At 37.2% G+C, this 68,162-nt stretch overlaps 3 protein-coding genes across 3 annotated transcripts; all 3 read right to left on the bottom strand.

The window, feature by feature from the left end:
• Positions 1-8,819: 8,819 nt before the first annotated feature.
• LOC6051867 (histidine-rich protein PFHRP-II) lies at positions 8,820-23,916 on the bottom strand. Its single transcript, XM_038266559.1, has 4 exons — positions 23,753-23,916; positions 20,816-21,287; positions 10,518-10,543; positions 8,820-10,260 (listed from the first exon to the last, which is right to left on the bottom strand). Exons 1-4 carry the CDS (start codon positions 23,762-23,764, stop codon positions 9,247-9,249), a joined length of 1,524 nt encoding a protein of 507 aa, XP_038122487.1. The 5' UTR covers positions 23,765-23,916; the 3' UTR covers positions 8,820-9,246.
• Positions 23,917-51,748: 27,832 nt separating this feature from the next.
• LOC119765360 lies at positions 51,749-52,978 on the bottom strand. The gene is made up of 3 exons (XM_038249085.1): positions 52,841-52,978; positions 52,691-52,780; positions 51,749-52,481 (listed from the first exon to the last, which is right to left on the bottom strand). Exons 1-3 carry the CDS (start codon positions 52,849-52,851, stop codon positions 52,037-52,039), a joined length of 546 nt encoding a protein of 181 aa, XP_038105013.1. The 5' UTR covers positions 52,852-52,978; the 3' UTR covers positions 51,749-52,036.
• A 798-nt stretch (positions 52,979-53,776) lies between these two features.
• LOC6051868 lies at positions 53,777-54,754 on the bottom strand. Its single transcript, XM_001868188.2, has 3 exons — positions 54,573-54,754; positions 54,409-54,513; positions 53,777-54,333 (listed from the first exon to the last, which is right to left on the bottom strand). Exons 1-3 carry the CDS (start codon positions 54,704-54,706, stop codon positions 53,880-53,882), a joined length of 693 nt encoding a protein of 230 aa, XP_001868223.2. The 5' UTR covers positions 54,707-54,754; the 3' UTR covers positions 53,777-53,879.
• Positions 54,755-68,162: the final 13,408 nt, after the last annotated feature.

Below are 68,162 nucleotides of genomic sequence, written 5' to 3'. Positions count from 1 at the left end.
TTCTTTCAAAAAAAATTCGACTTCTAAAATATTTTGGAAGTTTTTTTTTTCTTTTTAAAAGCAATCAATTCATGAATGTCAAAATATTTTTGTGAGTTTTGAACATGAGCAGTTCTTTCAAATAAAGTTGACTTGTATAATATTTATTAAGTTTCTTTATCAAAAAACCAATTCTTGACTGTCGCAATATTTTTGTAAGTTTTGTTGCGCGTATTCCCGAGAAAGACACGCGGCATATCAGCCTCGAAACGACGCGCCGCACTTTCACCAGAAGCTCGCTGTCGAATCCCATACTGCGCATTTTGATTTTGTTGATCTTCTTCTTCGAATCGCCTGGCATTGTTGCCAGGAATGTTTTTGATTGCATCAAACGTGCAGAAAATCGCTGGCAACAATGTCTACGGCACAGCTCGGAAATGCCGCGCGGCGTGTACTTTTGAGAGAAACGTACAATACCATTCTTTCAAATATGAACAATTATTCCGAAAAAAAAAGTTCAACTTCTAGAATATTTTTCAAGTTTTTATTTTATGTTCAAAACAACTTTTTCTAACTAGTCATAATATTTTTGTGAGTTGTTCCATTCTTCTAAACATGAGCAGCGCTTTGGTAAAAAGCTCGACTTCTAAAATATTTTGGAAGTTTATTTTTTATTTTTAAAAAGCAATCAATTCTTGACTATCATAATATGTTTGTGAGTTTATCCATTCTTTCAAATATGAAAAGTTCTTCAAAAAAATTGTTTGAATATTTTAAAGACATTTACATTAATTCAAATTAAAATTGTATCTAAAAATGTAAAAGTCTTGCTTCTTAAATAATGTTGCAAGTTTTCTATAATGCATTTCAATCTATCTTTCATGGTCACAATAGATCCTAAGAAAAATCTAACTTCAAACTCATAGATGCGTGTATAAAAAAATTATCGTATTTATTTATATTTTTAAAGATAAACACCTTCTATTCCCCCCTATTTAAAAGTCTCCAACAATCCTTTACGTAGATGCTTTACCATATTTGTGCATTTAGGCTCACGTCAAAGGCTTTGTTTTGTAAAATTATATTTTTTTAATTTGACCTTTTGTTCATTCGAACTTTTGTCCATTCGACCTTTTGTCCATTCGACCTTTTGTCCATTCGACCTTATCACCTTTTGTCATACATTCAGTTAATTTAATTGGTTTTCAACCTTATTTTGATGGAAAATCCGAAAAAAAAACATTTTTTTTTTTTGCTAGGTGAGCTTAACCATAGTCTGTCTCTTTTGTTGCTTTGTTTCAGTGCTTCGTTAACGGTATCATTTATGACAGGTTAGCGATATTAATTACGCGATATTTTGCGGGCAATTTAACCCGATTTGTCGACTTTTTTTTTGGTTCGTTGAATAAGAGCGTTTATGCGTTTAATTTATGATATCACAAGATAATTCTGTTTTCGATAGAGACATAAATATTTTGTTTTTAAATTTATGACTGGCAATTATTTTATGTTATTTTTATGGGGGCTGATAAAAAGATATTAAAATTTTGGTACATAATTTTGTCATAATGTCGAAAAATAATACAAATTATAAGGTTTTCTAGGCCTACTGAAATAACTAAGATTTAACACAAAAAGGATCAAAACCTCGTCAGAGTGTCACCAAAGGGTAGTTTGGACCGTCTGCCAGCTGTCAAAAACAAGAAAGTCAAAGTACGTTAGTTTGACAACTATTATTTGACGTTCGGTCATTCCAATTACGTAAAATCGATTTATCGAATCCACCTTTTTTAATAAAATTTTGTGATTTAAGTTCGACTAAAATAACAAATCAAACATTCATTTCATGTTCGACAAACTCAAAGTTTGGTTTTAAATGTTTTTTTTTTCAAGTCGCAGCTGTTTTTCAACCACTAGATAAACAATGCACGCTGATAAGGAATGGTTTTTTTCTGGATTGAACGAAGTTAAAAAGAAGCTCAGAAGCAAAAACTGTCCTTGCAAAGCAATTACGCCGGTTCAAGTGTTGCCAACCACGTTCCAATCCAAGCAATCGCTCCTCGTAACAACGTGCACAACATCTGAACAAACATGGCCAACTGCCTGTAAGGTTTCCCGAAAGCGAATTCAATTGCCAAGTACCTTGCACTGACAAATGTTTGAATAGATGTGCTCAATCCACCTCATCAGTTTAATCGAACGCCACTGTTACGATTTTCAACCGAAACGGCTTCCGTCTCATTCCGTAGTACGCTCTAGTCCCGTCCAATGGCGGCAACAAGTGGTACCAGCAGCACAAAACGTCACTTGGCCGTGGCGGCCATGTTTGTGCCGGTGTGCCTGCTGGCACTGTGCCTCGTCCCGTTCCGTTTCAATCCCGTGAGTAGTGCTGCGACGGAAAACCATTAAATGCTGAATAACCGTACAGCGGCGGCTTCTCCGTATTTACACTCTGTCGGAACAATCGCAGAACAAATTCTTCCAGCACGGAACGCACCACCCTCAGTCGTCATCATCCGGGTTGCTGCAGTACGTCGGACGGGTTTGCCGGGTGCAGTTCCAGGGTTGGAGCGGGACGGCGACGACGAAGACGACGACGCCGGGACAGCAAACACGTATGAACTACTTTTTCTTGCTACAGTGACGGTCGAAGTAGGCTGGATCTTAACTTTCTTTCAAAATTACTCAGATTACACCGGAATCAAACTTAGGTTTAAATGAGTTTTTGAGCAAGTGTCAGATTTTGGGTAGCTTTTACTTGATTACTTATTTTTGAGCTTTTTGTATGCAAAACAATGTTCATGGACACGACAATTCAAAATGACTATTTTTTGTCAAATCCTAACCTACTCAGAAATGAGTAAATATGGCATCTGTCAGATTCCCTATTTACTCAATTCTGATTAGGAACGATCAGGACGAAAAGTTAATGTTAAATTGTTTTGCTAATATTAAAGCAATTTTGACAGTTGCCGCAACCGGTTGTCAGATATTTGCAACCGGCGATGCTCACCTTGGGCGCCCCACTTGAGCAACTGTTTCCGCTTTCCGGACAAGGTTGCATACACACACACATACCTACTCGCTCAAGCAGATTCTAATCTTTTGCCCGGGAAAAACTTTTACTTGGGCTGAGCTTGGCTAGGCTTGAGCAGGGCCTGCTTGGATCACTTTGCGAGTGGATGTTTTTTTTCTGGCAACACTGTAAAACTTTTTAGAAATTGTATGAACCTCTTTTGAAATCACTCAGTTTCCGTCAAAATAGAAGTTAGTCAGAAATAAGTTAAAAAACAAATCTGACGTTTTGCCCAAATCTCCTTTCTGAGTAAATATAAATTTGCGTGTACTTTGTTTTGACACGTTCAAGTTCACTCACTTTTCTTTAAAGCCGAACCTACTCAGAAATGAGGAAGGGGGGCATCTGTCAAATTTAAATGAATTACACTCAGCGAATTGAGCGAATATCACTCAGTTTTCGTGGAATTCTGAGTGAAATTCACTCAAATCTGACAGATGACTGCTTTACTCATTTCTGAGCAGGTTTGGTTTTGACGAAAACTGAGTGATTTTGAACGTGCGTGTAAGGTAGCATATATTTTGATTCTCAAACTGTCAAATAAAGCACGTCAAATTAGTTTTGAGGGTTTTTTCCTCAAATTTGTAAGAAAATAATTTTTCAAAAGCTAAAACTGAAGTTACAGGGTCGTTACGAGCCCATTTCCCACACAGAAAAAAAAAGTAAGGCTCATGTTAAACCATGTCCAACTCGCTCGTTGTTTGCACTCTGAACTTTTGATACACATTTTCGTCGACACACGCTCACAAAAAAAGGAACAAGTTGGCGAACAAGTTCGCAAAACTTTTGCCCAAGTTACAAGTGGAAGCGCAACAAAAAAACGCCGGCCCAACGTAACGGTATGAATTTTAAAACAAAACGATAAATAAAAGTGATGGTTTTTCTCTCCTTTCAAGCCAGCAACCACCAGCCGGAAGCGGTGAACACGGCCCGCTGGTGTAAAACTTTGGACGGGAATGTATCCTTTTCCGGAAGGGGGTGCTTCGGGCGCGGCTGGATCGAGCGAATCGCTCGCGAGATTGAGGTTAGTGTTTTTGCTATGAAGAGCGCAGTAGGCGTTGACAACGAATCTGACCTTTTGAACTCAGCCCGGCAGTTTGGTTATGCTAGTGGAGCACCCCTTGGTTCGGGTGGCACGATTCTACCGGGATGCCATCGGCGAAGTTCATCCGAAAAGTCCCTTCTGGACACTGGCCATGGACATCAAAGCTCATCACCGGGACCGCAACATCCACACACCGCCCAGTTTCGTCCAGTTTCTGTCGTTCGTCGTCGATTCGCGCAACGGTGACCATCCCCTCGGTTACCACTGGCAACCGTACGCGACGCTCTGTCAACCGTGCCTGCTGCGATACGACGCCATCGTCAAGCTGGACGCGCTCAACGATAAAAAGCCGGTCTACCGTGCCCATCGAGCGGAGCTGGACCAGCTGGTCACCCTGTACGGTGCCGGGATGGACGAAGCCCTGCTGGAACGGACGGTCGATTACTATCGGGACGATTTGATGCTTTTAAACTACCCCGTGGACCACTTCTATCGGGAGCTGTACCGGAGCTTCCACGCCACCATCGTGCAAGTGCGCCCGTTTTGATTGCTCAAACGTCAAAATTTGACGCCACCGCCTACCACGATAGCGGGTGAATAAATCGTTAAAACGGCGTAAACGCCTCCTAGATTTTGTAATCATGCCCGGTCGAGCTGCTGTCATAATACACGCCACAATTACGAGGGGTGGGGAGGGGGGGATGCCTGCGGGAGGTTGCGCGTTTGGCCCATGCGAGTGAGTGTGTAAATTTTCCGATTTTATGCTGCGCTGGATGAATGGACGCCGGGCTAATAAATGGCTGCGCGAAATGGTGCGGGGAAATGGTTGCTTTAAGTTGCTAATTGTTGCAAAAGCGAGCAAATGGTGATTTGCTGCTGCGTTTTAACCGCTGGCAGTGGGTTTGAAATAGCATGCTATTAAGTTGGTTAGTTAAGACCACCTGGCCTTTGTCAACGTTTCAAAAATCAAAATCAAATTATTCGCTCTACAGCATTGCCTTGGCGTTCTCGATTGCGAGATTCCTACTCGAAACTAGGTGTTCGAAGGCTTGATTGTTGAGGCAATTGCAAACCTCTTTTTACACCTTAGCTTCCATCCACCGCGGGATTCGAACTGACGACCTTTGGATTGTTAGTCCAACTGCCTACCAGCGACTCCACCGAGGCAGGACCCAGGGAGACGACTCCTACACCTGGACTGAGCTAACGACCTAACCTTTTTTAGGTTAGTCCGGGACCAACATTTACTTCCCTTCCGACGGAAGGCGTGATCAGACAAATCTCGTCTCGAAAAATGCCACCGGGACCGTCTGGGATCGAACCCAGGCCGACTGGGTGAGAGGCAATCACGCTTACCCCTACACCACGGTCCCGGTGACGTCAACGTTTATGGATGTAATAATTGTGTGCGATTGCAAAGAAAATTGACTGACTCTGTAATTTCATGCTTTAATTGGTAAATATGCGATGCGATGGAAACATCATCAAAACAAAATTATAGTGCTATAAAAATAACTAAAAAATGACGAACTTCTCGTCACAGTGTCATGATGCAAACAATGATCGAGCGCGAGCTGTCACAGTGCCTGCGAAATATGTTGGCTGACATATCGGGCGGTCAGTCAAAACAACCAGCTGGAATTCGCATGACAAACAAACTTTTACTCAAAAGAGCAAGCAAGCAGATTTCTGACTGGAAAGCCTTATTTCTTCAACGCGAAGCAAAAAATGTTCACAACTTGATTTACGCCTTTTTCTAAGTTCACGATTGAACTTGAAACTTCATTTGAACTGGCGTATCCTTATTTATAGACTTATTTACAAACAAATTTAAAAGTTTGAGAGCTTAAAAAATATACTAATGAAAAATATCATTTCAACTAACGAATTTGAGACACTTATCACTAGTTCAACTTATTTAATAGATGAAATTATCTCAAAACGTTAAATGTTCAATAATGAGTGCTAAGACATCTGGCATTTTTTTTAAAGGAAATTCGCCTAAAATATATTTGAATTTTAACAAATATTCAAAAATGTTGGAGTAAGGCTTACCAAAATCTGACATTTCATTTTTAACCCAACAAAAAAAAGGCTATCTACACGCTCATTTAAATTGGTTCAAAACATAGTCAAATATTAATAAAAGTCGATCGGATGGATTTTTTGTTACTCAGAAAAGAAGGAAATTGATTCTGGTGACAACAAACCTCCTCACAACTGTGGAGGTGTTTAGACTAGAAAACCTTGTTTGTGACTTTTCATTATTGAGTGCAAACAAATCTATTGTAAATTTTCAAAAGGGTGCAACCTTGAATGAAAACAAACAGAATGTCCCAACTGCTCTAGTGACAGTTCACTTTGAGCAGGGCTCCGGCGATGGCCTGATATCAAGGTATGTAGATTAGATAAGGTAAGGCGGGGTTTCCAGCTGTCAAAATAGTTAGTTAGCACGAAACCCGGATTTTATATGGAAATTTTCAGAAAAGTGAGAATTTGACCCTTTTTCGGGCAAATATATTTCAAAAAAAAATTCAACTAAATGCGTTATTCGGTTCAGTTTGGAATGCTTAACAACCATACAGAAAAAAATCCGATGAAATTTGCCCGGAAAATGGTCGAAATTTCACTTTTCTGAAAATCCCCATATAAAATCCGGGTTTAGTGCTAACTAACTACACAGAAAAAAAATGATGATAATATTCATCAGGAAATGGTGACAGATTTTGTGGCTAAAAAAATGATGAATTTTACCCAAGAAAATGATGAATTTTCATCAGTTTTTAATGAATATTCATCTGGTTCACATTTTTACACATTTTTTATGTAATATTACTCAAAAAAAAGAGGTCATATTCAACCTACCAAATTTTCAACATTCCAAAATTCAACTTTTTTTTCTGTGTACTTTGACAGCTGGAAAACCCGCCTTACCTTATCTAATTTACATACATTGGGCCTGATATGGCCTACCGAATAACAACGGCAATATGGCGTCGTTTGTTTATCAACGTGTAGACATGTAGTGTTTTGCAGACGAATTTAAAAATTTACTTTTCTATAAAGCAAATCTTTAATTATTACGTTCTATTTACAACGTCTGAAGAAATAACCTTATGTTTGCAAAGTTTTATAAAAAGAAAAAAAATCATTGAAATTTATTTATAATTTCCGTTTTGCCGCCTTTAAAGCAAGATTATACATTAAATCATCGTGAATCAAGTTTGTCTGTATTTTACAAACATTTTTGTTACAAAACTTATGCTTTAATGATGAAAATGAGCATAAAACAAAAATTAGTTGGATATTTGGCAACTTCAAATGTGTGCAACAATTTCCATTTTATCCGTGCGAGAAACCGATAATGGGGAAATTCATCCGTTTCGGACTGTCAAAACGACAAAACGTCACGCGAATCTTCGGTTCGCAGCTTTTGTTCCTGTATGACGTTTCGAGGCGAGGCCCTGACTTTGAGTAAGAGTGGGATAGGCTGTTTGTTTACATCCTTGATTTCGCTCTGTTGAAAATTGACGGAAGTTAAGGTGAATTCTAGATTAATTTTTCAAAAGGTGGAATGCGTAAAGGAATCCCATAGCACATAGGTTGTTTTGAAAAAATATTTGAGAATTGAGAGTAAATTACATTAAGTTTTCATAAAAATTCACTAAAATTTAACATTTCTATTTGAACTGATTATTTAGTAAGTTTGGTTTTGACGAATGTAGAATTCCCAAGTAACATTTTTTCCAGGAGTTCTACAAGAGCTCTTCAAGATAGATAGCTACAGCATAGCAGTTTGGACCGCGGTAGGATAAAATTCTCTTCAAAACTTCTTCAGGAGTTTGGAAGAGTACTTGAAGAGAGTTTTATCCTACCGCGGTCCAAACTGCTATGCTGTAGCTATCTTGAAGAGCTCTTGTAGAACTCCTGGAAAAAAATGTTACTTGAGTTACAAACGGAATCAGGGTTGCCAGGTTGCCAGATAAATCTGGGAATGCCAGATTTTTCAAGAGACAGCCAGAATTAAGATTCCTCCTTCCTGAGTTTTCAATTGAAAATCACATAGACAAAAAATGTGTCTTTCAAAAAGAAGTTGTAAGTTTAACATTTTTAAGGTCATAAATCAGTTAAATTATCTGATTTCTACAAACTTTTGCATTAATTTTTATCCTCCCTCCCCTTAACCATTCAGAATTGTTGAATTTTCGTTCGCCAGATTTTTCAATTTCATATTTCAAATTTTGACCTGGTAACCCTGCGCGGAATACACATTTCTAGCAAAACAATGCATTTGGGCCGATGAGAGTTTGTAAACATAAAAGCGTAACCTTCTCACGTCAGTGAATGTCCACATTAGCAGTGAGCAGGCTACACTCTTTGTTCACAAAGTCAAATTGGTCAATTAACATTGTTTTGTTGATACTTCACAAACTAACTAAGGTCTTTTCACATGGTTTGGTTCGATTAAAAACGTCTCAGTGACGCAATATTCTAGCAGAGCTGGTTCTGCCAGAATCCTGCTAGAACGTCGTGACTGGGAAAACGCGCAGCTGTCAAAACAGAACTACACGGTTCCCGAGAAAGCCTTAAATCGATTTAAAATTTAGATCACTTACCCATTCGATTTTAACCAAAAATAGGCAGAAGAGTTCGCAACATTTGAGGACTGTGGCCGTTCTTTCCGTTCCATAAAACTGTAATTAAAAAAACAATTCAAAATTATGATTTCCGTCGGTGCTTCGCACCGACATTTAATTCACTGCAGTTACACGTTAAATTGGAGTAATACACTAGTAGGGCTTTGAGACAGAGGGCTCGGTGACCGAACTTGACTTGATGGTTGTTCCTCCCGCAAAACACCCGCCGGACACTTCAATCTCTCTTTTCAGGTTAGGTTTTCGCAGTCGAAGCTAGTCCCGCCTCGGCGACCCTTAGCCGAGACACGAACCGGGAGAAGGGTGACGTTTGGTTCGTTTCGGAAGGGCCGGCTGGGCGGGAAAATTCTTCCTCGTTTCGTTTGACAGTTTTTGGCACTCAATAGGGGGGGGTGGTCCGGAGGGTTGGGGTGGGGAGGTTCGGTGCGCCGGGTTCTTTTTTCTAGTTTCTAGGAGGTGGTTTGGCATGTTGTGTGTGTGTTTGGGATGATCTAGTAGTCGGCGCGTTCGTACTTGGCGGGGTCGTACGAGCCGTCGTCTTCGGGGCCATGTCCCCAGGCGGGGGCGGCAGCGTGTCCGGAGTGGGCACCGGCACCGGCCAGAGCGTTCAGGTGGGCGGCCTTAGCGTGCTGCACCTCGGGGGTTTCGACTGGAACTCCGTTGTGGATCACCGGGATGTGCTGGGGTCCGTGCCAGGCACCGTACGACTTGGCCTCCTCGTGGTGTCCGTAGTGTTCCTGGGGAGCTGGGGCGTAGTGCTGGTGTCCCTGGACCTTGGCGTAGGCGGCGGCGTGTTCGGCCTTGGCGTGCTGCACTTCCTTGGGCTCAAGCGGAACTCCCTTGTGGATCACCGGGATGTGGATGGGTCCGTGCCAGGCCTTCTGGGCTGGGGCATGGTCCCAGTGCTGGTGGTGGGCGGCGATCGGGGCAGCAACTGGACCATGTCCGGTCTTGACGGCGGCGTGAGCGGCAAAGTGGGCGGCCTTGGCGGCGGAAACTTCCGGGGTATCGGCAGGAACGTATCCCCATGGGGCGGAACGCTTGTGCAGGCGGGACTTGGCTTCGGCATGGGCGGCGAAGTGGGCAGCCTTGGCAGCCTGGACTTCCGGGGTCTCGAGCGGGACGCCGTTGTGTCCCAGGGCAATCGGGTGCGCGTAGGCCCATGGAGCGGCATAAGCGGTGTAGGCCGGAACGTGGTGGGCGTGGACGTCATGAACCGGAACCGGAGCTGGTCCCTTGGGCAGATTGGTGGCCGCAACCTGGAAACCGTGGATCGGATCCGCGGTGTACTTCACGGTCTGCGTGTGACCATCTCCGTCGACGTACGAGTATCCACCGTGGGTCACTCCATGGGCGTCCTTGGTCTCGTGCTTCTGCGAGTTCTGATCAGCATAGCCGTACGAGTATCCACCGACACCGTCATGAGCCTGGTACTGCGAGGACACCGCATGGCCCAGATAGTGACCGGAAGTGGCCGAAGCCAGCAGCAGCACGGATCCCAACACCTGCGAGAAAATCTTAGGTTACACTTGGCATTTTCAAACACCGATATCTCATCAACGAAAACACGCAACAATCCCAAATTTCAAACACATTACTTTCTCGAGTGAGCACACAATAAAGTCCAATTTGCCTCCTCAGAAGTCAACGTTAAACAAAACAATAGGAGCACCGCCATCTTGTTTTTTTTTTGACAGCTCCATACACTGTTAATTCAAGTTGATGAGACCAGCACAGAATTCACCCCCACAAAACTACTTACAAATGCTCTCATTTTCAAAATTGTAACTAAAGCAAAACTTCACTATTGATTGTTCACTATTGAGTGCGCTGCTAAACCTCCTAGCTGAGCCTGTTGCTACCCGGACTAGGACTGTTTGCGAACTGTGCCTTTCTGGGCCGGAACCGTGCGGTTTTATACCGCAAAGTCCCTTCCACGCGGAGCTTTTCCGAAAAAGCCCTCCTCTCGCTCTCTCGTGGTCGTTTTGCGGCTTTTCACGATCGATCGCGTGCCGGGGTCCGTGCTCAATTTTCTCCGAAAGGTCCCGCTCTCTCGGTTTGAACAGCTGACCGCGCACAGATCAAAGCCAGCTTGGATGGTTCTAGAGAACGGTGTCCTAACGGTGGTGACGCGGTGTGGTATGTAAAAAATTCATTGACCGCTGAGTTTTGTGTGGGGGGTGTGGACTCTAGCTTATCGCAGCAGGCCGATCGCGAAGGTGGCAAGAATGTTTTTTTTTTTTTGCGGGTTAGGTTGGGTTGCTTGGATAGAAAGGGGCCACCCAAGGTTTTGGGTACTTGTTGCTGCTGTTGCATTGCGGATTTTAAGCGGAGAGTAAACGTTCTAATTTTATTGTTTGATTAGCCGGGCTTAAGCCGGGGTGTAGGTTGTTGCTGAGTTCGCACTTTAATCGAGGAAAAGCTTTGGGCATGGGCAGGGCCGATGCAGTGAATAGACGGAAGACTAATGACTGTTTTAGAGTTATTTGGATCAACGCGGTGTGTAGTTGGGGCAAGGTTTTGCAAATTGTTCAATTTTCTAAAGGTGATAAAGGGTTAACTTAAAGGGTAGCTCTGGTATCTGATAATTGACCGTTCAGGTTGTTATTTGCGATGAAAATGTTGCAACTCTGCAAAATGAGCTTTCAATTTGCTCATGTTCCTTCAGAAATTGACAGTTCAGCAGGTTCGTCTCTTACAAAGAATTGAAGTCCCTCAACTTTAAACAAACTGAATGTTTTACAAATTGTCAATTCCAATTAAAAATTGCACAAAAACGTAAACACTGAACGCAGGCTGTCAAATTTATATCCTGAAATCAGAGTATGTGTAAAAACTATTATTTCTTTCTCTACCTCGCAAAAGTTGTTTATCATTCGACTTATAGCTGATTTTTAAGGTTAACCGCTCGATGTCAAGCCATCATATTTCATAGGGATTGTTACAGCTTTTTGAGGACACTCGGACAAGGATTTATTAATTTTTGGTTTGAATCATTGTTTTGCCTAGGCCGAATATTTGACAATTTTTTGATGTATTAATATTAATTTGCATTTTCTTGAAGTAATAACTTTTAACTTTCAAATTTTTAAAATCACATCATTACATTCCAAAAAAGTCAAATAATTCGATTAAATTTTCAAATGTATTTTTTATGTTATGTTATGTTTATGTTACACTTTTTTTAATTTAAAAAATCGGATCAATTGTTTCCAATTCCAACAAATCATCCAAAAATCATCATCCCATCATCAAAAATACTTTTCTTGCAAGGTAATCTCAGGACATATGGTCGGATCAACAATGTATAAAAAATGAAAAATTGTTGAGAATTTTCACATTTTTTTTAATAAAACAGGTTTTGAATATACTATAAAAAATCTCAAAACTATGTATTTTCGAAAAATACTTAAGGGGTTACATACATGTAGAAAATCACAAAATTTGATATTACAGAAAATTTATTAAATTAACTTTAAAGATGATTTTCAGTCACTCCTGAAAGTTTCATAAAGATATTTTGTGATTAAAGTAAGCAACAGATGATTTAAGCTGAAATTTTTGCCATGCGCAATGCGAACTGTCTAACTTTGCGAGCGTTTTTCTCTGAACACTGAGATTATTTACGGGTGCCACGATATCTCGAGATGGGACGGACCAAATTGGCTGAAATTTGCGGTGAAGACTCACAAGACATATCTCGTGTGCATGACGAAGCCCGATTTTGAAATTTCACATTTTTTAAAAATGCAAAAATCAAAAACTTTCGATTTTTTATATGAAAAACATAAAAATATTTTTATCTTTTTTTAAAATAAACTTTTTGAAAATCGACCTTCGTCATGCACACGGGGCTGTTTTTATGAGTCTTCACCAAAATTTTGAGCCGATTTGGTCAAGGCAGTGTTGAGATATCGTGGCACCCGTTTTTTGAAAATGTTAACTTCATATAGCTGTATCTCGGCAATGATACAACCGAATGTCTTCAAATTTATTTTGTTATTAGTTGAAAATGTATATTTTTATATCCTGAAAACAGATTTAAAAAAAGTTTAAGCTTGTACTCAAACCAACCTCTGACATTTTTGCCGATTTACATGTATGTAACCCCTTAATTCTAAGTTTTTTTTTACAATATGGGTATCAAATAATCAGATTTTTCCATATATTTCAAAAGTAATAAATTTTTTCACAAAACTACGTATTTAAAAAAAATACTCCAAATTTCAGTTTTTTACCATATTACCGGATTTTTTTTCATACATTTCGAAATCATAAAACATTCTTTTAAAATACTCAAAATGTTCACAAAACTACGTATTTTCAAAAAATACTCAAAATTTCAGTTTTTACCAATATGAGTATCAAATGATCGGGATTTTTGATATATTTCGAAAGTAAGAGCAAATTTTTTTGAAAATACTCGAAATTTTCACAAAACTACATATTTTCGAAAAAATGCTCAAAATATCAGTTTTATTAAAATATTGGTATCAAATGATCGGGATTTTTTGGTACATTTCGAAAGCAATAGCACACATTTTTGATGTACTTAAAATATTTACAAAACTACGTTTTTTCGAAAAAATACTCAACATTTCAGTTTTGTTACAAAATGGGTATCAAATGATCTGGATTTTTTTATACATTTCGAAAGCAAAAGCACACATTTTTGATATACTTAAAATTTTCACAAAACTACGTATTTTCGAAAAATATACTGAAAATTTCAGTTTTGTTACAAAATAGGCATCAAATGATCGGGATTTTTTGTAACATTTCGAAAGCAATAGCACACACTTTTGATATACTTTAAATTTTCACAAAACAAAATATTTTCGAAAAAAAATACTGAAAATTTCAGTTTTGCTGCAATATGGGTATCAAATCATTGGGATTTTCTGATACATTTCGAAAGCAATAGCACAAATTTTTTAGATGCTTAAAATTTTCATAAAACTACGTATTTTCCAAAAAATACTAAACATTTCAGTTTTGTTACAATATGGGTAACAAATGACGTATTTTTCCCAAATATGTAGTTTTTTGTTATTTTTGAGTATTAAAAAAATGTGTAAAAACTTCGAAATGTATGATAAAATCCCGATTATTTGATTCTTATATTGCAATAATTTGGAGTATTTTTTTTTATAAGATACGTAGTTTTGTGATTTTTTCAGGATTTAAAAAAATTTGTGAAAACTTCTAAATCCATGAAAAAAATGTGATTACTTGTTACCCATATTGTAAAAAAACTGAAATTTGGAGTATTTTTTCAAAAATACGTAGCGTTGTGAAATTTTTTAATATCTTCAAAAAAAAATTGTTATTACTTTCGAAATGTTTGAAAATATCCCGATCATTTTGAGGTATTTTCGAGGAAAAATTGCATTTTAAAAATACAGGGAAAAATACGTTTTTTTTTTGAAAATTTTCATGTAATTATAATATCAATGGATAGTTAGCATCATCCCGATTCCACAATATTATAATTTTTTGAAGTTTGGATGATTTTTCTTAGGATTATAGCCGATGTCTCCCATATAGCCCAAATCCCATAAGCTCTTTGACTCAGTTATGCACGCCTCGGTTTTGCATCCCCCATATGCGGTGCTAAACCGAGGCACGACTGTATAGAAGTTTTGTTAAGTCCAAAATTGAATTAAACAAAAAAACCATTGACGCGAAATTCTATATGAGTATTTTTACTATATTATAGATACAAAAATACAAAAAAAATGGTTTTGAAATGTTATTTTTCATTAATTTTTACTACAGACTTTTCATAATGTGCAAAAAACATGAATTTTCTCAAAATATGGTTTCAGCTTAAATAAATAAAAAACAAAAATAATGTCCTAAACTGATACCGTAAATTGGGGCGAATCGGGACGCATGGGGTGATTTGTCGACGACGCAATATTTTATGGATTTGCACTGTAGTACAATTACAGGGAATGCTGGAAGATTTTGCGTTAGAAAACATGCTTAATATTATTTCTTAAAATGAGTTTTATAACATATTTTTTTAAGAATTAGCAATAAAACGCGTTGTTGTTGTTTGAAAGTTCGATTTATTTGACGTTTGCTTGAGACAAGGTTTTGGAGTTTCAGGTGAAGCAGTTCCGATACACCGTGAATTAGAGTTTGGCAAATTGCACTTTTATTCTACACTCAACAATTTTTATTTGTGCTTTCACTCATTCTACAAAAATTTAGATAAAATTATATCAAAAAATGAGTGATGGTCATCCATCACATTTTTATGCTTTCAAAATTAGTTACTGAATTTTGTGGTTATATTTGAGTGTATAAAAATAATTTTTAACTTTGATCAACTTTGATAGGTTGCAAAAAACATTTTAAATTAACATAATTCCTATAAAATTGAAATATTGTTGGAGATTCCTTTTTTTTTGTAGAAAAACTTAACATATTTTTATACCAAAGTACTACAATTGGGTCCTAAAATGAAGCTTAGATTGCTGATATTATTTTTTACAGCGATAAAGCTCATTTTTCTTCTAAGTACAATGACCCTTTGTACGACCTCAAAGGATCTAAAATGGATTTTCAAATCAATTTTGAAAAATTAACCTCGCGGTCCTTCTTGACAGAAATGCTCCTACTTGACAGCTCGTTCCAAGGGGACCATAGTTGATCCATCGAAAAAATGTTGTATTGTCAAAAAAAAATTGCATTAAAATGAAAAAAAAAATGATCAAAAATGGTTTTTAATCGTGTTTTAAACCGTTGTACATAAAAATTTACACAGGGCTTTAGTACGCAATTTATATTTAGCATTTTCAAAGATTCTGAAAAAAAGTGCTGAAATAAACTCCACTGTTAAATCAAATTAAAGTTATTTCATTCAAATCTACCCAAAAAACGAGCAGTTGCATTTCCTCACCCGGCCCAAACCGGCGCGCAACAAGAACAACAATAAATCACTTAATTTGCCCATAATCGCCATAAATTAGCAAACCTGCACGTTTAACGTCGTTGGCCCGAAAAATTAATTACCCTCTCTCTCTCTATCTCTATCTTTCTCAGACTCTGCAGCTCTCCGTTGAAGCACGACGATCGGCAACGGTCAGCTGGGCGATGAGATAAGAAGAAAAAAAATGCCGAAAAAATAAAGCTCGAGCTTGCCAGACCGAAACTCCTCAACTCGAAGAGTCGTCGAGAACGCAGATAGGTGCGAAAGAGAGCGACTAAACTGAGTGAGAGAGGGGCAATCACCATTAGCCACCTCATATTAATACAAGCTCATTAAACTTTTATTGCTTCTCATGGCATGCCGCGTGATCCGTGCACTAGCCATGTCCAATCTAGTGTGCAAGGCAAATGACCAAAACATGGAGTCTCCCCGCCAGTTTAACTAGAAGGGTTTTTTGAAGGGTAGCCTTTGTTGAGGATATTGCACAAAAATGCTTATTGACTGTCATTATTGTTTGGCTTTTTGAGTCGTAAAAGTGTAGTTCTACGTCAAAAGTTGTAAGAAAAAGTCTCTTCCCATGCAGCAGAACTAGTTTGAACCTAAACTTGACTTAATTTCTCAACCGTGTAGCGCAAAACAAAAGTACGCATAATTTTTACCCACTTGTTGACAGCTAAAAATGAGTTAATATGGAAGACTCAATTCCAACCGGAGTCCGTTTCTGAAAAGCAACATTCCACCTTAAATCACCCCCACTGCTGATCCGATTATTTATCATCACTCAATCAGCGTGTATGAACCCCGTCAAGAATGCCAAGCTTGCGTCCTAGCATTTCAGTTCAGTGGATTGCTCGACGCACCTCACGCCACATGCGGGAAAAGCAATTATCGGCCTACTGGGTGCGAAAATTGCGCGCAGACATTCATTACTTGAGCGTCTCAAAATTGTTGTTCGAACTGTCAAAAAATTATGCACGCTAAACCAAACAAGCTTTACTTTGAGTTTTTCCTCCCTATTTTTGCTGCAAGTGTCACACAAATTTCAACCCAATTCCTCTTAAGAGCTCTACCATAAACGCTCCACTTAAGGTAACTAATCGATTGAAAGAGAAGAATAACCCCACAAAACGCCGAACCATTGGGGTTTCACACGGTTCGTCGTGAAATCGATTCCGGACCGCGTGATTTCAGGACGACCTTGCCGTTTCCCTTCGGCTGCCGTTTTGGAGCAGTGCGCGCAGCTAATAAAAATCAAAACAAACCGACCTTTGCAAGGTTGATTGCGCCCTGGAATTCACAGACATGCTCCACATTGTTGCATCCGACGAAGGCGGATGTGTTGTTAATTGCTCTATTGCGTTGGGTTTTTTGAAGGGGTTGGTCAATGTTGTTGTGGTAGAACATGTCTAAAATGGGCTGCAAAAGAATTTGGTTTTAGTTCAGAAACTTAAATTTAGTCAAAACCTTACAGTCATCCCACACATTCGGAACACTTTTGTGATAATCTGTCATTAGCATGCCAAATGCAACTTTTCTGTCGACCCTACTATTTTTAGGACCTTCAATTTAACATTCTCTTGCTATTCCACTAGTAAAAGTAGTCCCTTTTGAACAAAAACCTACATTTCAAGACTATTTTATCCAGAGCAGAAAAACACAAACAAAGGGTAAATTAAACTCAACTCTGAGTATCCCAAATCTTACCTTTTTCATAAAAAGGATACCTTCCATTTTCTCGGTTTTAGTCAAACTGAACCTACACATAAATTATGAAATACTCAAATCTGCGATAGATACCCCTCTTACTCATTTCTGAGTTAGTTCCGTTTTGACGAAAACTACACTCCAAATAAAATTAACCCATTTTTAATTCTCTTTTTAACACATCAAATCTATTTACGAAAAAAAAACACAGTTTCTGACAATGTTGACAATTTTTAAGCTATGACCTACAAAGGCAAAAATTTGCAACGCTGCTAAATTAAAAAAAAATACTTTAAAAAGAGTTAAAAATACAAATTTCAACGATAAATCGGATTTATAATGGTAATGTATGTGTGAATTGATTATTTACTAGTAAAATGAATTGAATTGAAATGGAAACGAAATTTACTAAAATTAATGATAAGGTTTTTGTGATAAATCCTCCTATAGGAATGTTTTAAATTTTTGGCATTCACTGCTTGTGTCCAATACTAATGGTGATGAAATTAAAAATTATGCCTTTTTCATATTTTAGTTTGGAATTCGAAATCTTGATGATATTTTCAACAGAGTGTTTAGCATACAGTCCAGACTCGATTATCCGAAGGTTTGTATGGGACTTCGGATAATCGAATCACGAACAAAACTAATTTCTTGACATTTTTTTGATTAGGTCCTATAAACAAATGTAAACATTGAGTGCATCTCTTTCACACCATACGTCAATGCCCATCGGAGTAAGCGGGATACACTCAATGTTTACATTTGTTTATAGGACCTAATCAAAAAAAGTCAAGATTTGTTTTCGTATTTTTTTTTTTCATTTTCATGTTTTTAATACAAAAGTTGAGTTCTACGACCTCATTTTAGTCAAATTTGAGTTGTTGATTTTCCATTAAAAAATAAAATGCATTTATTCAATATTGCATTACCGCCATTTTGGCCACCATCTTGGATTTAAAAATTCTAAATCATTTTAGAATAGTTTAGGGGTCATACCTAAACTCGAAAATCAAAAATTAGACAACGAAAAAAAAAAATCGTGATTCGATTATCCAAAGTAAAATTTTTCCGAGTAATTTTGCATCATTTTTAACATTAATCAATTTTTTTTTGATGCTGAGATACCAGCATTTGAATGTTTTGTGCTATTTGGTGATAAACGCATGAAAAACCTAATTTTCCGGTTTCTTTTTTTCTTTATGTGGCTGCATTCGATTAACCAAAGGTTCAATTTTCAAAACTTATTATCAACGTCGTGATCTTTTTGAAACACCATGGGTTACAATGGGCACAATTCCAGATTTTTTTTAATAGGCCCTACAAGCTATTCTGTTTCATATGTTTATAGGACCTTTTTGAATAAAACTCTAGAATTATAACGAAACGAAACTATTGGCACTACGCCCCCCGGGGCATGGCCTTCCTCTAACGTGGGATTTCTGCTCCAGCGCCTCTGACGAGACAGGAGAAACCGGGACCGACGTTTTACTTCACCATCCGATAGAAGCTCAGTGGATAAGGCGGGAATCGAACCCGCGTCTCATAGCATCATCGGGATCGGCAGCCGAAGCCGCTACCCCTGCGCCACGAGACCCACTCTAGCCCACAAAAATATTAATTTGAGCAAGATTATTGAGAGATTACTCGATTTCCAATTTTTCCATCTTTGACGTCAAGGAGTACTGGTTTGTTTGACATTGTTTTGTTTAATTTATTATAAAAAGTTGAAAAATAATATTCTTATAAATAAACCTACTTGAAGCTTAATTCATCAAATTGATTTGAACTATACGGAAATAATACGGAAAATGGTACAACTTGATATCTTAGAAGGATACATGGAAAATCTTGCGATCTTTAAGAAAATATTACTCTTGAATGGATTTTATTTAACCGATCTTAAATAAAGAGTGCACGATTTTCAATAAATTCCATAATCCACATTTATAGTAGAACACCCGGAACCTAACTGAAACATTTTTTTATTGGATTTTTTTGAAGAAAAGCAGTTTTTAAGCAGAACAAGCTCATACTGAATTAGTATTTCACTTATTTGAAAATGACCATGATAGTTCTGATTTGCACGCTGATTCCAAAGACGTAATTTTAACTAGAGTTGAATTCGCTAATCTAAAAAAAGACAGCTGTCAAATGCAAATATTGTGAAGGCAGACAAAAATCAAAATACGAGCGCAACCTGTCAAAGCCTGTTGCGCCACAGGCTCATGTACACGCTTACAACAAACCACTCAATTTTTGTACGGCGCAACAGTTTTTTTCGCGCAACAGAAGAGATGCGCACTTCGGTTTGGTGGTGCGCGGATAATAACGACCTGTTTGGAAATCGTTTGTACACGCATATTCAACATCACTCAGTTTTCATCAAAACTGAACCAACTCAAAATTAGGTAAATGTGGCATCTTTCAGATCTGGGTGAATTTCACTCAATTTGAATTCTGAGTAAAATTCACTCAAATCTGACAGATGCCTCATTAGCTTATTTCTGAGTATGTTCGAGTTTGACGTAAAATGCTTGATTTTAATCAATGGGAGTTTTTTAAGAATCTGTCATCATGAGTTCGGAAATTTAAACACTTTTTTTTGGTTCGACTTTTAAAGTGATTGCAATATTTAATATATCTCTGTTGTTTTTTTTTTGTTTGTCTCCACTACGGACACAACTAATCAAGTAAACACGAAAAATTACAATTTCAAGCGGGGGAGAGTTCGATTAGCATTTCAATAATTGGATTTCAATTGGATTTGCTTGCGGAAGCTAGTCCCCCGAACCGCACGGCTCGCACACACACACACACAATTCAGCCATTGATGGTTAAATTTGACAGATGTTCGCTTGTCGCTTGTCGTTCCGCGTCCGTTCTTGGATGGAGCACACGGTTGATGTTTCTCGTTGTGCGAAGGAGCGGAACTCCAAGTAGGCTGGGTGCGTGCGTTGGGCGTTGTTGTTGTTTTGGTGCCGGGGGAAAATTCTTCCTTTTCTTTGACAGATACGCACTCAATAGTGGCGGTGATCGTTGTTGTTGTTGTCTACTACGGATTGTGACACATGATTGTTTACTTTCTCTCTCTCGTTTTTGTGAGCTGGTGTTGTTGCGGTTGCTTTTGATCGTGAATGTCCTGATTAGAATAATACTTGCTGCTGCTGCTGCGTGACTTTTTCCGAAGCTCTAGCGCGTTTTGAAATACTTTTTACAATAGAAAAAATAAACACAGAAAGAGGAGGAAGGGGGGGTCGGGGCTCTTACCAAGGGAGTTGGCAGTGACTCTGAGTATTTGCTTGTTTTTTGTTATGATTTTTTAAAACATATCCTAAGGCCTAGCTAATTTCGAGGGGTTGGTGGTTTGGCATTTTTGGAGAGTAAGGGGGAAAAAGGGAAAGGACAGGTTCTTTAGTAGTTGTGGGCATCCCACTGGGGCTTGTAGGAGCCATCGTCCTCGTGTCCGGCTGGGCCCCAATGGGCACCGGATCCGGCGGAGTGCAGAGCAGCCAGATGGGCGGCCTTGGCGTGCTGGACTTCCGGGGTCTCAACCGGCACTCCGTTGTGGATCACCGGGATGTGCTGGGGTCCGTGCCAGGCACCGGCTCCGTGCCAAGCGTGGGCAGCTGGGGCGGCGTGCCAGGCAGGGGCAGCGGCGGCTCCGGGATGGCCAGCGCGGGCGGCGGCATGGGCGGCAAAGTGCTGGGCCTTGGCGTGCTGAACTTCGGGGGTGTCAATCGGACCGGCACCGACATGTCCGCGGGCGGCCTGGTGCGCGGCAAAGTGTTCGGCCTTGGCGGCGGCCACCTCGGGGGTATCGGACGGGACGTAGTGCCAGTAGTGGGCCGAGGCGACGGTGGCCAGCAGCAGGACGGATCCGACGATCTGGACGGGGAAAAGCAAAAATTTAGTCAAAATTCTTCATTTTCTGAAAAACTGGCAACACTGCCCTAAAGCTGTCAACAAACGAATAAAAACTAAACTTATCATATTTTTCCGCAAACATTCTAGTCGGAAGCATTCAAAAATACTCAGATCATATTAAACCACACTTACTCAAAATTGAGTAAGGGAGGCAAATGTCAAATTAGAACGCGTCACACTCAAATCTGCGAGAGTTTGCAAAATGTGTACAAAGTTTAACAGAATCTTTCAAAAATTAACCCTCTACAACCCAACCCCGCCTTTAGACGGGTTTCGATCTAAAAATTCGCCAAAAATCCATTTTTTTACCAAAATTTTTGATTTTTGAAAAGCTTTGGAAAGAAGAACTCCTAAAATTTAAGAAAATTTTAGGGTTGGAAGTTTTACTTGTTTTATGTGACTTTGCCAATGTTTTTAAAAATGTAAAAAAAAAATTCAGGGGTCAAATTTGGCTGTGTTTTTTACTAACATTTCCTATATTTTCAGTCAAATGAAGCATGCAGTAATTTTTGTAGTGTCCCAGACTATGCCTCTACGCATTTTTCTACAATTTAAATGATGATGGTGCCATTCTATAGCAGAAAATGTGAAAAACAAGCAAAAAATTGAAAAAGTGGATGTAAAACGTGAAAAAATTAGTTAGGCAAAATGTAATTCAATTAGGTGGTAGAATAAGCCAAATACTAGCAAAAACAAACATAAACTTAACAAAATAAATGCAAATTCAAAAACTAAAAATGAAACAAGAAAAACCATAAACAAGAGAAGTAATGTTTTTCGTAGAACAAAAGTTGCTCAAATTGACATCCTAAACACGGGAAAAATAAAAAAAATCGGAAAAAAAATTTGGGCAGTAGAGGGTTAAACAAATTTCTGAGAATAATGCTTTCAAGACCCAGTGAGAAAAATATAATTTAACCCAAAAATGACGAACTCCTCGTCACAGTGTCCTGATACAAACAATGATCGAGCTGTCACAGTTCCTGCGAAATATGTTGGCTGACATGTCGGGCGGTCAGTCGAAAAAAAATATGTAGAAGTCGCATGACAAAAAACTTTTGCTAGAAAGAGATAGCAAATTCGATGCAAATAAATTCACAGCTGTCATGTGAGCAAAGTTTGATCAAAATGAATCAAAACACAGTAGACTCTCTCTCTGTGTCGATATTGAAGAGACCGTCGAGAGCGGGAGACATCAAATTATAGAACGAATAATCAAAGCATGCTGCTTGAAGGGACTGAAAATTTCATTGACAGCTGGAGCAATAATGGAATCGAGAAGATCGACAGCCCGAGAGTCGAGAGTCGCTAAAAGATGAGTTTTGAAGCAAATGACAAAAAAAATTGAACGAGATGTGATTTTTTGTTGCTGATTTTGGGTAAATTTAAAGTCAAATTTTGAAAACAATTTTTTTTTCATACACAGAAAAATAACGGTAATACTCATCAGGAAATAGTGACAGATTTTGTGTCAAAAAAAATGTGTAATATTAATCAGAAAATGACGAATTTTCATCAGTTTCTGATGAATATTCACCAGGTTGACATTTTTACACAGTTTTTACGTAGTATTACTCAAAAAATAGGTAATATTCAACCTACCAAATTTTCAACATTCAAAAATTTTATTGATTTGTTTTAAAAACGTAATTTATTCAACCTTAAGTTCGAGATCATTGAATTTGATTTAAATGTTTGCAGATTTATTAGTTGAACGAAGGAAAATATGCTTTTGTTTTTCAGTTGATTAAACTGTCAAGCCGAGTTTACACGCTAATTTTAAAATTAAAGTACTAAATGTTTGTCGCATTCTACGGATAATCTTATCCTTATTAGTTTAAATCACATTAACAAAATCTTGTGATTTTTGTTTGAGGGAACAGACATTTTTTTTATCTCCTAAAATAAAATTTCAGGCAAAGGTAACACATGTTATATAAATAGAATCACGTTTAATGTTGTTTTAATCGCAAAAAATATAATTTAGAAAAAAAGACTGATGAAGTAAATTTTGTGGAAATGGATGAAAAAAGTTGAAAAACCATTTAAAAACACAAGAAAATTATTAGACACGATTCTTAGATGATCGCGCATATAAAATAAAACTTAGTTCAAAATTTAAAAAAAGATTTTTTCTCTTTCTTGCACATTTAAATCATTCATTAATGATCACGTTCGTAGTCACATTAGAAAGACGAATTTTATTCTAAATCACAGTTGGCCAAGTTTCACGAAACCACCTGCTTTGATTTAACGTTTAATTCACGATCTTTAACATTTATTGTTCTGCTCAAACTTTTCTTGTCCACATTTTTTGTATCACTTTTGACAGTTCTTGAAATTTTCAACGATCACCAACTTGGCAGTGTTGCCATTTTTTGCACAAGTTTTCTTTTATTTCATCACATTTATAATAAACTACTTACGAAAACCTTCATTTTGAGGAGTAGTTTGTTGCGTTTTTCTTCACGAAACTAAAAAAATTCACGGAAATCACTATTGAGTGCCTTTGAAACCTCCTTGGGGTGGGTATCTGTGCCACACTTGCCAGGACTGTTTGCAAACTGTGCCGAAACAATGCCAAGGGACATGGTTTTATACCGCCCCAACACAAGCCGCTGCTGGGGTTTGTTTTCCGGAACACCCCGACGACGACGACGATCGGCACTTGCTCTTGTTCGTGCACACACAGGAAAAACTGTAACAAACTCTTTTTGCTCGCTCTCTCTCTCGCTCTCACCCGCAACCGCGCGGGTCCGAATCGGCGCGATCGGCTCTTAATCGGCCAAAGAAGTAAAGCAAAGCAAGTGAGACGCGAAAGATATGTTGGCAACCCTTCCCCCTTCCCCTTAAGACAGTTGTCAGACCAGAACTCGAGACTCATTCAACCAAATTATTGCCAGAGTTATCGGGGTTGAGAGCGGCGGCAGCGCAGTAGGCTTTGGCAACCTGACAGACCAGACCAACAACACAAGAACCCACCACAACATGAACCACAAGAACATGTGGCGGAATATCGACAAACTTGCCCAAACAAAGCAGGCCTAGTTTTGGTACTTGTTTCTGTAGTTCTGTATCGGACTAAACGCGCGATCACTTGCACCTTAAGAGAACATTACAGGGGAAAAAAAGAGGTTAAGAACGCCTAGGATTGCTTCATTTCCGCAGGTTCGCGAGAGCTGTCATCCAGTCAACGGTGACAACTGCTGGCAACACTGCCAGCGTCAATTGCGCGTGCATGGGTCGCCCCAATAAAGCGATTGAATAATAATAATGGCACGGCCTGCCCCGATTGATCATGTCATCGCGGCGTTGTTGTCGTTTCGCAAGAGGAAGAAAGGAACACGTGGTGGTGACCTTGCTTTCGCTTTCCGCGACGATGATAATTTTATGTGTGAGTGTGTGTGCGCAATAGGTAAATGCGATCACCGCGGGCTGCTGCGATGGGCGGATCGAGAACGCGCCCCCTTAAGGTACTGCAAGCCTACTGGGTTGGCAACACTGGGCAATTACTTTCAATTTCATCGAGTTGTTGAAAGTAAGATTGTGTTTAATATATTTAATAACTGGCAACACTGCTAACTTTGACAGTTGAACTGTTGTTATTTCCAATTTCTAAAATTAGAGATCAAAACCGACAATCCGCAAAATCAAATTAACGTGTAACCCAAATTGTCATCCAGAAAGAAAACTAGCAGCACTGCACGAAGCCAACTGTCAGTGCGGGAAGAATGAAGATAATTTGCTTGTTGCAAATTAATCAGATGTCGCCCGCGACGCATGTGCCTTCTCAGTGGATGGAGAGCACGATGAGAAACTAGTTTTCACGACCGGGCTGGACTGACACTATAACGTAACGCCCGACAGCAGCAGGTTGTTACAGATTTTTCCCCGCATTTCTATTAAATGATGAAATATTACGACATTGAATTAATTTGCATGAAGAGCGGAGACAAGTGCCGTTAGACAATTAGAATAGCTTTGAAAAATAATTTTAAAGTGAAAAGCAGCAAATTTACATTAATTGAACTTGTAAATTTTCCTCTTTTTGCTACTATGATCAAAAACATAACAAGGTTGCCAGAAAATCAATCTTATTAACTCAGAACTCCTTCTCTTAAACCAGAAGGCTTGGTCAAACCAGTTTTCTGTATCTGTATTAAAATATCATACAAATCTTAGAAATTTTGGAAACATAAAAATCTTGAAAATCTTGAAAATCTTGAAATTCTTGAAAACCTTGAAAATCTTGAAAATCTTGAAAATCTTGAAAATCTTGAAAATCTTGAAAATCTTGAAAATCTTGAAAATCTTGAAAATCTTGAAAATCTTGAAAATCTTGAAAATCTTGAAAATCTTGAAAATCTTGAAAATCTTGAAAATCTTGAAAATCTTGAAAATCTTGAAAATCTTAAAATCTTGAAAATCTTGAAAATCTTGAAAATCTTGAAAATCTTGAAAATCTTGAAAATCTTGAAAATCTTGAAAATCTTGAAAATCTTGAAAATCTTGAAAATCTTGAAAATCTTGAAAATCTTGAAAATCTTGAAAATCTTGAAAATCTTGAAAATCTTGAAAACCTTGAAAATCTTGAAAATCTTGAAATTCTTGAAATTCTTGAAATTCTTGAAATTCTTGAAATTCTTGAAATTCTTGAAATTCTTGAAATTCTTGAAATTCTTGAAATTCTTGAAATTCTTGAAATTCTTGAAATTCTTGAAATTCTTGAAATTCTTGAAATTCTTGAAATTCTTGAAATTCTTGAAATTCTTGAAATTCTTGAAATTCTTGAAAATCTTGAAATTCTTGAAATTCTTGAAATTCTTGAAAATCTTAAAAATCGTGAAAATCTTGAAAATCTTGAAAATCTTGAAAATCTTGAAAATCTTAAAAATCTTGAAAATTTTGAAAATCTTGAAAATCTGGAAAATCTTGAAAATCTTGAAAATCTTGAAAATCTTGAAATTCTTGAAATTCTTGAAATTCTTGAAATTCTTGAAATTCTTGAAATTCTTGAAATTCTTGAAATTCTTGAAATTCTTGAAATTCTTGAAATTCTTGAAATTCTTGAAATTCTTGAAATTCTTGAAATTCTTGAAATTTTGAAATTCTTGAAATTTTGAAATTCTTGAAATTCTTGAAATTCTTGAAATTCTTAAAATTCTTGAAATTCTTGAAATTCTTAAAATTCTTGAAATTCTTGAAATTCTTGAAATTTTGAAATTCTTGAAATTTTGAAATTCTTGAAATTCTTGAAATTCTTGAAATTCTTGAAATTCTTGAAATTCTTGAAATTCTTGAAATTCTTGAAATTCTTGAAATTCTTGAAATTTTTGAAATTCTTGAAATTCTTGAAAATCTTGTAAAAACTTGAAAATCTTGAAAATCTTGAAAATATTGAAAATATTGAAAAGCTTGAAAATCTTGAAAATCTTGGAAATCTTGAAAATATTCAAAGTCTTTAAAATCTTTTAAAAACAATAAAAAAATGAAGTCCAAAAAATCATAAAATTTTGTTTTAAAAAGTGTTTTAAAATGCCTTTCCTTCTCCAAAATTTCGAAGTATTGACGAGAATTGCTTTTTTTGTGATAAACATTTTTTGAAGAGCAGGGCGAGATGAACTTTGAAAAATATTTGCAACGACCTAGAAAAATAAAAATATCTTAAATCGATTTTCATTTAATATAAAATCTTAGAAATCACAAAAATGTTTTAAATCTGAAAAACTACAATAAATTTGAAATTATAATCTTAAATTTCGAACACATTCTTAAAATTACATATTTTTTCCGTTTCGTTTGCTATCGGCAAGTAGCAATGTTTATTGATCTCATTATTGGGTATAACTTGGTAAACGTGTTGAACAAAAATAAAACAAAATTCTTTTAGGAAAAATGTTTCATTACAGAAATTTTTACAAAATTTTAAGCAAAATTTACCTTGGACTCAACGATGCCAGATAATTTTATGGGAAATCTGTATTTTATCTGTGTCATGTCGAATTCGAAGCCATAGAAGACATTTTGAAATTTTTAACAGTAGATTTAAGCTTTTGAATCATAATTAAACATTATTCTGTTACTAAATTGTTGAAATTTTTAAATATAATTTTAAAAAAATTTTATTTACGGATTTTTGTGATTTTTGGAATCGAAAAATCTGTAAAATACAGATTTATCTGTATATCTGGTATGGCTGCTAAACTTAAAGTTTTAGTGATATTGGATAAGAGCACATATGTGGAACTTTAGGTTCAAAAACGAGGACAGGACAGGTGCTGCCTCTCGCGGTGGAGAGCTGCAACTTTTCTACCAGTTTTTATAGCAGTTTTGCACACCGATGGGTCGTCCATAGTGCGTGTAGTCAGAATATTTTGAATTTTATAAAATTATCTAAAGTAGCAAGTTATGTATTTTTAGCAGCGATGGAATAATCATCATCAAAAGAAAATCATTGGACGTTCATCTAGAGAAAAAATCCGAAGGGAGTATGGCTCTTCTCTCTCGCGCACGAAAGATCGGTAAAAGGAATCTAAAAAAATCATCATCTTGATTATTCGGCAGAATATCTTTTTCAGTACTACATTAGCAAATGTAACGTCACACGTCGAAATACGACCTGTCACATTTTGTAGATGGGCAATGTGTATAAACAAAGTGAAATAAATATTTTTAAGTGGTGTTCACAAAAAATCATCAGCAGATTGATTTTCTTGGAGAAGTTCGGGAGCGATTTTCTTTTCCGTGATTTGCCTTCTCTCTCTTTCGCGAGTGAAGAAAGTTCGCAAGCGAAATTATTTTTTTTTGCGATTATTCCATCCCTGATTTTTAGTTTTGGATAACAGCATGTATTTCCATCCAGTACATAATGTTGACTCAACGGCACTTCGGCGTGCAATTTAACTTCATCATTTTTGACTGAACTCTTGTAATAAAACTCGGAAACTTTTATAGGGCCAAAGTGACTGCCTTGGGCGTCATCCATAAAGTATGTCACGCTAAAATCGTCCAAAAATTACCCCCTCTCTCCTATGTCACACTTTGTCAAGCTGGCTACATTATGTAACCTAGGGGAACAGCATCTAATTCCAGCGTGCCTCCAATGTTGGCAGGTCAGAACTTTGACATTCAATTAAAGCTAATTAAAAGCGTTTTGAATTGAAATCGAGTGATAAAAAGCTCAATAAGTAGTGAGCAAGCAAGTTTCTATCAAAAGTTTTTCAAAGTTATTTGTTTAACATTCCAACGCCCAAGGCTCCAAAAAAGTTGGAACGGTAACTTCAACTCAATGGATCTCGGGCAGAACTTAGCCAATCAAGATGATTCTTCTTTCCAGTGACTTGTTAGGATGTCTAGATGATTCCAGAACTTTGCAGAACTTAATTTGATCAAATCTGTAATTTATGGGATCAAAAACATCGTTCTAACTTTTTTTTTCGCGTGTAAACAAAAATTCGCCAAAAATTCCGCGGAGGTAGTTGTTTTAAAAAAAGGTGGAACGATGTTTTCGGTCGCAGATATTACAGATTTATTCAAATCAAGTTCTGCAAAATTTTAGGATTATCTAAACATTCTCACAAATCACTGGAAACAAGAATCGTTCCGATTGGTTGAGTTATGCCCGAGAACCAGCGAGTTGAAGTTACTGTTCCACCTTTTTTGGGAGGCTTGGGCGTTCGTGTAAGTTGGACATGCGTTGGGCGTTCCAGTGTTAAATAGTAAAAATCAGCAAATTGGATGGAGTTAGGAGCGAGAGCTTAACCTGCCAAATATACGAGAATTTCCCCTATATGTTTTTCTTTTCCTACTTACTTAAAACCAAATTTTAATTTTCTAGTAAGTTTCCTTATATTCAACATTTTTAAAAGTTACTCAAACGACAACATCCCATTTTTCGTTCAATTTTTTAATTATTAATTTTTTACAAAATTTTGGTAATCGTAAACAGATACCGGCTACATGAAATATGCATTGACCCCTCATCCGATCAAAACTGGTATACTGAGAAGATGCCTCAAGTAAACAAAATCGCAGCATGCCATGATTTGAATTTTCATAATTCTTCTCGCGCGCCTCGCGTGTCAGCCGTTTGATTTGCAACTTATTTACTTTTCATGCTCCAAAATGCCGGAAAAATCTGTGCAGTTAAAAATTGCATGTTCAATAATCATGGCTCATCATTCTATTCGTTTGGGAACAGGTATTTAGCTAATGCTGGTAAAATGGCTTGAATTCTGTGACATCGAACAAAAATATGGGAGGTCGTCTTCCTCCCATCCCCCATTCGCAACTGCAAAATCTGCTCCTTTCATGTTTAAAACCACGATTTTATCAACCCACCCCCACTCAAGCGCCACTAAAGCTACACAATCTCCACAAATCGATCATGTTTGAAAACATTTCTTGAATTACGCAGAATTGGTAAATAAAGCGAAAACAAGGTCTGTCTGTCAATCTGCGAGTGGTATAAGAGATTCAAATTTGAGAGTTGTTTATGCTAAGTAGGCTGTGACTAGCTTGGACAAATTTACACTATACCAGCGACAGAACTCAACAATCGTCACACTTTTTGGGCTAACAGGATGTATGGAGTTCCAACCATGTGATAAGAGTCAATTTAAAGTGACAGGTGAAAGTTGTGAAAACAAAACAAAACACGCTTACGAAAAAACTGCCCTTTTTGGGTTAAAATAAGGTTTTTTGACGTTTCTGTTGAAAAGTGTATTTTTTCAGGGTTGCCCTCGAATTAGAATGTTGAGAAATGTATTAAAATTTGGCAGTGCCAAACGTAGATTTTATCTTTTTTTAATCCCACAGAACATGCTTCCTGCTCGAGCCTTTTCAAAGCTACAATTTGCCTCTCTATACAATAAAACTCACTTTTTGCACCGATCTTGTTTACCCCTCAATTAGGCAGGAATTTAACCCCTTTTATCTAATTCAATTAAGATCGCGCTCCACCTGGAGCCATTCACTCTGGGCGATCGAATCCTAAATCAGATTAAAATGTGCCGATCCGAACCACCTCAACCGTTGTGTGTATTCAAGAGACCCAGCCCCGGCACAAGATTACCATCGATCAATTATAATTGTCCGCATATACCTGTCCCTCCGAACTCCAAGCAAAGCGAGCTCTCTCAAGGTCACCGCGGTCCCCGGAGACTTGTCGATTTGCAGGTGTCCAACCTCCACCCTCTGGAATCTGCACGATGAGAGGAACCCCTCCCCGCGCCGCAGTAGTAGGCGTTGGAGCAATGCGCTGCTCCATATGTCAAGCTGTCACTTTTTTTTCCAATATGGCGACGAGCGCGTGGTGACGCAAAAAGTGCACACATTAATGCGATTATTATTATTATTTCCAACTTCTTTTTTTTGCTGTGGCGGTGACAAGTCTCGGATGAAGTTGTTGGATGGCCTGTGAGCGCAGATGAAAGTGAAACCCGGCGATTAACGATTTGCAATTCGCGATCGCCGATCGGCAGTGCTGCCAGTAAATTTTGCACCAATGTCAAGAGCAAAAGCTGCGTAAACCTAACCTCAACCTAGGTGACATTGACAAACGCATGTGGTGCTGGTCGCCAGATCGCAATCTAGTAGGCGCACAGGCAGGACTTGGTCGCAGTAGCCCAGGCTGTCATGTCACCGCACGCGGCCTACTATTAAAACACGATCATTCGAGTTTAATCATCCATGTAAGAGTGGGGAATGCATATCTGTGCGAATAAGCTTCCCGTTTTTTTTTGCTGCGCTGAAGTTGGACATTATGATCAGATTAAAAGTTGCGCGGTCATAAATTCTCGTGCGGTGCTAAAACTGTCCAATTCTTGTTTAATCAGATCCACTTGAACGCTCCAAACGGGTTGTACTAAAACATTGTACTAAATGTTACTCGCGTTTTTTTTTTGTTGCTAGAACTCGCGTACTACTAATTGATTCCGCGGAATTCCATCACCATAAAGAGCGACACCCTAGTTGGCCTCCTTGAATTAATTAATTCAACAAGTAGGAACGATTAGATCAATCTGTTTTTTTTTTTTTTTTGTTGCGATTTCAACAATTTTACGCACCGAATTCCCTAGAACCTCTCACAAAAAGGATGCCCACTTTGCGATCCTTGCAAATTAAATTCGTGTAGCCCCTTTGAAAAATGTGAAATATCTGACAGCTAAGCATTTTGACAGCTTGCAATCGTCGACATTCTAAAAGGGCCTAACCCAAACAAACCAAATTAAGCATCGCAAAGGGCCACTCAGCAAGAGCAATAAAACTACTTTGAGAAGAGACAAAAACCAACTCACGTCGCTCGTAATTCGATCCACTCCGACTAATTGATTCCCCGTTCCGGTTGTCGTCGTCGTTTGCGTGAATGAAAGACGAGATGGGCTTTGTTTTTGCTGTTGTTGTTCTATTTTTCTTTCTTGTCTCAAACATGGTTGATAAGCAAAAAATTAAAGGATATCTCTGCGAACCTGATTAATGATTAACCGGCGAAGAATGCTGGCCGGTTTAGTAGCTTTAAATGTAAGGATTTATGGCTTCTGGTTGAGCAACGGCGCAATAATTTGGAAGTATGACATGATTATTTGAGGGTTTGCTTGAAAAGTTGCTCGCTTCCTCAAATTTGATCGGTTTAATTTTTATCTAAGCTGGAAAAGAATGGGTGGGCAGGTTATGTTAAACGGCAGATTTTTTTTTTATCGAAGTAGGCACTGATGGAAATTTACACACTTATTTAAAATTACACAGTATTTGTGAATAAAAGCTGATTTTGCATTAATTTTCGAGATTTTCAAAATTTCGAGATCGGAAACAAATTTTTAAATTTGATTTAGGCTGGTACAAATATTTTTAAAAGTTTTTGTCACCCCCCCCCCCCCCTTCAAAATTGGCCCGAAAAATCAGGGGGCAAAAAAAATATTTTTACAATAAACATCAAAATTTCAATGAAAATTCAAGTGCAACCAGCTGAAATCAAATTAAAATACATTCTTCTGCGTTTAAAATCATTTTTAGCATGTTTGGGTTTATAAAAAAATCTTATGATTTTTTGAAAATTTTCGATGCAAAATCTTTTTTTTCGATACAATTTTTGTTTTTGTCAGATCTTAGATTTTTTGAAAACTAATGATTGCAAAACAACTGAACTAGTGTAAAATGCATTTTAAACACTTTTTTCATTTAAATGTGAAGACTATGGCTTGTTATTTAAATTTTTATATTTTTTTTATTTTTTTGCCCTCTTGACTCGGCCAGGGCCGAGGGACAAAAACTTTTTTAAATATTTGCATCGGCCTTATTCAGTTTAAAAGAAAATAACACTCGAAAAAAAATTCTTTGATATTTTTTAGATCTTTAATTTTTAAAGTTTTTTCATAATTTTTAAATAAATAAATTTTCGAGTTCGAACAAAAATTTTCAAGATTTCAGATTTTTTCAAACAAATTCTAAATTGATATATATTTTTGAAATTTTCAAGATTATCAAAATGCTAGGGATCTTATAATTTTAGATTTTGGAAATTTTCGCAGAGTTTTTTAATTTTAGAATTTTAAGGTTTTTTGAAATTTAAATTTTTTAAAATACCTTAAGATTTTTAAAATTTTGAAAGTTTTTACGATTTTCAAAATTTTTAAAATGTTAAATATAAAAAAACGATTTTTAAGATTTTTGATGTTTGAATTTTTGAGATCTCGAGTTAATGGTGGAGTCTGAGGATTTTTTAAATTTAATTAAATGTATGAGGTATATTAAATACATGATTTTCAAGATTTCAAAGATTTTCAAGATTTTCAAGATTTTCAAGATTTTCAAGATTTTCAATATTTTCAATATTTTCAAGATTTTCAAGATTTTCGAGATTTTCAAGATTTTCAAGATTTTCAATATTTTCAATATTTTCAATATTTTCAATATTTTCAATATTTTCAATATTTTCAATATTTTCAAGATTTTCAAGATTTTCAAGATTTTCAAGATTTTCAAGATTTTCAAGATTTTTAAGATTTTCAAGATTTTCAAGATTTTCAAGATTTTCAAGATTTTTAAAATTTTCAAGATTTTCAAGATTTTCAAGATTTTCAAGATTTTCAAGATTTTCAAGATTTTCAAGATTTTTAAGATTTTCAAGATTTTCAAGATTTTCAAGATTTTCAAGATTTTTAAGATTTTCAAGATTTTCAAGATTTTCAAGATTTTCAAGATTTTCAAGATTTTCAAGATTTTCAAGATTTTCAAGATTTTCAAGATATTCAAGATTTTCAAGATTTTCAAGATTTTCAAGATTTTCAAGATTTTCAAGATTTTCAAGATTTTCAAGATTTTCAAGATTTTCAAGATTTTCAAAATTTTCAAGATTTTCAAGATTTTCAAGATTTTCAAGATTTTCAAGATTTTCAAGATTTTCAAGATTTTCAAGATTTTCAAGATTTTCAAGATTTTCAAGATTTTCAAGATTTTCAAGATTTTCAAGATATTCAAGATTTTCAAGATTTTCAAGATTTTCAAGATTTTCAAGATTTTCAAGATTTTCAAGATTTTCAAGATTTTTAAGATTTTCAAGATTGTCAAGATTTTCAAGATTTTCAAGATTTTCAAGATTTTCAAGATTTTTAAGATTTTCAAGATTTTCAAGATTTTCAAAATTTTCAAGATTTTCAAGATTACCAGATCATCCGGATTTGCAAGATTTTTCATTATTTCCGAATTTTCAAAATTTTCAGGATTTTTTTTTATTTTTTTAAAATTTTGATTATTTTTATAATATTCAATAGATTCAAAAATTTTATGATTTTTAATATTTTCTAAATTTAAAGATTTTCAAGATTTTTTTATTATAGTTTACGCATATACAAATTAACTCAGTTTTCATAAATCAGATTTCCAGATTCAGAAATTCAGATTTGAGTGAATGTAACTCAGAATTCAATGAAAATTTCGTGTTTGAGTGAATCTATCTGAGTAGGTTTGATCTTGACGAAAAATAAGTGATTTAAAATGAGAGTGTGAACAACAAAGCTGTCACTTTTGACAGTGAAATCTCAATCCTTCTCCTTCCCCTAAAGCATCCTGCTATGATTCGCTCCAAAATGAGCGAATCAAAACTTTTCCAAAATGAAACCCATTCCACCTCACCAGCCCAGAGACAAGTGCAATTTGCTGAAATGCACAAACACAGTCGCTTCTCTTCGAATTTAAAACAAGCGAAATTAATTTCGCTTGTTTACCTCGCAATTTTCATAAAGAACTGACAGTTTGCGTGCGCTCGAGGATTTCCTCGTTTTTTTATTTTATTTTATTTCGCTGATCCTGCCACTTATTTCGCCCCCCGTGCCGTAATTACATTTTCCAACTTTTCTCATAAAACACGCTCGGAACTGCCTCGATTTCATTCACTCTCGTCACTTCAACTTTTTTTTATTTCTGGAAGCAGGAGAAGGAAAATCCTTCGAAATTCAACTTCTTTGAAAAAATGGTACCCCAAAAGTAAGAAAAGCAAAGTAATCTTCAAAGTGCATAAATTTAAAACCCATCAGCTCGTGCCATGCCGCGCACGCCCACATGACTTTCGTGGACCCTAGCCTGCAAAGTTGGCGGGGGCTGTGGTGGCCAAGCCGAACCAAATTAAACCAATTATTATTTGCGCACTTTTCGGCACACAGTTTCCATTCATTTTAAGTGGCTTTTTCGCTTCCATTAGATTATTTAGAGGGGAACGGAGAGGTGGTGCTAAGGAATGTGGAAAACTCATTCATGTTTAGCGCAGGACCACCTCACCTCCTCCCCTAAATATATAATTACTTCTCACCTATCGAAAATGAACTGAGCAAAAGTGGGTAAAAAAAAACATCATAGAGCAATATTCAAGACATAGTTTGGCAACACTGTTCTACAATTTCCTCTGTTATGAATTTCATCAGAATACATGCATTTCAAAATAAACGTGTAATTTTGACAGCTGTCACTTTGTAACTCAATCTATGAACAAAACGGCACCGAGGGAAAAAAATGCAGTTCGGTAGCAGCGGATTAAAATTGGTGTGAGGTGCAACAACAACAAAAAATGCAGCTCATTTTCAAAGCAAATGTCGGGTTTAAGTGGCTTTAGCCAAAGGAAGGGAGGGGGCAGCAAAAAAAGTTAATAATTAATTGGAACAGCGCAGAGGAGAACGTTGGCGGTGGGCACGCTTCCAAGCCCAGGATAAGCGCATAATTTTGCTTGCACTTTTGCTGCACACATTTTTGCATCGGATTTAAGCAGGCGGCGATGGTGGTGGTGGTGTTGGTGGTCTGGGCTGCATTATTATAATCGTATTTATGTTTGTGTGGGTGTGTGTGTTTGTGTTTTTAGAGACGAAGCAATCAACATAGTGGTTCGGGATTGGAGAAGGTGGTGTGTTTGTGTGTGTGTGCACTTTAATGTGGCTCACTTAATTATAAGCTCATTTTTGCTACTTACTGCGATGGTTTAAATTTAATTGCTATTGAATGGAAGGCATGAGCAGCTTAATCCCTGGAACGTTTGAAATTATGAGTGCATCAAATTAATATTTTTTTCCAATTATGTTTAAATTTTCTATCGGAAATAACAAAAGTTCAATAACATCAACTGCAACTAATTTGAAAAAAGCGTGGCTGACAAAAAATTAACCATTATTTGACTATTCAATGGATTTTAAATGCTGAATGTTTTCGGTTTAAATGAAATGGATCGTATTAGCCTAACATTTGACAAAAAGTGCCCGATGTTTGCCATAGCTCGATAACTATTACGAGGAAATACTGTCAAAAATGCCAGCTGAGTACTGTTATCCAAATGAGCATACACGCTAACGAAAAAATCATTAGTTTTTTGGTGAAAGATTTTGTTTAAAGCAAATATGTTTGAAAAGCAATTTGATCATAAAAATCTTTTTTTTTCAGATCTCGAAAATGTAAAATTTTGTAGATTTTGTAAAATATTTGAAAAAACGAATTAAAAAAAAATAGCAAATCAAGAAAATCATAAAATCAATAAACTGATAAAATTTTAAAAATCTTTCAAAAGTTAAAAAAAATATAAAAATCATAAAAATTATGAAAATCATAAAAAAAATAAAAATCATAAAAATCATAAAAATCATAAAAATCATAAAAATCATAAAAATGATGATTTTGATGATTTTGATAAAAATCATAAAAATCATAAAAATCATAAAAATCATAAAAATCATAAAAATCATAAAAATCATAAAAATCATAAAAATCATAAAAATCATAAAAATCATAAAAATCATAAAAATCATAAAAATCATAAAAATCATAAAAATCATAAAAATCATAAAAATCATAAAAATCATAAAAATCATAAAAATCATAAAAATCATAAAAATCATAAAAATCATAAAAATCATACAAATCATACAAATCATACAAATCATACAAATCATACAAATCATACAAATCATACAAATCATACAAATCATACAAATCATACAAATCATACAAATCATAAAAATCATATAAATCATAATAATCTTAAAAATCTTGAAAAAATCTAAAAAATCTAAAAATTCTAAAAAATCTAAAAATTCTAAAAAATCTTAAAAATCTAAAAAATCTAAAAAATCTAAAAAATCTAAAAAATCTAAAAAATCTAAAAAATCTAAAAAATCTAAAAAATCTTAAAAATCTAAAAAATCTAAAAAATCTAAAAAATCTAAAAAATCTAAAAAATCTAAAAAATTTAAAAAATCTGAAAAATCTAAAAAATCTAAAAAATCTAAAAAATCTAAAAAATCTAAAAAATCTTAAAAATCTAAAAACTCTAAAAAATCTAAAAAATCTAAAAAATAAAAAAAAATCAAAAAAATCTTAAAAAATCTAAAGAAAAAAGCAAATCTTGAAAATCTTGAAAAATTTTTTTTTTTTTTTTTTTTGATTTATTATAGAGATTTTACACCATTGTGCATTCGTCTCTTCAAGGTGGATAGTAGGAGAGGAAAGTTTACAAAGTTTTTGATCACTGCCTTTTTTCTAACAATTTCTGTCTTAGTTTCAAATATTTACGGGCAAATTTGGATCTTAAATTATCAAGTTCTTTACTTTTTTCTTCGTCCTCTTCCTTCGAGGATTTAACCGTTAACTCATAACACTTATTGTAATAATATTTTGCTTGTATGGCATCTTCGTCTTCTTCATCTGTTGTTTCTTCTTTATCCATCTCTCTTCGTTTTGTTCTTAAGTCGTAATCCGCGTCCAAATATGATTGCAAGCGCTTCCGGGATTTGCGAGTGTGCTTAGAAAGCACGGTCTCGAATCCATCGTTAGATTCTTCGGCAATTTCACTTGTTTCCATTGCATTTTGGTCTGGTTTACTGTTGTTGCTTTTTCTGCTGCTGCTTGGCTCGGGTTCAATCGGTTGTGTACTGCTGTTTTGGTTCACCTTTTTAATCGAATCCGCACATTTTTTGTTCTTTGCTTTGAGTTTGCAAAGCGATTTTTTGCCTATAATCGTCACTGCTGCAGCAGCGTTGTTTACAGTGATTGATTTCGGCGTTGGCTGTTTCAGCAACATCCGCAGGGTCCGAACTCCATTTGGGATCCCTGGGAAGAAGTTAATCCAGCGGTCGTTGGTGATGGTTAAAATTTCGCCGTATTTACTCATCACTTTGACTACGTCATCATTGCTTATGCCTAGAGGTAGGTCAAGCACACGAACTTCCGTAGCGTTGTTGTCCAGGTAAATCGGGATTTTGCAACCCTGATATACCAGAGGTTTGTCGATGATGGACGAGGCCACTGCTGAGTCGGCGAACTGCAGCACGGCTATTCTTCTTCTATTGCATAATTGCAATGCTCGCAAGTTTTCTTGGTTTACTTGAAGGTCTGCGAGAAATTTTTTTACAAGCTTTGGGCTTGGTTGGTTTTGGAGTTGACAAAAATCCAGAACCACACTGTTTTTGTCTACGGTGCACATTTTGAAAAAAGCGGCGACGCGCACACAAACTGCGGACTGGCGTTGAGAATGCGACTTGTAAGGTCGGCGGTTACTTTGCAACTGTTGAAAAATTTTGAAAATCTTGAAAATCTTGAAAATCTTGAAAATCTTGAAAATCTTGAAAATCTTTGAATGTTATCACAGTTTTAGTGAAAAAAAAGATGTTTTCCCGTTTTCGTCTTAAAATCTTGAAAATCTTGAAAGTCTTGAAAGTCTTGGAAATCTTGCAAATCTTGAAAATCTTGAAAATCTTGAAAATTTTGAAAATCTTAAAAATCCTGATAATTTTGAAAATTTTGAAAATCTTGAAAAGCATCAGTACACTGTCACGAGAAGTTCGTTATTTTTGGGTTAATTTATATTTTTTTGAACTGAGCCTAAGTTAGTCCTAATTTACACTGGCGAGTTAAAATTAGTTTTAAACTTTTAAAATGTCAACAAAGTATAAGTCTTAACTTCTGCCAAAATCATAGTATCCCTTTAAACTTTCTCAGGAATGAGTTTAGTTTCCATTAGGTCTGGTGAAATTTGGTAACCAAATCTGGAATATGTCCTCAAACCCCATTCATGAGTATGGTCGGTTTTGATGAAACTGAGTGATTGTTAATGTACGTGCACGGTCAAAATGATGACAACACTTTGCTACAAATTACACGTAAACTCATAAGGCTTTGTAAGCCCGATGAAAAAAAAAATATATAACTCAAAAACGACGAACTCCTCGTCACAGTGTCTTAATGCAAAGATATATCGAGCACGAGCTGTCACTGTCCCTGTGAAATATATTAGCTGTCATTTGGCGGTAGGCGTTTCAAAAACAGCTATAAGCTGCATGACAAAAAAAACTTTTGCTAGAATCAGAAAGCAGACAAAACAATTTAAATTTATTTTATTTTAAGTATTGTGGATAACTCATGTTATCATTTTGTCTCGTTACACTTTTACGGAAAACTAAGTAAACAATCATCAAAAGCATCAAATAAATGAGTTCCGCATTCCAAAACTGCATATCACCTTGCAATTTTGCAAAACCCACCATTTTAACCTTCAAAATCCGCTTTACTGCTCCAACTTCCAACCGCGCTTGTAAATGTCAGCTGTTCTCGCGAGGTACCAGTTTCCATTTTGAAAAACCCGCCCAACCACCTTCCAGATATATCAGAAACCAAAATGACAACCAGTTTTGCAGCCAGTTTCCCACAAAGTGCCTTTCCGCATACTTTTTACTCGAAATTAACTGCAAACTCACCGCGCGACCAATGACCCCGTTCACAAAGTATCGCGCAAATGTAGTGCAGAGAGTAGGCGCTGAGTTAAGAAAAATGTTGACAGGGCGAAATTCCTTCCTCTCTCGAGCACTAGACCTTGAAAAAGTTCCACCTTTTCGCATACTTGGGGCGGGCGGCTCTTCGGAAGGTAGTGCAAATTTATAAAGCCATTTTAGTGCTTCCTATACCGACGGCATACCTCTCAGGCCCAGGCCTACTAATCTCGACGCCGGCTTACTAATCATACACGCCAGCTCTGGGTCTGCCTTCAAGGGCGTCGTCGCCGCACGCTGAATCTAAACGAGCCCAACACAGCGCACAAACTGTATCGAATTCCGATCATTTATGCAATAAACCCACATATCTTGGGCAGCAAGGCACCTCTTAGAGGTGTAACGTTCACTTAGCAGACTAGGTTTTTGTGTCTTTTCGACGACGACGACAACCGGTGAATTCCGTTGCAGGGCCAGGACGGACGCAGCGGCGGCGGCGCCGCCTCCGCAAATTGGTTCCCCGGTTGAGCGCAGTAGGCCGGTGGAACTTTCCGGAAACGACAGTTTGGAGCTGTCAGTTTGACAGGTGTAACGCTTGGTAACGCTTGAAAATCACTCTGGAAATTTATTGACAGATGAGTTTTACGGCTTTCAGTCAAAATAGGGTCAAATCGTACCCGTCAAATTCTCCCAGCCTACTCTTTGTTTTTTTTCCCATGGTTGCGCCAACGAAACGCACAGCCCTGCCGGTCATTCGGCCAAACATGTGTTCTGTGCGGGTGCGCGCTTGCTTATCCTTCTGGGGTTCTGGAAAATAATAACATTGATTGCATCCAAAGATCTGCAAAAGCCAAGCCCCGCAAGCTTGAACGACGCGAGGCCTAATCAATTCGATCCGATCGTGAAGCGGAATTTCCGTGCACAAAAAGACAGCAGGTCTGTGCCGAGCGTTGGGCGACAGGGTGTTGGGAAACGGGAGAATGTTATGCAAATTTATGTTTATGGTCACACTGGCAGGCCACAATTGGCGCCCAATTACATAGACAGAGAGCGCGGGCCCGAAGGAATGCCATAACTCATACGAGTCGATAACCGGCCGGAATTCGCTGCCTGGCCGAAAGAATCAAGGACGGGCTGGCCCAATTCCGGAGTTTGCACCAGTTTGCGATTCATACACCCAAAATTGGGTACAAATTGACAGTTGTCGAAATCACTTCTGCACTTTTCATTAAGCGTGCAGCGTGACGACATTGCACTTCTGGCAACACTGCCGACCGCCCATACAAAAAAATATTGCAGCGTCACGAATCGCAGTAGCCTGCGCTTCGATCAGCTGCAACGATCAATATCTCAATCGCGCCTGGCTCGCTTCATGCCAATTGCATCCATTATGAGAGACTCCATGTGTATATGAAATCCACCTCCCGGCTTCGAGACTTGATTCAATCAGATTACACGATTTTATCGCCATCATCGCCACCGGGCTGCTTGGCATGCAACTGATTTATTCCGTTCGCTACCGAACTTCTTTTTTTCGCGAGAAAAGGGATCATTTACTGCTTGGCGCCATCTTTTTTTTCTCCCTCCCGTCTGTTTGACAGCTGGTTCGTGCCGAGAGGTCAATAAATCGAGCAAATTGATAGCTTATCGCTGACATTTTGAGAATACTTTGATTGACAGACGACCTTCAAAAAGCAAATTCAAAAAAAAGGCCTGCTTTGGGAAGCAAACAAAGTCAGGCAGCTTAATTAATAAGCATATTTTGACAGCCACGGCGCAGTTTGGCCGAAAATGGGTAACGATTGGTTGGCTGGATACGGGCTCTAATTATCCGTGCAAGATTGACATTTACCGATTGCGGCTTATCTGGATCGCGGAGTGTCAGCGGGGCACGAGTCGGTGAGTTTTGTGATATTTTAACCTTTCAACGGATGGCTACACAATGGAGGTTGTTTAAAATTGAACCAAATTTTCTACACGGTCAGTAAGCCATGAAAACCGTATTTACTGGTTATTAAGGTTTTTTTTTAATTTAGCGGATCATTAGTGAAATGTGAATTTTTATTAATTAGCATGAAAAAAAATGTTTGAAAACAGTTATTCAGCATTAGAGCAATTCTCTACAAATATGATGTATGAAAATTCAAAAATCTGTATCTTTTGAAGGAATTTTTTGATCGATTTGGTGTCTTCGGCAAAGTTGTACGTATGGATACGCACTATACTGGAAAAAAATGATACACGGTAAAAAAAAATTTGGTGATTTTTTATTTAACTTTATTTTTTCGAAAAGATCGGAAAATTTCACGAATGTTTCATATTTTAACATTGAAAATCGGACCATAAATTGCTGAGATATCGACATTAGAAAATGGTGGGTTGTTTGGGTGAGACTTTGAAAACATCAATTTTCCTGTTTTTAAACCTTTGCATTGCAATATCTCAGCAGCTAAGTTCAAAATAGCAAAATACGGAGAATTTTCTCAGCTTTTCAAATTTTTTTTTCACAAGTGGACAAACATGTGCACTAATTTTAAAAAATGAATAACTGCGACTATTTAAAAAAAAAAGTCACCTAAATATGGATTTAACTTGAAAACGGTGCACTTTATCAAAATTTCACTAAAGTACTTTTTGATTGCAAATTTGATTTTACATCGAAAAATGAAGCTCAAAAATGTTTGAGACCAATATTTCGATTTTTTGAAAAATCAGTATTGATTCAAAAATTCAAACCTCGGTCAAAGATTTTTTGCACAACCTGGAAATTTCTGAAAAGTTGGCATTTGATGTCCTCTAAAACATATAAAAAAATAAAAATTGTCTTTTTTTGCAAATCAAGTTTAAGTGACAAAAAGTTAAATAAAAAATAAACGAATTTTTTTTTACCGTGTATCATTTTTTTCCAGTGTAGTCCATATCCATACCTACAACTTTGCCCAAGACACCAAATCGATCAAAAAATTCCTTCAAAAGATACAGATTTTTGAATTTTCATACATCATTTTTGTATGGACAGCTGCCAAATTTGTATGGAAAATAATATGGACAAACTAATGATGCAAAATGGCTTCTTTGGGCATACCGAAGGCACCAAAAAAGTTTCAGTCGGATTAAAAATTAAAAAAAAAAATCGAATAACCGAAATCTGAGAGAACTGCTCATTAACGAAATCTGGGTTAAAATAACCCAAAGTTTGGTAATTTTGGATGAGCGTATCCACACGCACGTTCAAAATCGCTCAGTTTTCATCGAAACCGAACCTACTCAAAAATAAGTAAACGGGGCATCTGTCAGATTTGAGTGAATTTTACTAAGATTTCAACGAAAACTGACTGAAGTTCACCCAAATCTGACAGACGCCAAATTTACTCATTTCTGAGTAGGAATTTAAGAATCTTATCAAAAGTAATTAATGCAACACAGCAGTAACTAATGAGTTATTCAACCGAACATACTTGCAGCAAATGTTTTATAAGGGTTTTTTTAAATATCGTGTAAATAATCAAGTTCTGAGAAACTGGGTATTTCCCATAAAAAAATCGAACGAAACCAGTTTCAAACTGCGTTGAAATTGGATTCAATTGGTCTCCAAATTAAGTTGCCTTTAACAAGCGTGTGGTTCTTGAAGTAAACAATAATCTAAATACGATCGCAATCTGTCAAAATACAACCCTACTCAAGATTGAGTATTGGAAGCATTGTTTTCTAAATTTTGGGTAAACCTGCGTTCAAGTAAGTTTAATACAGCAGAGCTCTATTGAATTCATCCAAATCGTATTTCAGTCTAGTTATATTTAGAGAAAACCTGAGTGAAATAACCAGGGGGTAGCGAAGAAGACGCCATCTTGGAAGTTCAGAAAACAAACACTGAGAATCAGTATTATACATATTACAATGGTTATCCTGGTTGAACTCAAAAGTCCCATGCAAATGTGTAAAAGCAAACTGGAAAATGTGTAATGCCGATTCTCAGTGTACGGGCGCACTGTTTTGACGATCAAAATAAAAAAAGCAAAAAAAGGTAAACAGAAAAATCACAAAAATCAAATTTGAAAAGCAAAAACCCAAACAATGATTTGTTATGGGCTACCATTTGACAGCTGGTGCTTTTGTTGTGGGCTCTCATTTGACAACCGTGCTAATGTCGACTGTTGTCAGTTTGCTTTGGTCGGAATAGGGTTGCTATCCCCCCGGAAATAACTCTGAAATTAGTTACTCAAAGGCAGACAAGTGGAAACATGTGGGACCACGATGACAGTTCCCCGGCAGAGCTGCCAAACAAAACAGAAAAACGTATTCTTCGCGCCTACAAAAACAGCTCCAAAGTTTTCCGGCCAAAATTCGATTACCAAACCCCAAAACTTGCTTAGTATTCATAGGTCCACTCACCCATCAAAGCAACCACGAGATCCAATCCTTTCCCCCAACCCCTTCGAAATCGAACCGAATCCGAGCAGGCGATGCGTGACCACCGCCCAAAAGGGGAATAATCCGTGCAAACGTGTCGGGAATGAGATCCTGCCGAACCGAACCGTAACGCCGCCCGAAAAACAAACGGACAAGCTTGGCCCGGCCGCCGGACCCATGGTCCCTCGATTAAGCAATTAGCAATCAAGCAAACCTATCCGCATGGCTGCGGCGGCAATAATCGAAATGTGCCCCGGCACCTTCCAACAACGGCTAACGAAGTTGGTCTTGGGAAAAGCCCCACTGAGGTGGAAGAATAGATGGAGATAATTAGCTTTTCACGCATTAGTGAGGCGGTTGGCAACACTGCCTGCGCGCAGTTGAGTTGCATTCCAACGTGAATTTCTGGGATGGTTTCGTTTAGGTTGAAGCTTCGAGGAATTGGCTAAATTTTGCTTGACTTTCTGTTCGCGTGTAGAGTGACAGTTGTCAACGAATCCGGTCAGCGTTGAGCTCAACTGTCAAAAACGGTATGACTACTCAGTTTTGGGTAGGCCGAACTAAAATGAAAACAGTTCGTTTTCTTAAAGATTTTACTAGAAAGTAGTGATGAAAGTCTTATCGGTGCCCCGATTATTTGTTTACTTTAATTAAACTCCATAAATCAACCCGTTTGTCCTTGAGAACCTCCTTAAAAAAAAATCCGGCATAGTTTCCGGACCTCGCACCCTCCCGAAAACGCTCGCGCCAATCTCCCATCATTTTAATAGCCCAACAGTAGTTTTGCTTGGCACAGTCATTATTCTACCGGCGCGGCGGCCGGGCTTGCGGAACCATAAAGCCGTGCGGCCACTCTCTGGAAGTGAAGGGTTCGCGTGCGAGCAAGTGGAATTTTAATTAGATTTTCATGCCCCCCTCCCTCCTCCTCATGTTGGACCAGGTTGTGCAAATATTCGCCACTTGCGCTCACAGATTTCGGGACGGGACGCTGCTCCAGCTGATCCACTTCCCACCACGAAGTTCTTTCTTGTGTCGTAAGTTCCGAAAGTTCATCCATCGAAGGAGGCGAACGCGTCGCGACGGTCCTTATTAGAATTCCAAACTTGCGACGAAAAGAGAAGGTTCCGCAGTGTTGCCAGCAGCGATGGCATAATCATCATCAAAAGAAAATCATTGGACGTTCATCAAGAGAAAAAATCCGAAGGGAGCATGGTTCTTCTCTCTCGCGCACGAAAGATCGGTAAAAGGAATCTAAAAAAATCATCATCTTGATTATTCGGCGGAACATCTTTTTCACTACTACACTTGCAAGTGTAACGTCACATGTCGAAATATGACCTGTCACATTTTGTAGGTGGGCAATGTGTGTAAACAAAGTGAAATAAATATGTTTAAGTGGTGCTGACAAGGAAATTCACAAAAAATCATCAGCAGATTGATTTTCTTGGAGAAGTTCGGGAGCGATTTTCTTTTGCGTGATTTGCCTCCTCTCTCTTTCGCGGGTGAAGAAAGTTCGCAAGCGAAATTGATTTTTTTGCGATTATTCCATCCCTGGTTGCCAGCAGTCCAACGCCTCCTACGATGACGGAAAAAAAGGAGCACAATTTTGACGCCGGAATGCATAATGATTCGGACGGACGCCGGCTTACTCGATCCGGCACGGAAACGGGAACGAGAACGTCGCTGCGGCGTACGCATTGATGAGTAGAAAAGATACCCAATTCTTGACAGCTTGAAGCGATAAATTGAGAAACTTTTTTTTGAGTAAATTAAGTCGATAAAATTTCTAGATTACAATATGCGTGTATAATTTGTAAACAAAAATGACGTTTGATACACTCCAAAAAAATATTTTACAAAAAAACAACAAATCTACTTCCAAAATTCCAGCAAAAAAAGAAAACACAACAATCCAAATCCTGAATCGTATTTGTTCAGTCTGGTCAGGTATCCCGCCGCAAAACCGGACGCCAGATTTTCCGACTGGGCGCTGCTGCAGTAATAAAGCAGTCCGAATGGCGCTGGAGCGATTTCATTTGCATTCTATTATGCTTTAATGAGGTGATTTTGTGTCTTTGTGTGTATCTGGCGGAAATTATGATGGTGTGTGATAGGCGAGATTTAATTAAGTAGATTGAAGCCTCGAATGTTTGAGCTGGACTGTAAGTTGATTTATTAGAGTTTTCATGTTGCTTTGAAGTTACTTTCTATGTAATAATTTCTGCATTTTTTTGTATTCAGCTCGACCATAATAAAACGCTAATTTTAAATGATTATTTTTTCATTTGTTTTTAATTATAATTCAAATCAAGTCTTAACTTACTATGAAATAAGTTTCAATTGAATTGTTTTAAAAAAAATGCATATAAATCGCCACCAAATTTGTCATTTTTTATTCTAATTCTGTTCCAAATTGGATTTTTATGCAATGCAATATGCTTTAAGTCAAAATTACGAACCCCTCGTCAGAGTGTCGGTTTCCTGATGAAAACAAAGAGCTGTCACAAACCCCTGCGAAATATGTTGGCTTGACAGTCAGTTTTAAAAAAACAGCTGTATGTCGCACGATACATTTGATTTCATTTTTTTTCTGCTAGGAAAACAAATTGAGCTGAAAATTAAAAAAAATCGATACCATTTTTCTCTTGTTTGCCACTATTTCAGATATTTTGAATCCCAGCAACCATTGGTCCAATCTTTAATGTCTTTGCAGTAAATTTATATTTCGCAAGAAGTCAAGCTTGTCCATGACTTTTTAAAGTAAAAAAAACGGTTTTCAACAAGAAATTGGTCTACCATTTTTTACAGTTTTCAAACAAATTTTCAAAAGTGAGTGGCAATACTTCCAAATGAATTTTGACCAATTTATCTCAAGACTCAAAAGATGAAATTTTTTTGTCACCTAAAGGGAGCGTTCTTTTTTTACGTAACGCAGTTGGAGGAAGGGAGGGGGGGCAAGGGCCGTGTTACGATCCAGACATTTTTTTTAAATTTGTATGGAAATTTTGTAACGAGGGGGAAAGCACAGAGTAACCCAGAGTAACCAGTCCAAAGAAAAGTCATTTCATTTTTTGGCTCCATAAGGTTTACTGGTAGCAGGCGTGCGATGTACCTGCGATGTACCACAAAGTTGAACCAAAAATCAAGAGGCAGTGGTAACTCTGTCTTACTCTGTGGGGAAAGGGGTCCAAAAATCCAAATTATTGCGTTACGTAATGAAAGAACACGCCCTAAACATATCCAAAATCGAGAATGTTCAAAAATTGATAATTTTCGTAGTTTTTTGTTTTGTGTGTGACAATTAAAGCTAAGAAAAAAACATTTTTTTAGAGTGTAACATTTTTTTCCGAAATGTTATTATACTTACAACCGAGCCTACAACTTTGCCGAAGACAACAAATCAATCAGAAAATCCGTTCTCAAGATACATTTCAAGAAAAACAATGGAAATTGGCCGATCTATCCTGCTCATTTCAATTCAATTCAACGCGTAAAAGATAGACTGTTTACAAATCAACATTTGTTTGAATATTTGAATATATTTTTTTATTTGACGGCTGCCAAAATTGTTTGCAGACTTTTATTGACGACCTTTGGTTATATATAGAAAAAGTACACATAAAATTTTATTCAAATCAGAGTTCATACAAAATCCTTCATAAACATTCGCATTTCGTTTTTGACAGATATAAAAACGCCCTCACTTTTCTAAACTACAAGCTCATACGAAATCACTTACACTCAAATTCAGAACTATTCCTCAAAAGCGTATTTTCTGCAATTTTAAAATGTTATGACAGACGATCAGAAAGAGATACTTTTGACTTTGAGTGTAAATTTCATCAAAAGCGTTGAGTAAATTTTACTCAGAATTCTACAAAAAATGTGTAATTCACCCAGATTTTCAGAAAAGTGAAAATTTGACCATTTCCAGGGAAAATTTCACCGATTTTTTTCTGTACCAAACTGAACTGCCAAACTGAAATAAAAAACGCGATTATTAGAACTTTGTTTTTTGAAAAAATATTTGTGTTTTGAAACGTATTTCAGTTCAGTTTGGCATGCTTAAAACAACCCTACAGAAAAAAAGCCGGTGAAATTTCCCCGGGAAATGGTCAAATTTTCACTTTTCTGAAAATCTCCATATAAAATCCGGGATTCGTGCTAACTAACTATTTTGACAGCTGGAAAACCCGTCTTACCTTACTAATTTACATACCTTGCCCAGGTCTGAGTGACTTCTACCCAAATCTGACAGTTTCGTCGGTTTTCCTTTTGACCCATTTTAGAGTAGGATCGATTTTTATGAAAAACTGAGTTGCGAAGCAGGCTTTGACAGGTGAATTGATTGATAACAGAATTTAATTCTGGGCTCGTGTCCAGTTAACTTAAACTGTGGTAAAGTTAACTCAAAATTGAGGTTAAAAAGAAAAACTACAAATTAATTCGGTTTGGTTTTGATGAGATTCGAATACAAATAACTAAAAAAAATGAGTGATATGGAATAAGTGTCAACTGTCAAATCCAAAACGAGAAATGTCAATCTGACAGCTACGACAGAGCTACACTCTAAGGAAAGTTTATTTGACATTTAGATGTTTACATTGCATTTAAATGCAATTATTTCAATGTCATATAACAAGGATGACCACTGGATTATCTCCCAATTCCAAAAAAAGCTCCCAGACTTGATACCATCAGCATCAAACGGTCGACCACGTGTGACAAAACGGTCCAGGTTATTTAATCACCCCCTCTCGCTTCTCCCTTGCTAACACGCCTTTCCGGGACCCACCGAAAAACAAACATAAAACCCGTGCCTGCAGTGGAGTAATTAAGCCCCCTTTCAAAATTCCAGCGAATATCTGCATTCTGTTCTGCCTGTGTCAACGCGTATCGCTGACCTAAACCGCACAATCCATAGCTCACTTTGGAGGGGCAGTTTGACGTTAGCTACACAGTTTGACATGTCGACGCTTTTCTTTTTTGTTAGGTTGACTTTTTTAGGCTTAAATTTTTAAATTCAAATTTTGTCGCAAGCTGTCAAAATTTAAAACGATTCCCACCTTCGCTTGCAGCACCTTGCCCAAACGTCAACAATCCAAGCAGCTCACGGTCGCCAATTTGGCTCCCGGTTTCCCTGCGGGAGCCCGGCGCTTACTGCGATAACGGGTTCCACACGCGGCAGATAAATTGAATAAGCGCTCAATTTAATCAGCGAGCAGTGTTGCCAGCCAAACATGGTGGAGCTCGCGCGCGATTATGATGATGTGACAGTTCGGGGAAAACGGGGTTTGCGGCGAATGAATTATGCAAGTGTCCTAACCGGACGGTAGCGCTGGCGATGTGTAATGCGATTTCGACGAATTAGGAATAATTGCGCGGAGTTATGGCGCACAGATAGCTGTCCGCAGGTGACAGTTATTACCTTAGTGTTGAGGGCGCGCTAAATGCAGCGTGTACTCAATTAATTTCCATTGGGAAGCGATTATAAACAACCAATTTAAGCGGATTGGTGACAAATTTGTCATTCTGTTGGCAACACTGTCGCATTTATGTCAGAGGTCCTTCAAAATGAGTTAGAAACGTCATATTTACACACTAAAATGTTTCCAGGTAGTAAACCGGGACTCATCAAAGCGTGCGTGAACTTCGAGCTGTCAAAGTTCCGCCCCAAAGGATCGCAAAATCGCACCCAGGGGTGCGCCACTCGAGCGCATTTGTCTTTCTCAGCTGCTCGTGTCTGAAAGTAAGCTTCAACCCCCTTCCCTGGAGACCCTTAGAACCCAGATTCAGAACACATGTGAAAGTGCCAAACGCCCCAAGTTTGCTTAGAACTTAATTATTTAAGACACCGCCTACCGGCGGGACTTACTTTCGCTTGCAAGCGGCACGATTGACAGGTAATTAGGAGTCATTTGCTCCGACAATAAACTAATTGACCCCCTCTCAATGAGTATGCAAATTGTGATCGCTCGATCGGGTGTGGCCCGAGCGGGGCGGACTTTGCGGGTGGTCCCCACAACTTGAAGTCGCGTTGAGATAAATTTATGAATGGAAAGTTTTTTGTTTTGTTCGAGCCAAGATGTCTGACGTGCAGCTTCTCGGGTTTCTTGAAAAACGTGTGGGGAGCCCCGACGGGGGCATCTGACTTTTGAATGAAAAATACACCTGTTTACTGTTATAAAAAGTGAAAACCCGGTAGGTGGAGGAATCTTCGACGAAGGTCCCTTTGAGAGCTGTTTTTCCGACGTCTGGGAAGGACGTAGGCAAACGAACGTCTAATTTTACAATTAGTGTGTAAATTTGGCATATTTTTATTGTCACTTTGACACATCAACCTTCTTGAAAATCACTCAAAATCAGCCAAACTGAATCTACTCAGAATTGAGTACAACAGCAAATGTCAGATTTTTTGAAGGTTAAATTTATTTCATGTTACGAACCTAAAATGAGCGTACATCTGTCATGTCATGAACTGCAACACTGAAACAAATTCACGCGTCCATTTTCCTATGACTTTTCATCTTTTGCGCAAACTTTGTAGCAACTTGATATGTTTTTCACCGCCCTCTTCTTCATGCATGTTCAAGCACGTCACGGCAGGCACGGGAAAATTCCAAGTATCGGAAAAAAAAGGATTACATTGCTTGCAAATGAATCGCTCAACAGAGAGGAGTGGAATGTCAACAAGCTTCTTGAACCGAATTTAACGTGCACGTTTGACGTTTGACGTTTGACGCCTAACGGCGTCACACTTTGACAGTTCCAAAACAAAACAAAAAACGTAATTATTGCAGCTATTTCACGTTTCGAAAGTGCCAAATTTGCATTAAAAAGCCACTTTCAAAAACCCGGGCAAACTTTAAAGCTTTAATTGATTATGCTGCCACCACACCCATTGGGTGTGGCGCCACGTGTAGAAAGCGCGCTCTTGTGTGGTGGCGAAAAGTTTTGCAAAAATGAATATAAATAAATTTTCGCCAATGCCGGAGAGCGTGCAGTGGGCTAAAACGACCAAAACCAATTATGTCTCTAATTATCGTTTGTTAGACCGACTTTGCCCGCTTTTCACAAGCCAACACCGGTGGAAACGAGCGCAGCTTCGTGGAAAATGAGCCAACCGACTTGAATTTCCACTTGATTGATCGTCTCTTGGGTTTTTTGCTTTGTTCAGAAAATTTTAAACGTCGTCACTCAATGTAAACAAAAGCCTAACCTCAAAACGACTGTTACACAAAAAAAAACGACAAACAATTTGGAAATTGAAACGGCTTCGAAGGAAGTGGCGCCAATTGAGCAAAAAAAATGTGTTGAAAAGGCTGGGTGTCAAAATAATTGCGGTCGCGCGCGGCTCTTGTCAGTCGGATGTCGGAAACAAACAACAACATTAAATTCCGTGGCAGATTTAATTGACCGCGAAGTTGTTTTATTTGCGGTGGTTGTTTTAGGGGTTATGGCCACTAGCGTGCCCAGGGTGGGGCAACATGGGGCAGTTGCCCCACCATCCTCGGAAATTTGTTCTAAAATTGGGCAGGGGGTGTCCATAAACGACGAAATTTTCAAAACTCTAATATTTTTGCCCCACCTTCCTTGAGGACCTGGGCACGCTAGTGGTTATGGCCTATCTACAATCACTTTACTTAGAATAGTTAAGTTGCGTAGAACAGATAAATTGCTTAGAAATAGTACGTAACTTACTGTCGTCATCTACAATCAACTTAGCGAACTTGCTAGGCTGTTATACGTTGCTATGCAGTTGTTTGTTTACCTTTGATATAGAAACGTCAACTTGCCGTAGGTTTTGAAATTTTCCAAACCATACGTCAAGTCACCAATTTGCTTACTTTATCATTGTGGAAGATCAGATTCCTTTACATGGATTCAAATTCCTACGCTAAGTACAATTTTCTAAGTAAAGTGATTGTAGATAGGCCATTATTGACTCGTGAAATAGAAAAAGGTGAAACTCGGCATTTTAACGTGTCGATTTGTTACAGTGTACTTCGAATCTGTCAAAGTACACGTTGCGTGGGTAATCTTTTGTCAAACAGTATAACCCAATTAACATTCTTCAATCTGCCAAAGGTACTTCGCATCTTTCGCCGGGGACCACTTTGGAATCCAAGTGAAAACATTGTCATCCTCCGCAAACAGGTACTCGCCGTAGTGCTTACTCCGGATGTGGACCATCCCGGGGAAGTGGTACGCCTCCACGATCTCCCATTTGCCCTCATCTTCGCGAAATCCGACAATCCAGGTGAAGATCCGCCTCCGCTGGGCGTCGTAAGTCTGGTCCCCTGCGACGTACAAGTCTTCCTGATTCTGCCGGCGTGTTATCCGGTAGTAGTCGGCCTCCCGGAACAGTATCCATCGGTCGTAGTCTATGTACAGCGACAACTTCCGCCGCTTCGAGTCGAACGTGGACGAAACGAACAGATATTTGTTCGCGAGGACACTTCGGATTCTGACGCAACCGATTGGAAAGGTGAAATTCGACGGTGATGGTCTACCAAAAAATAAATATATAAAAATAGTAAACAAAACATGGAAAATCACTGTTTTCCGACAAGCCTATTTGTCCACTTTCGATCATTTAGGAAGATTTATCAACATTGAGGACGCAAACTGTCAATCCTTGAACCCGTGCAGCAAAAAAAAAAGACGTTGAACTCGAAATTGGGGCCGTTTTACTTAACGTGTATTCTTACAACTCACCTAGGAATGGCTGTCAGTTCTTCGAGGCGTTCATTTGCCGAAACTTGATTTTTTAGCAAAACATCAAACTTTTCAACCAATTCTGTCAATCTGTCAACAACGTTATCGTTAGAACAGTTTTTGTTTTCCTTTACACATTTTAAGACTTACTTTAACTGCATTCCATCCAGTCGCGCTTGAACCAGCTCATATCTTACACTAGGGGACGGTTTGTCCCCGGATTCCGAACAAATCAAACACTGGAGCAGTGCCGCTAACGTAACTGCCAGCAAAGTGCGCTTTATTTTGATAACAGCGTGGAAAAATAACTGATTTCAAGACTGTGGGAAACATTTTCTTTTATAGGTTAAGGAGGCACTTGTGGGATTCCCCTTGGGAATGATTAGGATTGATGCGCAGATTCCGAGAATTTTCTTGGCCTACTGAGGGTTAACAGAACGTCATTCTGACAGATGGTTTATCGATCTGAACATCGAGTTGTAACTACCAAATTCGGTAATAAATTTAAGTGACATTTCGTATTTTGCTGCAGAGGCGTCCACGTTTTCAATCTGTCACACCAGTATGAACAAGAGTAAACAAATTACAACAGCGCTACTTGGCGGCATTTCTGAGAAACTTCAACTGTCAAATGTATTTGAGGGGGTTTCCGGTATCCGTCATTTTAGAATAATTGGGACAACTAATTGCCATATGGCATATGCTCTTGGACTTTATGTTTTATCTGTTTCAGTTAGAACATTCACAGACTGTTGTCCCGATTCACACCAGTTGACGGTTAGTGACTAGACAATAGCTTTGAAATATTATTGAATCCACGGCAGCGAGTTTACTTTTTCATATCAATGGTAAACAAATACGTACAACAGGCAAGCAAGTTTATTATAGTTGGTTGTAGATCACTGACTTTCTGAGAAATTGATTGTAGAAACGACATCAGATTGTTTTTTTTTTTTTTTTTCACAAGTAACATTAACATCGAGGTTGGTGGTTTTATCATGCAAGTGGCGATTGAATGCAAAACTATGCACTTCAGAGTGTAGATTTGTTACAGTGTACTTGTAGATGTCAAAATACACGATGAACTTCCAATAACCATTTATATCATATTTATTACCTTCATTGCTTTTGATGAACTGTCATCAACATTTAACTACATAAACAATTCTCGAGACAAAAACTCGAGAATTCAACACTGCTCAATCTGCCAAAGGTACTGCGAGTCCTTTCCCGGCGCTCCCTTCGGAATCCAAGTGAAAACTTGATTATCAAAATCCGCCGCATAAAGGTACTCGCCAAAGTACCCAGCCCGGATGTGGACCATCCCGGCGAAGCCGGCCGCCTCCTCAATCTCCCATTTGCCCTGATTATCGCCAAAGCCGGGAATCCAGGTGAAAATCCGACGCCGCTGGGCATCGTAAGCCAGGTCCTCCATGGCGGCGTATAAATCTTCCTGACCCTGGCGGCGCGTTATCCGGTAGAAGCCGGACTCCCGGACCAGTGTCCACTGCTCGGGGTTGCTCTGCAGGGCCAGCTGGCGCCGCTGGGAATCGTAGTTCGACGAGACGGCCAGGTATTTGTCCGCGAAATAACTACGGATTGTGACGCAACCGGTCGGAATGGTGACGTTTGTTGACGTTTGGCTGTCAAAAATGAATGATTTGTTCAAGGTGCATCAACATGGAGGTCGCTAACTGTCAAGCCTGATTGCAACTCACCTACAACTGCGTGATTCCAAACTTGTTGTCAATTCTTTGATGCGTTTATTGGTTGAAACCTGTTGGTTCAGCAAAACTTCGAACTTTTCAAGAAGTTCTGTCAATCTGTTAACAACGACAATTATCAAAACAATTATGCTTGTTTGAAAGTTTATCATACTCACTTCAATTGCATTCCATCCAGTCGCGATTGAACCAACTCATATCCAACTCCATAAGTTGATTTTTCCCAATTTCCGGAACAAATCGACGACTGGAGGAGTGCGGCGATCGAAACCGTTAGCAAACACCACTTCATTTTGATAACAGAGTAGCGAAACAACTAAACTGCGGGGAAACATCCGCTTTTATATAGTTGAAGATATTGAGGGATTCCTTCTGGAAAGATCGAGGGTTTTACCATGCAAGTGGCAAATGACTTCACTTTATCAGATTTAAGTTACCGCAAACAAAACTCACCACAGCAGTGCTGGTTGCGAAATCAAACTTAAATTGAAACAAACTACGTCGTTGTATTGTTGTCATTTTTGACAATTTTGACAATTTTGACAATTTTGACAATTTTGATAATTTTGTCAATTTTGACAATTTTGACAATTTTGATAATTTTGTCAATTTTGACAATTTTGACAATTTTGACAATTTTGACAATTTCGATAATTTTGACAATTTTGTCAATTTTGACAATTTTGACAATTTTGACAATTTTGACAATTTTGACAATTTTGACAATTTTGACAATTTTGACAATTTTGACAATTTTGACAATTTTGACAATATTGTCAATTTTGACAATTTTTACATTTTTTACAATATTACAATTTTGACAGTTTAAACAATTTTTACAATTTTTACATTTTTGACAATTTTGACAATTTTGACAATTTTTACAATTTTTACAATTTTTACAATTTTTACAATTTTTACAATTTTTACAATTTTTACAATTTTTACAATTTTTACAATTTTTACAATTTTTACAATTTTTACAATTTTTACAATTTTTACAATTTTTACAATTTTACAATTTTTACAATTTTTACAATTTTTACAATTTTTACAATTTTTACAATTTTTACAATTTTTACAATTTTTACAATTTTGACAATTTTGACAATTTTGACAATTTTGACAATGTTGACAATTTTGACAATTTTGACAATTTTGACAATTTTGACAATTTTGAAAATTTTGTATTTTAGATTGATTTGTGGTAACTGCTTGACAAATTTGTTTACATTTCGTATTAGGTCCTTTTACACTGTCAGAATTTTGATTTTCAGACATTTTTTGAAACCAGTTTGACCGAGAGTTTGACCAAGGTCGAGCTTATTCATTTCCACAAAGTAAATATTGTTTATAATCCTAATCTCAAACAATAACAAATCGCAAAGGATTTTTCGGAAATCCCAGCATCACCCAGAAGAAATTGAATTTCCCATCTTTTTCTTGGTCTCGGTCAGCAGTGCGGCAAAAATTTCCATTTGATCGAGAGTGCACGCAAATAGAAGAAAGCCGGAGATAGAACCATCAACGCGCCACCATGCTTTACATAACCTCACTCTCATCCCGGCGCTTGCTTTGATGAATGGCGGCCGGGCTGGCTGACTTTACGGCTGGCTTGCTTTGACCATCACCGCGGCAAAAAAAGCTCAGCGTCATTTTCTTCAGCGTTAGAATGTTTTTTTCTTCTTTCCTTTTTTTCGCCGCCAGAGGGACGAGAAAAAGTGGAATAATGATGAAGTGGATGGTTTTTTTTTGCTGCACCGCAGAATCGCGGGATTTTGTCCGACCTTTTCTCCGTAAATAAGTCGTAAATGTTGCGTAAGTTTGCCGGATGGTTCGCGCTGGGAAGGGAAAACGATTACGTAATGGTGGTCATTTGTCCGGGGATGATTTCCACACGGTCATCTAATGAGATTTGGGGTGGGCACGCGAACATAACCTATTTGTTTGTTTTTGGTGGGGCTCATGCAGCAAAAGCGGTGCTTAAACTCAAACAATGAGTACGCCCAGTTAAGCGTGTAGCTGTCAAAAGTTTCGTTTGCTGCAGGGGCTTACCATGCGTGTTGCAACAAAGTAGTCGATTAGACACAAAATCCCCTTGCAATGCCGTTTCAGCAGGGAGTTCTTCCCGCGTGGGTTGTGTCAAGGTTGTAGTGCGTCGGAGGGGAAAAGACGCTGTCTCGACATCGACATTTATAAAATATGCAACTATAACGACGTTATAAAAGCACTTTTGCCTCAACCAATGCCACCATCAGCGTCATCATAGATGGCGCTGTCGGCAGCGGCGTCCTCTCCATCTTCAAACTGTCAACAATATGATTTTACACAACAACAAGCAGCAGGCCATGGCGGGAAGACTTGCACAGGGAAGACTTGCGCAGGCAAGACCCATGGCCTGCTACACCCCGTTGAGGTTGGGGTGTTTGGGGGACCTATTAGACTTGGACGCATCCTTCTTCAAGCGGGAAAAGGAGGGGGGGGGGAGGGAGTACTAATCAAGATGGTGGAGAAGAGGTTTCGTGTTTCGAATTAATTAGTTGTGCGAAGTGCACACACAGTATGCGCGCTTACGTTGGCGTCCTTGTCGTTAGTGTTGTCGTTTTTGTTGACATTGTTGGCGTTGTTGTTGTTTTGAGAGGGGGCGCGCGCGTTGGGCGTAAGGAAGTGCACCTTCATTAGAGAAATTTGGTGGTAAACATAATGATAACGTGAGTAGGTGCAAGTGGGCAGGTAAACAACGCAGACTATCAGGTTAAGGTTATGTTTGTTTTAGAATAATGTTTTCATTAGCTTGCAAGGCGAAGATGTAATCGAAGAACCGTATTACTAACCTTATTTTGCCGTGCAATTCTGACACCTGTCAAAATTTACTTTTGACAACTATCTGATATTTTTGTTATAAGTCATAGTGACGCTCCCCTTAGAAAAGCTGCATTCAAATCAAAATATCTTTGAAACAGCCTACTTCGTCTACTTTGACAGTTTTGACAGCTTACCTAAACACCTAAACAAACATACAACGCGGTGGTGCGTAGACCTGGTCCGGAAGCAGAAATCAATAAACTGAAGTGCGGTACATCCTCTCCGCGCTACAAAAGGAATCTTGTTCGGAACTTTGAGCACAACTTGCACAGATGTTCGTTTGTTCTCGACATCTCCCCCCTCCTAACGAAAAAGAAAAAGAAGGGCGAAATGTTAAGAACCCCTCGTTGAACGAGGGGCAGCCAGAGCAAGAAATAATGAACTTAATGGTACAAAAAAGGGCTTGTGCTCTTATTACGGGGGACAGAAGCTTTCTCGACGATGCTAATAACCACAGAGTTCGAACCGGGGGAGGGGTCCAAGGAGGCTGCTGCCAGTGTCAACCACAGCGGCAGCTGCTGTCAGTAGGCCATGCTTGAGATGTGACCCCCCCCTCCGTCCTCCCTCTCAAGTATCAAGAGCGGATCAATGACTGGCCAATTTCCATGCACGCCTGCTGCGATGAACACACACACACTCTTGACGTGTGACAAGTGCCGAGGGGTGCGACAACGGGGGTGGATTTGTCGACTTTTATCGTCATCGTCGGGGACCTTTTTTTCTGTGGTTGCTCCAGCTAATAAGTGAGCGATTTTAGAGTTTCTTTTTTTGCGCTCTCCTTCGAGAGATGTCTGGCTATTGATAAAATACCGCCTTGTTTGAGGGGGGAGCGCTCTCGATGAAGTCATTCTGGCGTCATTGTCGCCGGTGCCGCAGGGTCGCCGGACGGAAAATGATGGACGGTTTTTAATTTAATGAGAGAAAAGAAAATTAATTTTGTGCTTTTTTTTCTCTTTCTCTTTTGGGGATATTTTGAGTGGAGTGAAAGCATTCTCAAGATTTTTTATGAACCGAAAAAGCTAATAAAGGGTAGTGGAGTGCCCCTTGGTAAATGAAACATGGAAAAATCAAAACAATTAAGATATGTTAAATGTCAATTCTTGCATAACAATTCAAAATTAAGGTGATTAAATTAGGCATCAGTCAAACTCAAATTTCATTAAATTCGGAGTGAAATCAACTCAAATCTGACAGTTGCTCCGTTCACTCATTTCTGAGTAGGTTCGATTTTGACAAAAACAGTGCTATTTCTCACGCATTTCAAAGATAGCAAGAATTAATCATGTGTCAGTTTGAAAGATTAAACAGATAAAAGGGCTTTATTTACAACTCATTTCGGCCCATTTCCCTATCACGCGGTAAATGTAGCTAAACGTCATTCGGGAGCCTCATTCTTGTCGAATCAACCATTAATCAAGTGTGCCATGACTATTTCTTTTTTTTTTTGGTTCACGTTTGTGGCCAAACCCCGTCACGGGCCAAACACGATTCGATCTCGAATTGATTTGTTTGCATTCGGATTGGACGCGTGTGTGTGTGGGCATAGTTTTGCCTGGAAGGGGAAATAAATAAAGATAATAACCGGAGCGTGATTTGACAGCTATTAGCGCGCGCCGATAAAAACACGCACCTCGGCGCGTTTGACAGGCCCGCTCTGACATTTGAAGGCACGCACAAATTTCGCCGCAGGAGGTTCGGGTAACTGAAATTGCTTAATTTTGACATTGCCGGAAGCTGATTCAATGTAGCGCCATAACACGCTAAAATGATCTCCTTCAAATGAATATGTCACGCTACACGCTTATTCCAACCTGACAAATTTCATTCTTAATCCTTTCATCAAGGCGCAGGGGTGGGGGCTCGTCGACTCATTTTTCATTTCCGTCGCCATGAATAAAACAATAGCGCTCCGTTCACTTTCCGGCATGGCCTACCCCGTTCAAGTTCTGTGCTGTCAAAGAATAAAGAACAAAAAAGTGACATTCCAGGCTGCGCGACCATTCAGGTGAAAGGATTCGTCCCGTCTGCCGAGTTCAAGACCTCCAGCCACCCTTGATTTCATTTTTTGTTCTAACTCACACACAACTCAAAATTACCATCGGAAAACGCTGTGGCTAATTGATTTATCACTTAATTAATACAATTTGTGTTCCCATTACCACCTCGGCTGCATGTCACCGGCACGACCGAGGTGCAATTTCAGTTCAGTGCCCAACCCTGCGAGTCGTTTGACAATCGGCAGTTCTAAATTAACTCGAACGTTCTAATTTAAACAAGCTCCCGCGCGATAACGCCCCCCCTTTCGAACCTTTGTGACAGATCACACAAGGGGGTGCAGGGGTGGGAGGGGTGCTGATTGTCACAAACATGTGTATTTGATTGAATTTGCCTGGGCTGCTGTCGACGTGCGGTACACGCTGTTTTGCGCGAAATTTATTGAGCTATCGGGGTAAAACATGGCGGTGGTGGTGGCGCTGACAGATGGCGCACCCCCTTGGGCTGTCAACAAGTTGGTGGCGCCACCTTTAGTGCGAGCGCTTGCTGGGATGCGGAGGGAAGGGATTTTAAAGGGATTTTGATTGGATGCTAATCGTGTGTTGTCAAAATTGTAAAAAAAGTAAAAATTCTAATTGTCAAAATTGTCCAAATTGTCCAAATTGTCAAAATTGGCAAAATTGTAAAAAATGTAAAAATTCTAATTGTCAAAATTGTCAAAATTGTCAAAATTGTCAAAATTGTCAAAATTGTAAAAATTGTAAAAATTGTAAAAATTGTAAAAATTGTAAAAATTGTCAAAATTGTCAAAATTGTCAAAATTGTCAAAATTGTCAAAATTGTTAAAATTGTCAAAATTGTCAAAATTGTCAAAATTGTCAAAATTGTCAAAATTGTCAAAATTGTCAAAATTGTCAAAATTGTCAAAATTGTCAAAATTGTCAAAATTGTCAAAATTGTCCAAATTGTCAAAATTGTCAAAATTGTCAAAATTGTCAAAATTGTCAAAATTGTCAAAATTGTCAAAATTGTCAAAATTGTCAAAATTGTCAAAATTGTCAAAATTGTCAAAATTGTCAAAATTGTCAAAATTGTCAAAATTGTCAAAATTGTCAAAATTGTCAAAATTGTCAAAATTGTCAAAATTGTCAAAATTGTCAAATTGTCAAAATTGTCAAAATTGTCAAAATTGTCAAAATTGTCAAAATTGTCAAAATTGTCAAAATTGTCAAAATTGTCAAAATTGTCAAAATTGTCAAAATTGTCAAAATTGTCAAAATTGTCAAAATTGTCAAAATTGTCAAAATTGTCAAAATTGTCAAAATTGTCAAAATTGTCAAAATTGTCAAAATTGTCAAAATTTTCAAAATTGTCAAAATTTTCAAAATTGTCAAAATTGTCAAAATTGTCAAAATTGACAAAATTGTCAAAATTGTCAAAATTGTCAAAAGGAGCGGCCGTGGCTGACTGGTTACGGTGTTCGCTTTGTAAGCGAATGGTCTGGGTTCGATTCCCATCTGCTCCCAACGAGAAAGTTAAGAACACATAAATTTGAAATGATGAATATGAACGAAAAATCAAAGTCGCTCGAGGCGGGGTTCGATCCTCCGTCCTTTGGATTGGCAAGCAAAAATGCTAACCACTAGGCCATGACGACTTGGTGAGCGTGGACTGGAATTAGGAATACTGTTACAGAGAGCGAGTTGTGGCGCTATAACCACGGCAAATAGTGTCCAGGGCATTCGTGGAAATACAATGTCCCATCCCAGAGGGTCCCGGAGTACCAAACCTTCTTAGCATGGTGCTCCCAACGAATACAACCAAAATCTCGGAGCGTATGGTGGTGTGTCCCCACGCTTCTTCCTCCCCTGTCGATTCAGAATTGTGTTGTTGTTCGAACACTCTGTGCTCAAACTCAACCCAATTACGAGTCATCTCTGCGATACGGCTTTACGCAGTAGGCCTGGCCGCTTTAACGCTTGTGATGTTTCAATGCATTCCGATGCAATGGCGCACTACAAATGTTAATAAATGACAAGAAGAGTGCTAGGCGTCATCTAACCTAAGGCACTCTCCAGGATCCCTTCGAAAGATTGGCTGCGCTAGGGTCTGATTAGATTAGATTAGATTAAAATTGTCAAAATTGTCAAAATTGACAAAATTGTCAAAATTGTCAAAATTGTCAAAATTGTCAAAATTGTCAAAATTGTCAAAATTGTCAAAATTGTCAAAATTGTCAAAATTGTCAAAATTGTCAAAATTGTCAAAATTGTCAAAATTGTCAAAATTGTCAAAATTGTCAAAATTGTCAAAATTGTCAAAATTGTCAAAATTGTCAAAATTGTCAAAATTGTCAACATTGTCAAAATTGTCAAAATTGTCAAAATTGTCAAAATTGTCAAAATTGTCAAAATTGTCAAAATTGTCAAAATTGACAAAATTGTTAAAATTGTCAAAATTGGCAAAATTGTCAAAATTGTCAACATTGTCAAAATTGTCAAAATTGTCAAAATTGTCAAAATTGTAAAAATTGTCAAAATTGTCTAAATTGTCAACATTGTCAACATTGTCAAAATTGTCAAAATTGTCAACATTGTCAAAATTGTGTTTTTTTATCAGCAATTTAAATAAAATCCCGCTGCAAATGTTTCGCAGCTTTAACAGCTATAAAAAACTTCTCCAGCAATAAACAACTTAAAGGTGAGCACACATCGCACAAAACTCACGGAAAAGAAAAATACTACGAAAACGGCCGGAATCATGACCATTCCGGCAAAAAGAACCCAGTTTCGCCATAAACAACAATAAAAGTGGCTGATAAATCCCGTCCCGAAAAGTCTGGGATCGCACGGCCAGAACGCAACGTGGGAAGGGGGTAGCGATGCCCTAATTTAAATTTATAGCATTCCAGGGAGTTCTTTCTGACTTGGTTGGTCAAAAAAGTGGGAAATGTTTGTTCCGGTGGCTTCAAGTTTCTTTGTTTTGATTTCTCTCTCTTAAACGCTTTCCCGAACTGGATTTGACAGTTGAGTGAATAAATTATAGCAAGCTCGAGCCGCCATTATGGCGGGTAGCGGTTCTCTTTCCAAACGTCAAAATCTCGGTGGTTGGGCGGAAAAAGGGTCAGCAGACCGTTGCGTCTTCCGAGAAGAAAATCCCAAGTCCGCTTATTTATTATGTATTGCTTTCAATTACCGTTGATCAGTGTCAATTAAGAAGTTGATTCAATTATAAAAGCGGAGCGGTCCAAGGTCGCGCCCATCCATTATGGCAACGGCGAAGCCCCGTTAAAGCAGCGTTGGTGAATGGTTTAATTTCTGGGGGGGAATCCTTTCAGTTTTTCGTGATGTAATTTGTAACGAATCGATTCGCAAATGCGAGGTTCGACGACCCTTGTTTGCCGGAATGAATTCGGGTGCGCGCGAAAATAATGACAGCCGGGGTGGGCCCCACTTCGGTTTCCCTTAACAAGAAAAAAAAATGAAGAGACAAATTGGAAATTGTGGGATCGTTTGCTGCAGGCCGATTGGGTGTGCAATGAATAATGAACGCCGGTTGGGTTTTTCATGATGGAATTATATTTATAGGATATTTCGATTGTACCCTTGTTTGGGTTGGAAAAATCTGTCAATCGTTGTCATCGAGACTGATTAAATTTTCATTCTCTCAAGGAATATATAAAACAACTTGTAAAATTTTACCTGACGTGTTAAAAAGTTATTATGCTAGTAAAAATAGATTTTGTGCGAATTGTGTAGTTGTGTTATTGAGTAATTGTTAATTGTCAAAATTGTCGAAAATGTCAAAATTGACAAAATTGTCAAAATTGTCAAAATTTGCAAAATTGTCAAAATTGTCAAAATTGTCAAAATTGTCAAAATTGTCAAAATTGTCAAAATTGTCAAAATTGTCAAAATTGTCAAAATTGTCAAAATTGTCAAAATTGTCAAAATTGTCAAAATTGTCAAAATTGTCAAAATTGTCAAAATTGTCAAAATTGTCAAAATTGTCAAAATTGTCAAAATTGTCAAAATTGTCAAAATTGTCAAAATTGTCAAAATTGTCAAAATTGTCAAAATTGTCAAAATTGTCAAAATTGTCAAAATTGTCAAAATTGTCAAAATTGTCAAAATTGTCAAAATTGTCAAAATTGTCAAAATTGTCAAAATTGTCAAAATTGTCAAAATTGTCAAAATTGTCAAAATTGTCAAAATTGACAAAATTGACAAAATTGACAAAATTGTCAAAATTGTCAAAATTGTCAAAATTGTCAAAATTGTCAAAATTGTCAAAATTGTCAAAATTGTCAAAATTGTCAAAATTGTCAAAATTGTCAAAATTGTCAAAATTGTCAAAATTGTCAAAATTGTCAAAATTGTCAAAATTGTCAAAATTGTCAAAATTGTCAAAATTGTCAAAATTGTCAAAATTGTCAAAATTGTCAAAATTGTCAAAATTGTCAAAATTGTCAAAATTGTCAAAATTGTCAAAATTGTCAAAATTGTCAAAATTGTCAAAATTGTCAAAATTGTCAAAATTGTCAAAATTGACAAAATTGTCAAATTGATTGTTAATAAAATTGACAAAATTGACAAAATTGACAAAATTGTCAAAATTGTCAAAATTGTTAAAATTGTCAAAATTGTCAAAATTGTCAAAATTGTGAAATTAAGTAATTGAGTAATTGAGTAATTGTTAATTGTTAATTGTTAATTGTTAATTGTTAATTGTTAATTGTTAATTGTTAATTGTTAATTGTTAATTGTTAATTGTTAATTGTTAATTGTTAATTGTTAATTGTTAATTGTTAATTGTTAATTGTTAATTGTTAATTGTTAATTGTTAATTGTTAATTGTTAATTGTTAATTGTTAATTGTTAATTGTTAATTGTTAATTGTTAATTGTTAATTGTTAATTGTTAATTGTTAATTGTTAATTGTTAATTGTTAATTGTTAATTGTTAATTGTTAATTGTTAATTGTTAATTGTTAATTGTTAATTGTTAATTGTTAATTGTTAATTGTTAATTGTTAATTGTTAATTGTTAATTGTTAATTGTTAATTGTTAATTGTTAATTGTTAATTGTTAATTGTTAATTGTTAATTGTTAATTGTTAATTGTTAATTGTTAATTGTTAATTGTTATATATTCACAATTTTTAACGCTAAAAATTAATTGACCATGAGGAAGATCAAATAACCGTGCAGCTTTGACAACTCCTACTTTAAAAATCAGTGCTGCCAGTTTGACGAACGCAAAATTGGGTGACTCTCTTTCAAATTAATACCCCAAGTTTTTTTAACCATTCAAGCAAGTTACATCAATTAAAACACTTGAGTGCACTTATTGCAACTTTGTCTAGAGTAGATTCTTAGATTAGCTCCGTCTGCAACATAACCTTGCACCAATCAGACAAAGTCTGCACTGTTTTTTCCACCTCTTTTTCTTCTTCTTCTTCTCTCCCTTCAAACGGATGGAAATCATTGCCAATCAGCATGCATAATTAACTGGAAAGCTTCGACGTGCGATTCGATGCGTAAAATTGGCATTTTTCGCATAAATTGTAGCCCAGCCAAGCAGCGAGCGCAATTGAATAACTTTCAAGGTTATGTTGCACCATTGATTGCGCTCGCGCTCGAAATCGATAAATCCAAAAGAGAACCAACTCAAATGCACAACAATAAAAAGATGGGAGAGGAAAAAAAAGGAGACTAACTGAATTGACAATTTTCGCTCACTTTCCCGGTGTATCGGGTTCTTCCTCTCGAATGGTTTTTCGGTGCGCAAATCCCCCATTGCTTCCGCGGCAGGGCTGCCATCATCGCCGTCATCAGCATCGTTGTGGCAACGGGTATTTTCGCTGGAAAACCGCAGCCCGCAAGTGCAATTGAAAATTGTCCACTCTCCATCGGGGAACTTCGGGGGAACGTAAAAGTTTCGGAAACGAGCGTAGGAAAATGGGGTGTAATGGGATATGATTTGAGGGTGGATAACAATTGAAGTCGGTAGAGTAGATTGAGAGTGTACGATTGACAGTTTATCTGATGGTCACTCTTCGCTATTCTCTCATTTTACTGCACCTTGATAAAAATTTAAATAATTATTTTTAATTAGAGAAAGGGTAAAAACTAACTTTTCTCAAACCATTGAGCAGTTAAACTCAAATATATCGAAAAAGGCAGGATAATTTGTATGAGCCAGTTTGCACTTGAAAAGGAATAGATCCTGAAAAAAGTAAAAAAAAACTCTTAGATGTTTTTTTCTAAGCTCATGAAATCATCATTTAAAAAAAGTCGAATTTACAATAGAAGTGTATTTTTATTTCATTCATAATATTTAAAAAAAAAATGATAAAACTTATCAAAACTACCATACAAATTCATCCAAAGTATATTTTCATGTTTAAGGTAACTGATTTGGGAACTACGAGGACTGTTTTTCGCACATTTTCCATACAAAAAAAATCCTAACATTTAAATTTAAAATTTTATGAAATTAAATCATCTCGCTTGGTTGAATATTTCTGTACTACCTACTTAAAAAATAACCATTAACAATATTTATCTTGATAAGAACCATCAAAATTTGAGCAAAATTCAGTCATCGGGTAAATCTATAATTATTATTTTTTGTTTACACAAAACAACCAAAATTATGATTTTATTTTATTTTTTAAACTAAACTACAAATTCAAGCCTAATTTTTAAAATGTTAAAACAAAAGGTATCGCAAATGCTTTATTCATCATTACAGTTATGCTAACATTAAAAATTTGCAAAATATCAATGGGTCCCAAAATTCAAAATTGAAAAATTATTTCTTTGATTAAAATCATCAGAAGCGTTATACAATCTATCCTTAAAAGCTTACAATTGATTTTACAGAATTTTGCTACGAAAATTTCAATTTTGGTTAAAAATTTTTTTGTCCTCTTATTTTTTGGGAAAATGTTTACACAGCAAAAAAAGTAGTAATCCAGCTGCGTGTAAAAATCCTCGGTGTAAAATAATTTGTGCATTATTTAATGAAATTCTATGTAATATTACACCCTGAAATATGTAGCCCATCAGTATGGGAAACCTACATGACCGAAATGTCAAGCTCATATACGCGTTTATCCTTTCAGCTTTTCGTCGGTCTGATGGCCGAGTGGGCTAAGGCGCCAGCCTTTACTGTTGGTGCTGGGTTTGAATCCCGTCGTTTGCAACTTTTTTTTTTGTGTTTGCAAAAATTGTACATGCAGTATGTAATATTAAGTGTTTATTTTGACGAAGGTGATGTGCATGCTTTTGCATGCGATTTTACCATCGGCTTTTTTGCTGTGTAAGGGGAGGGAACTAAACTTAAAATAAAATTTGCAATGGCCTTAATTGAAATGGCAAAGCACTTTTCGTTTGCTTTAATTGTCAATCTCAGAATGATTATAGAAAATATTTCAACGTGTTCAAAAATTATTATTTTTTTCCCAGATTTAAAAAAAAACGACAGCTCTGTCAAATGAATTTTGATAATCTTGTGCTAATGCACAAAAAATTACAATTTTGATAATCTTGAACACATCAAGATATTTATAAAAATGTATTTCAGCTCTGTTTTTGTCGTTGAAGGTGAAAAAGCAAGGTGGTTAATTTTTCTGAAGGTGTAGCTTTTTCCTTAGAACACTTTAGGGAGCGTTCTTCTATTAAGTATTGAAAAAAATAGATTTTTAATTTTTCAAATCATTCACAAAAAAACGATTTATGCAAAAAAAAATGTTTCAAGTATGTTTAGAGAACAAGGCAATGGAAAAAAATATTTGACGGTATTGCCAGCTTTTGGAGAAAAAATCTTAAAAGTTGAGTAAAACTAGAGTAATAACAAAAAAAAACTTAAATTCCCTGCACAAAAAAATTTGGTCATTTTCATCAGGGAATGGTTAAAGATTTTTTGTATCAAGAAGAATTGCTATGTTAAACCAGGAACCTGGTGAATTTTCATCAGGTTCACATTTTTACGCCTTTTTAAGGAAAATTAATCAAAAAAAGTTATAAATATTCAACCAATAAAATTTTCAACCATCCAAAATTCAACTTTTTCTGTTTATTTGTTCCTGTGCATCAAATACCAGAGGTCAGCAATTCCATTTGAAAAGAGCCTAAACCGAAAAAAAGGTCTCCAATCGGGCTCAAATTTTTTCTGGGGGTTCCTCGGCCAAAATAATTAGACCCGTATTTTTTTGTTTGGCCATTACCCTGACCTTTTTCGCAAAAACCACTTTTTTCAAAAAATCATATCTCCGCGCCATTTCATCCGATTTTAGCTGTCTTAGACGCAAAAGAAAGGTGATGAGTTTGGCTATTTGAGAAAAATAGTAAGAAGTTCCAAAAATCTAGCTTAACTATTGAAAAAGTCGTATGAAAACTTAAAATGGCGTTTTGACCGTGTCTGGACCAAAGAGCCTATGTCTGAAAATATTTTTATCGGATTCCTCGGAAAATTTCACATAACATATCAAAAAATTGGCGATGTCGAACCGTACGTTTCCGAGATATGATTTTTTGAAAATAAAAACTACGTTTTTTGACGCGCGCGCGCAAAAACAGGAAAATGACGAAATCGGCAAAAAAACAACTTTTTTCACTAAAAGTGCGATAACTTAAAAAATTCAGTGATGACCTATACATGTCTGGGTATCAAAATTTTCGTAATTGAAAGACGCAACTTTTGGTACCCAGACATGTATAGGTCATCGCTGAAATTTTTAAGTTATCGCAGTTTTAGTGAAAAAAGTTGATTTTTTGCTGATTTCGTCATTTTCCTGTGTTTGCGCGTCGAAAAACTCAGTTTTTATTTTCAAAAAATCATATCTTGGAAACGTACGGTTCGACATCGCCATTTTTTTTAAAT

Source organism: Culex quinquefasciatus, chromosome 1 (genome assembly GCF_015732765.1).
Source record: "Culex quinquefasciatus strain JHB chromosome 1, VPISU_Cqui_1.0_pri_paternal, whole genome shotgun sequence".
Taxonomy (NCBI): Eukaryota; Metazoa; Arthropoda; class Insecta; order Diptera; family Culicidae; genus Culex; species Culex quinquefasciatus.
The sequence above is the reverse complement of the archived record's forward strand: the minus strand, read 5'-3'. Positions and strand labels throughout refer to the sequence as shown.

Excerpts from the sequence above, each read along its gene's own strand:
- LOC6051867 (XM_038266559.1), bottom strand. Across the intron at positions 10,544-20,815 it reads GTGGGATGCCCACAACTACT|TTACAATTTTGAAAATGAGA; the intron begins AAAGAACCTGTC and ends GTTTTGCTTTAG. Across the intron at positions 10,261-10,517 it reads TTTTGAAAATGAGAGCATTT|GTGTTGGGATCCGTGCTGCT; the intron begins GTAAGTAGTTTT and ends ATTTTCTCGCAG.
- LOC119765360 (XM_038249085.1), bottom strand. Across the intron at positions 52,482-52,690 it reads GAACTGACAGCCATTCCTAG|ACCATCACCGTCGAATTTCA; the intron begins GTGAGTTGTAAG and ends ATTTTTTGGTAG.
- LOC6051868 (XM_001868188.2), bottom strand. The coding sequence starts at position 54,706 with ATGAAGTGGTGTTTGCTAACGGTTTCGATCGCCGCACTCCTCCAGTCG. Across the intron at positions 54,514-54,572 it reads CTGGATGGAATGCAATTGAA|ATTGACAGAACTTCTTGAAA; the intron begins GTGAGTATGATA and ends CGTTGTTAACAG. Across the intron at positions 54,334-54,408 it reads TTGGAATCACGCAGTTGTAG|CCAAACGTCAACAAACGTCA; the intron begins GTGAGTTGCAAT and ends CATTTTTGACAG.